At 33.8% G+C, this 72089-nt stretch overlaps 1 protein-coding gene across 3 annotated transcripts; it reads left to right on the top strand.

Moving 5' to 3' along the window:
• The first annotated feature begins 43149 nt into the window (after positions 1-43149).
• Positions 43150-69502, top strand: LOC145056721 (ABC transporter G family member 39-like). Of its 3 annotated transcripts, XM_079004440.1 has the most exons (20): positions 43150-43598; positions 52714-52837; positions 55898-55986; positions 56106-56190; positions 56281-56571; positions 57039-57129; positions 57369-58269; positions 58362-58522; positions 58821-58924; positions 64248-64413; positions 64490-64576; positions 65488-65636; positions 65757-66089; positions 66216-66506; positions 66580-66663; positions 66754-66887; positions 66976-67203; positions 67329-67500; positions 67584-67838; positions 69103-69502. In XM_079004440.1, the coding sequence occupies exons 1-20, from the start codon at positions 43375-43377 to the stop codon at positions 69370-69372; spliced, it is 4239 nt and encodes a 1412-aa protein (XP_078860566.1). In that variant the 5' UTR covers positions 43150-43374; the 3' UTR covers positions 69373-69502. The 3 variants fall into 3 exon arrangements, with proteins under 3 accessions (XP_078860566.1, XP_078860567.1, XP_078860568.1); XM_079004441.1 differs by lacking the exon at positions 52714-52837 and having other exon boundaries at positions 43469-43598; XM_079004442.1 differs by lacking the exon at positions 52714-52837 and having other exon boundaries at positions 43469-43598; positions 56062-56190.
• The last annotated feature ends 2587 nt before the right edge of the window (positions 69503-72089 follow it).

Below are 72089 nucleotides of genomic sequence, written 5' to 3'. Positions count from 1 at the left end.
TTAGTAAATTGGGAATTTATGGAAGTGGTCCTATGGTGAATATACGTGGTGGAATTCATTGCTGTGATTCAAGAGTTTGATCTTATCACTACACTTCGACAATTGTGAGGTAATATTTCCTCACCATACTCAAGGGTCTAAGGCACCAAGGCCGATCCTTTTGGATTGTTATCCTGATATGCTATATGCTCGAGTATTGTATGATGTATTAGATCAATATCATGGTAGATAGGATGGTATTATGTTGTTAAGATCTGTTAGATCAATATCCTAGTAGATAGGATGGTATTATGTTGTTATGATCTATTAGATCGGTATCCTGGTAGATAGGATGTTACTATGATGTTATGATTTATTAGATCGGTTTGTCTGTCTATCTATAGACTGTTATGTGATTATCTGACATATGTGCACATGTTTGATTGGTGGTTGAGGCTTATCTGCTTTGTACAAGAGCCAACAGACCTGGGCATTCCAATCCGATGGTTGTCGGTCGTGAGTATTCCATCCTAAGGATGATTGGACTCGTAGTATGTAGGCATTCCAACTCGATGGTTGTGGGCCGCAGGTATTCCATCCCGAGGATGACTAGACCCATAGTATGTTGGCATTCCAACCTGATGGTTGAGGGCCTGGGGTATTCCAACCCGACGGTTGATTGGACCCATAGTATATTGTTTGTGATTTTTTGTATATTGTTGTGTGTATGGGTATTTTGGGGGAAACTCACTAAGCTTCGGGCTTACAGTTTTGGATTTTGTTTCAGGTACTTCTGATGATCGCGGGAAGGCGAAGTCGTGATCGTAGACCTCCTCACATTTTTATGATATGGATTTCTGGGATACTCTAATGTTTAATCTATTTTGAAAACACCTTGTAATAACTTAATGGTTTTGAATGGTTGAAAAAGTTTTAAATTGGCTTGATTTTTAAGGGTGTTACAAGTTGGTATCAGAGCCTTAGTTTGAGCGAATTGGAGGAACACTCGTGTGAATCTAGTCTCACACTAAGGAAAATACTTTCAAAATGGTTTTCAAAAGGTTTTCAAAATAATTAAAGGAGGATGCAAATTGTACGATCAGCCGGAGCTAGTAAGTAGACCCCAAAATACCATGCAGTTATTTGATATTGAGATATGTTCGAACAGCATTCTAGTACTAGGATATGGATCTTCAGATGGAACCAAAAACATGTAAAAATTTAACATTTGGTTTCCTGTTGTTGATGATTTCATATGGAATGATGTTAAAACAACGATGAATAAAAAGTCTATTTTGAGTAAAACAAGCCGTCAAAACTGCTTCAGCCCATAGATACTATGGAAGATTCGCATATGTCAGCATTTTTCTTACTACTTCGCAAAGAGATTGATTCCTCCTTTCAAAAACTCCATTTTGTTGAGGTGTGTAAGGAGATGAAAAATTATGTGAAATTCCTTGTACAGTTAGGAATGAATCAAGAACATGGTTCTTAAATTCAGAGCCATCATCACTCTTGATCTTTCGAACCTTCTTCCTCAAATTGAGTTCTATGTGCTTGATGAAATCAATCATTACCTGAGCTGTTTCAGATTTCAATCAAAGAAAGTAAGCCCAAGTAAACCTTGAAAAATCAGCAACAATGACTAATATGTACCTCTTCTTGTTGAGAGTTTCAACAGTCGAAGGTCCACACAAATCAATGTGAAGAACTTCCAAAGGTTCAATGATCTTTGAATCAATAACTATTGGATGGGATCGTCTATGTTGCTTCCCTTGTTCACAAGCAACACATAAAGAATCATGATCAAATTTTAATACAGGTAAACCACAAACAAGATCATATGTCACCAATTTGTTAAAATTCTTGAAATTTAAGTGGGAAAGTCTTTAATGCCAAAGCCAACTCATATAAGATGACGCTTTTGAAAGTAAAAAGATTGAGGGAACACCAACAATTGGTTTGATGTCAAGGGTAAACATGTCGCCTTTCCTCTTTGATTTGAGTAGAACCTCTTTTGTTTCTTTGTTCAAAATTACACGTCCTTCCTTATCGAAGACAACTTGATTACCAGTGCCCACAACAAGTTGCGAAACACTTATCAAGTTGTGTTGAAGACCTTCGATATATGCTACTCAATTCAATGTAAACTTCCCATTTGTGACTTTCCCATAACCTCTTACTTGCCATTTTTTATTGTTTCCAAATTTCACTATACCAGCATTTTCCAAGCTTCGATAATCTTACAAGTTTTCCTTCCTTCCAGTCATGTGATAAGAGCAACCACTATCGATGTACCATTTTTCATCATATTGCTCGTCACCTAAAACGTGCAATCAGTGAAAGAATTTAGGTCCCTAAGGTTGTTTGGGTCATTGGTTATTAGAACAGAATGCATGATGAAATGAAGACCCTAAAACCCAATTACGAACTCTAGATTTCAAAGTATCGATTAAGTCAACTTCAATAGACTTAGGTATCGAAATGAAATCATCTATAGGTTTAGAATCAACAGTGAATTTCCCTTTTTCCTCTATGGTTCATTTAACCTCAACGCTGGCTTTCAAAATAGCTCTTCACTTTCAAACCGATGGATTTGATTCCATTGATGCCGAAATCCTATTTTGAGATTCGTTTAAATAGCTTTCATAAGCAAGCTTGATTTCTTCTTGTGAGAACTTTCCAGACCGAAACATTTTTCCTTTCCCTTCAACCCAATGATTAATATTCTTTATATCAGTTTTTCCTTTGACGAATGAAGCATTAACTTGTTGCTCTGAACCAGGACTGGGAAATGGAGGTTGTGTGGTTTGAAGGATTCATTTCATGACCTTTTTACTAATGTCTTTTTGAAAAGGCGAATTTGGCATGAGGTTGAAAATGATTTTGAAAACGTTGATTATAACCAACATTAATCCTATTAAAACCTTGTTTTTTATTTGAAAACCTCCTTTGATTGTTAACTTGTTCAAAATTCCCATGATGTTGAAAACTATTTCTTTGAGAATTATCTATAGAGATCCTAGCATTTTGATTAGGAACATAATTCCTTTGAGAAAGATTTTGAACAACTTTTGAAACTTTTGGTTTTTGAACATTCGAAGATTGATTTGATTTTTGAACTCTTGATTGATATTTTGAAAATTTTTTGTTTATGAGTGGAATTTGTTTGAGCAAAAGTCTTATTTTGAGAAGTGGCCTTAACTTGTTCAGTCATTTTCTTTTCAGAAGTTTTGTTAATAAAATTTTTTGTTTCTTTCGAGACTCAAATTTTTGCCAATAAACCTTTTTCCTTGCCTTAGACATGGAAATTCCATTATCTTTTGAAATATTTTGAATTTGTTCATAAAACATTTTTGCTTTTGTGATTTGTGTTGAAGAATCAAATTCATTTGAAAGTTTTTCATCAAATACTTTTTCCTTCTTAATCTCCCAAACTCTCTTTGGATTTGATCTTTGAAATGAGAATAATTTTTTGTTAAGATTGTTTTCGATGGTGCTTTGGTTAGAGAAAACCCTTCTTTCGTTGCTTCTTTGTTGTCGTCAACAACAATTTTGTTGATCTTAGGATTGAATTTTTCTCCATTTCCTGTTGTAACAAACACTTGATTCGGAAATACCATGTTATCGGTGCATTTGATGTTTGGATAAACTACCGAATTCGATTCAAGATAATGAGGACCTTTTCCTTCATTACCTTTTCAAACTTTTCCGATTCCTCATAAACTTGATCAACAACAACCTTTGGAATAGTTGTGTTAGCAGATTTAACTTTATCATCATCATCGCTATCAGTCTGACTATCTTTGACAATTACAAGGTCATAGTCATGAACTTTCGAAGTTGAGGGTTGATCAGTGTAATTCTTAACCATAGATTCATCACATGTTTCTTTTCCATTATTTATTGAAGTGGCATTAATGACATATAACTTTGAACAATCAACAACTTCATCCTCCTCAATTTCACTGATACTGTTAGAATCATCTTCGATATCTGCAAGATTGGTTTGTTAGTCAGATGTTGAATTCTCAGTTCTTTTCAAATTTTGCATTTGTTCGTTTTTGGTCAAGGTCTTATTCACAATTTCAACAAGATCATTTGCATCTAAACATTCATCAATTTTAACTATACCATATGCATATAATTCATTTGGGACCTTTTCAAACTCATATATTTTTCTCTCACAGTCATAGGAAGTCGAATCAATTTTATCCCTTAGGAAAGCTAAAAAGGGCAAAAGCTTCCTATGATGTTCTTTGCACATGTCTGATTAATCATGCAAAGCAGTCAATTTGCCATAAATACGCTTAGCAGAATTACAATATATATTTCTTTCTTTATGCAAAATAATGTTATCAATTCGAAGATTGTCTCGGTCACAATCACATTTTTCAATTCTAAATCTAAATTTTCTATCCTAGACTTCTTTGATTCTAAACTTCTCTGAGTTTCTAGCAGTAACGATTTAGACTTTTCAGCATCGCTACTAGTAGAAATAAGCAAATCATTAACATATGTAATAGCAACATCAAACTCAGATAAAATCGAATTATATGAACTAGAAGGAATATTAAAGAATTCGAAAAGAGAGCATACCTTCGAAGTCATATGAGAATTGTGAGATATAGTTGAAACAAAGCATCTTCCAGTAATATTATCCTCATTTTGTTCCTCCTCTTTGAACTTTACGTACATCACACCATGAGTTGGGTTTCGCATCTCCTCATCATCTGATCCTGAAGACCAGATTTGATATGTCCTTTCCTCTTCACCAGTTCCTCTCGCAACCAATGACATTCCCTTCGTTTTTGCTTTAACCTCCTCCAGCTTAGCAGTATAGTATACTTCATCCTTCACCTTTTCTTTCTTATCTTCTTTCTTTCTCAACATATAATCACTTGCCATGTGATTTTCTCCATTACAATAGTGTCAGTCGAAACCAGAATCTCCTTTCAGTTTCTTCTATGGCTTCGAAACCTCAAGCTTAACTTCTTTCTTTTTAAACTTCTTCTCATCTCTCACACTCTTCCCAGATGAAACAACCTTGTTATCACCTCCTTTAAACGTTGAATTAAATGCCTTCTTATAGAATTTATTCACTTTTTTGTTTGAGTAAAAAGCCACTGCTTTGTCATCTGAATTAACAATCAAACCTTCATCTTCCAAACCATAATACTCAGCTGACTCAACCTCAGTCTCTCTGCTTGTCACTTTCGACACTAAAGCCAGAGGACCACTCATGCTTATTTTTGATTCTTCAGCAATTTCAATGATCTCACTTTCATGATCTTTCAACATGTTGTAAAAATCACCAAGATATTTCGCCATTCTTTGCGAAGTCCCATCATAAGATTGATATTTCGCCATTCTTTGCGAAGTCCCATCAGGAAGGTCAGGTTGAACTCCATTGTTGAACGAATGACTCCATATCGATTGCATTTGAATATTAATTCATTAACACAATCAAAGTATAGTTCAATGTTTTCACCTTATTTTTGTCTGAACTCTCCTAGCTCAAGCAGACACTGCTTAACAAAGCTTTTCCTTGTCTTCTCACTCCCTTGACACTTGTCTTTCAAAGTATCCAAAATTTCTTTAGATGTTTTGCAACGACGTACATAGTTGTAAACCATCGGTAGAAGAGCACCACAGAGTTCACGCAAGCATCTTTTCTCATTTTTCTTCTGTTTCTCTATTTATTGAGCAACATCTAAACTAGAAGCAACAGTTCCAACATGTCATAACATACTTGCAGGATGAATTTCATCAGTAATACATTTCCATAGATCTTCGTCGATTCCATTTAGATAGTCTTCCATTTGATCAGCCCATTGATCATTGAACTCAGGAATCAACATCGGAATTTTTGTTGATGAACCGAGAAGATAAGAATAAGAGGTCATTGTGTTCATGTTGAAGTTAGCTATTATTGTACGGACGAGATTTGAGAAAAGCTTTGGAAATTTAAGATCTGATGGATACAATTTCCAAAGAACAAACACAGAACACTCGATTAATGAACTAAGAACATAATCGAATCAAAACAAATGATCTAAAAAGAATATCAGAATCAAAAGTGCGGAAATTTTGAATCTATATCGAGATTCAAAAACTTTTGAAAACTAGAGCAAATCTGATATCAACTATATGAACCCAACTTTAATACCAAATGTAGTTATTATAAATCGAGTACAAGAAACAAAATTAGAGCATTGAATGAATTATGAACACATGGAGTAAATATGATCTGGTTGGCTCAATTATGCTTTTGAAGGATACAGAGAAAATGTAGAGTACAAGTAGCAAACACTCAAAAGATACTCTAACTCTAGTACCTATCCCCTATTTATAGGGATGACAAAATCATACAAAAAAATACATAAGGGATTATGTAACGCCCGGATTTCAGGGCTAAGCATTTTTCTCAATGTAATAGTCTAGGTCAACTCTTGTAACTCTTTTTGAAGTAATAAAGATGAAATATTTGAGTATTATGTGAATTATGTGTGTTTATGTGTTTATTATTAATGTATAATTAATAAAGAATAAAATGAGCGTCAAAATTAAAGTGTGAGATAATCCCGATATCTCTACATAAAGTTGTAGAATATGTCTCAAGGTTTCCGTACATATAAAGAACGCCGAAATCCGAGTTATAACGAAGAAGTTATGACCCGTCGAAGTTTTGCGACAGAACCGACACAATACCGGAAAACGTAAATAGTGAATTTACGATAGAGCAAGATTTAGCCTTAGCGATCTAAACGAAAGTCGTAGAATATGTTAAACTAAGAACATCGATAAAAAGAACACCCAAATCTGACTTCGTATGAAGAAGTTATGATTTTTGGAAGTTTCGAGTTAGTAGTGTACAGCCCGAAATTCGAATATTAGATCGAGCGATTTTTAGCCGACACGAACTAAACGAGAATCGAAGATCTCGTTTAGAGTAGCGTAACGAGAAAAATATGGGCGAAAACGGATGTCGGATGAAGAAGTTATGAGGATTTAACGGACCAATCGTGTCCCGGCCCGTTAATAATATAAAATTTAAAATCGAGCCAAAATTAGCCGACGAAGTCTAAACGAAAGTTCTAGAGTACGTTCCCACCTTCGCGTGGATATAAAGAACGTCGAAATCAGAGGTCGTACACGAAAGTTACGAATTTTTAAAGTTGAAGTAAGAAAATACGAAACATGGTGCGAGACTGATGACGTGGCGCGTTGTGAGCCGTCCGATGATGGTCTCAGATCTCGCTTCGGATCATGCCACCAAGCCTCGCCCTACGCCCCGCGTACGAGATCCGGAATGCCCCGCGTAACCTCGGTCTTATCCCTTCCGAATGCGAGACAGCTGGAGTCGGTCTGGCAGCCTTATCCGAGCCATTACGCCCAGCGTACCGAGGCCTCGCAGGCTATAAAAGGCAGCGAAGGCAGCCCTCATTTTCACACCTTTTTCACTTCTCTCTCTAACTTCTTTCTCTCTCTACAACCCCAAACCACCCCTAAGCCCTAGATAAAACCCCTAGCACCCTAGGGAAGCCCCGAGGCTCCCGGAGTCCCGAGAAAAAGGAGTTTTTCGGTTTCGAAACGCTGCTCCAATTAAGTCCCGGTTTTCGATAAAATTCGCTGTAAGTGTGCTACGCTTACGCAATTTTTAATATAGCTTTCAAATAATTATCGGAATGTTATTAGGTCCTTAAAATAATTATTTGGGCTATTATTATGAGTTATATTGAGTGTTATTAACGCTTATATAATAATAATAATAGTTAGACAATTAATTTGTCGCGGTTATCGTTAGACTAAACCCTAGTGGTATCGATACTAGGTTTTATCGAAGGAATATCGTTTTGAGAGTATCGAAGCGTTGTCCGAGTGCTGAATCACCACCTAATCAGGTGAGTGCATAGTTACTTTCAGCTTACACATAGATATGAAGTATTTTATATAAATTACATGCTATGTGTGCATATTACCTGAATACTTGCTATCTATGCTGGATTTACATTGTTATACATGTTTTCAATGATTTCAACTATATATGTATTTTATATCTACGAAAATGTTGGGGTAAAACATGGGTAGATGTAATAGGTGATGTGTGATAAAATGATGAGAGGCCTCGATGTTGATGTTGTTGATTCTGTCATCTAGCGGAGTATGGATGACGACCACAGACTCTTCTAGACAGTCCCGTGAAACACTAGCAGGCTCGCAACCTGTAGGTGTTTGTGAACGATGTGTTCACCGGTGTACTCCATCCCCCACATGGTTGCCTTTAGGACATTTATTGATGAGGAATCCCTTTAGCAGTAGTGTCCGTCCCGATGATGATCCTTAGCCTAGGTCCCTTATGATAGGTGTTTAGGGACGTAAAGTGAGGATAACGGGAACGGGTAATCGGTTATTATTGATTGATGAAATTAATAAACTTATTTATTGTGGGTTGAAAACCCTATGTGCTCACCAGGCTCCCAAGCCTGACCCACTCAGTTTTATGTATTACAGGTAGTGGCGTTTGAGCATAGATATGATGTTGGACGAGGGATTACGGATATAGGCCTGTAGATATGAAATAATGTAGTAAGGCTTATATTGTACTGTTTATGCTTTTGATCTGTACGAACATGACATCCCGAGTCTTTTAATGAAATACATTTCTATGGAAATGCTTTTGATAAATCTTTATCATATTTTGTTTTGGGACAAATTCCGCAACACTTTTATTTAAAATGTTACTCTGATTTTTAAACAAAGCATAAACAAACCGGTCTTTTCGGGCCGTGATTTTGGGGATGTCACGGTTGGTATCAGAGCATTAGTTTAAGCGAACTAGGAATTTGTAGGATTTCTAGACTTAAACTTAGAATGCTAAGCGATGATTGTGAGGTGTGAGCACTAGCTTATTTTAGGAATGGTGCCTAAAATGCTTTTATGTGCTAAATGCTTTGTGCATGATATGTTGTTATTTGTTCGGATCTATGGTCTGTTGCCGACCGGATCTGGAAACCTTATGTGTTTAAGATTCTAAACGTACGACTACGATATTAGAACTAGCATGTAAACGTTTCGGAGTAATAAGGCGGATTTAAACGTCTATCCTAAATAAAGATCTAAATTCACCTTATTCGGTGTATAGATCAAGATGGCAAGGACCCGTAGCGGAAACGTGAATGCAAATGGAGATAGGAACCAACCCCCAGTGGTTCAGCAAATACCTGTTGTTGAAGAAGTTGCACCTGAGCCAGTTACCATGGCTGGAGTTCAAGCCATGATTCAGGCTATGCTAGTTGAACAAAGGGAACTATAGCCGCCAAGTGAGTCAAGTAGGGACTCAAGGTGAGAAAAGGGATGGACCAGAAGGGAGAAACAACAAGGATGGGCGGATGTACAAAAATTTCTTGGGTGCGAAACCACCAAGTCTCTCAGGATGCCCAAAGCCTGTTGAGATTATGGACTGGATCTCCGAGATGGAGATGGTGTTTGAGAGTTGCGACTGCAGCGAGAAGCAGAAGACTGTCTTCGCTGTAAGACAATTGAAAACTGGAGTCTTGAGCTGGTGGAAGCTATTGGCAGATACAATGCCACGAGGAGAAGCTCTGAAAATGTCATGGGATGAGTTCTTGGAACAACTGAAGGCGCAGTACGATTCAAAGATAGACCTGATTGATCTGAACAATGAGTTCCAAAATTTGAAGAAGGGGAGAATGAGCATCGATGACTATGCTGCTGCATTTACGGAAAAGATGAAGTTGTTCCCATACCTAGTGCCAACCGAACTTTCCAAAATTGAGAAATTCGCAAACAGACTGCCGGCTGACTTTGGCCCAGCAGTCAAGATGGCAACCACTTTGAAATCAGCTGTTCGAGCAGCTAAGAACGTGGAGACCCAACAAAAGGAAAGAGGTCTGGAAAGGGCTGAGGTTGGTGGGAAACGGAAGTTCGATGGATCCTCGAAGTCCAACAAGAAGAGTAGATTCTTGAAGTCTGGTTCGAGGGGAGGAGGATTAGAAGTGAAGTGGTGTGACAAGTGCAAGAAGAAGCACTCTGGGAAGTGTGACGGAGGGGTCACTTGTTACAAATGCGGAAAGCCTGGGCACTATGCTAATGAATGCACCCTCAACCAGAAAGCCTGTTATGGGTGTAATGAAGAAGGGCACATTTTAAAGGATTGCCCGAAGAAGAAGGAGGCAGGAAGACCCAACATACCACCGAAGCCGAAGGCGAGAGCCTTCCAGATGATGCTCGAGGCCGCGAAGGAGGCAGCAGACGTCGCTTCAGGTACCTTTCTTGTAAATGGTTTGCCTGCAAATATACTATTTGGTTCCGGAGCCAACTACTCCTTTGTGTCGCATAAATTTGGTAGGAAATTAGCATTGCCTGTAGAAAAACTTGATAATGCCCTGATTGTAGAAGTTGCCAGTGGCAAATTCATACCTGTTAGTAATCGTATTAGGAACATCGTCATCGACCTAAACGGAAATGAATTCCACGAAGAGCTATTACCCATAGAGTTAAACGGTTTTGACATCGTTTTGGGTATGGATTGGCTTAGCGCCAACGATGCTGAGATTCAATGTCGAAAGAAGATAGTAAGGGTGAACCCACCCGGAAAAGAATCATTTATGGTGTACGGGGGCAAACGCAGAGTGAATTCTGGAATAATATCCCTGATGAAAGACAGGAAATGTTTGTTCAAAGGATGTGCATCATACTTGGCATTCGTAATCGATGCCAAGAAGGAGAAGAAAGAGGTGCAGAATATACCGATTGTGTGTGATTATCCGGAAGTCTTTCCCAAAGATCTTCCCGGATTACCACCTGATAGACAAGTGGAGTTTCGTATAGACTTGTTACCAGGAACAACACCGATAGCAAAAGCACCTTACCGATTAGCACCGACGGAGATGAAGGATCTCATGAAGCAACTTCAGGAGCTGTTGGACAACGGTTTCATTCGACCTAGTTCGTCACCCTAGGGAGCTCTGGTGTTATTCGTGAAGAAGAAGGACGGAAGTATGAGAATGTGTATAGACTACCAAGAGCTGAATAAGGCAACGGTGAAGAACAAGTATCCATTGCCGAGGATTGATGACCTATTCGATCAGTTGCAAGGTTCGAGCTACTTCTCAAAGATCGATTTTAGGTCAGGATATCATCAGCTGAAGGTGAGAGAGCAGGATATTGAGAAGACTGCATTCAGAACAAGATATGGACACTATGAGTTCTTGGTTATGTCATTTGGACTAACCAATGCTCCTACAGCATTCATGGATTTGATGAACAGGGTTTGTAAACCATTCCTCAATAAATCCGTGATAGTATTCATCGACAACATTCTCATCTACTCGAAAAGCCAAGAGGAGCATGGCAAGCATCTGCGGGAAGTATTAGAAGTGTTGAAGAAGGAGAAGCTTTTTGCAAAGTTCTCCAAATGTGACTTTTGGATACGGGAAGTTCAATTCTTGGCTCATGTTGTTAACCAGGAGGGAATAATGGTTGACCCCGCAAAGATCGAGGCTGTAATGAAGTGGGAACGTCCGAAGAGTCCCACGGAGATTCGAAGCTTTCTAGGATTAGCCGGATATTATCGATGATTTATCCAAGGCTTTTCTTCGATAGCTGCTCCATTAACAGCTTTGACTCATAAAGGAGCTTCGTATACGTGGAGTGAGAAGAACGATGAGGCATTCGAGAAGCTAAAGAAGAAGTTAAGTGAAGCACCGATACTTTCTCTACCCGATGGAGTCGAAGATTTCGTGGTTTATAGTGATGCATCTGGGGTCGGGTTGGGTTGTGTTCTGACCCAAAGAGAAAAGGTGATAGCATACGCATCTCGACAATTGAAAGAGCACGAAAAGAACTACCCCACTCATGATCTGGAGTTGGCAGCGGTAGTATTTGCCTTAAAAATATGGAGGCATTACCTCTATGGCACGAAGTGAAAACTCTTCATTGATCATAAGAGTCTCCAGTATCTCTTTAATCAGAAGGAGTTGAACATGAGGCAACGACGCTGGCTAGAACTTCTCAAGGACTACGACTGTGAGATACTTTACCACCCAGGTAAAGCAAATATTGTTGCTGATGCTCTCAGTCGGAAAGTCAATCTTGAAAGGAAAAGGCCAAGAGCGTTAAGAATTGAAGTCGTCTCGACGATTGTGGAAAGTATCAGGAAAGATCAAGAAGAAGCTTTAGAGAAAAATGACCGAAAGGAAGAACGTTTGGGAAGAACGTTAGTGTTCGGTACAAACAGTCGAGGACTGAAGGTATTCCAAGATCGAATTTTGGTACCTAAGACAGGAGGAATAAGAGATCTTCTGATGGAAGAAGCACATAAGACCATGTACTCAATTCATCCCGGTAGTACTAAAATGTATAGGGACCTAAAACCCTACTACTGGTGGCCGACGATGAAGCTTGATGTTGCGAAGTATGTGGCCGAGTGTGTGACATGTGCAAGGGTTAAGGCACAACATCAAAAACCGTATGGGATTTTAGAACCTTTACCTATACCCATGGGTAAATGGGAAGACATCCCCATGGATTTTGTGACTAAACTGCCCAGGACGAAGAACGGACACGACATGATTTGGGCAGTCGTGGACGTTTCACCAAGAGTGCACACTTCATAGCAGCCAATGAGAAGTGGTCTATGGATAAGCTCACAAATGCTTACGTGAAGGAAATTGTAAGACTTCACGGTGTCCCTCTTACGATTGTGTCAGATCGTGATAGTCGTTTCACGTCAAGGTTTTGGAGGAGTCTGCAAGAGGAGTTGGGTAAAAAGTTATGTTTGAGTACGGCTTACCATCCGCAAACTGATGGTCAGAGCGAAAGAATGATTCAGACGTTGGAAGATATGCTGAGAGCATGTACCCTCGAATTCCAAGGAAATTAGGACGAGCACTTACCTCTGGTAGAATTTTCCTACAACAATAGTTTTCACTCGAGCATCAAGATGGCACCTTACCAAGCCTTTTATGGACAGAAGTGTCGTACGCTGTCTTGTTGGCTTGAAGCTGGAGAAAAGCAGTTTATGGGCCCCGAGATAGTCCATGAGACTGCTGAGAAGTTGAAGGTGATTAGGGAAAGAATGTTAGCAGCTCAGGATCATCAGAAGAGCTATGCTGACAAGAAAAGACGACCGATAACCTTCGAAGTTGGGGATTCCGTTTTGCTGAAAGTCTCACCGTGGAAGGGACTTATACGATTTGGAAAACGAGGAAAGTTGAGTCCAAGGTTTATTGGACCATTCAAAGTTCTTCAGAAGATTGGGAACCAAGCTTACAAGTTGGAATTGCCCGAAGAACTCGATGGTATTCATAATACCTTCCATGTGTGTTATTTCAGGAAATTCACGGGAGACGTTCCCGACATAATTCCAATTTCAGAGTTAAAGATGGATGAAAATAAAATGCTGATCGAAGAGCCTGAGGCAATTGTTGACCGTAAGACTAAGAAGTTACGACGCAAGATGGTCGACTTAGTGCTAGTCCGATGGAAACATTCGAATGGGCCGAATCTCACTTGGGAAACAGAGGATGACATGATGAGTCGCTATCCACATCTGTTTGCTGATGCATGATTCCGGGACGGAATCATCCTAAGGGGGAGAGAATTGTAACGCCCGGGTTTCAGGGTTAAGCATTTTTGTCAATGTAATAGTCTAGGTCAACTCTTGTAACTCTTTTTGAAGTAATAAAGATGAAATATTTGAGTATTATGTGAATTATGTGTGTTTATGTGTTTATTATTAATGTATAATTAATAAAGAATCAAATGAGCGTCAAAATTAAAGTGTGAGATAATCTCGATATCTCTACATAAATTTGTAGAATATGTATCAAGGTTTCCATACATATAAAGAACGCCGAAATCCGAGTTATAAGGAAGAAGTTATGACCCGTCGAAGTTTCGCGACAGAACCGGCACGATACCGGAAAGCGTAAATAGTGAATTTATGATAGAGCGAGATTTAGCCTTAGCGATCTAAACGAAAGTCGTATAATATGTTAAACTAAGAACATCGATAAAAAGAACTCCCAAATCTGACTTCGTATGAAGAAGTTATGATTTTTCGAAGTTTCGAGTTAGCAGTGTACAGCCAGAAATTCGAATATTAGATCGAGCGGTTTTTAGCCGACACGACCTAAACGAGAATCGAAGATCTCGTTTAGAGTAGCGTAACGAGAAAAAGATGGGCAAAAACGGATGTCGGATGAAAAATTTATGAGGATTTAACGGACCAATCGTGTCCCGGCCCGTTAATAATATAAAATTTAAAATCGAGCCAAAATTAGCCGACGAAGTCTAAATGAAAGTTGTAGAGTACGTTCCCACCTTCACGTGGATATAAAGAACGTCGAAATCGGAGGTCGTACGCAAAAGTTACAAATTTTTAAAGTTGAAGTATGAAAATGCGAAACCTGGTGCGAGACTGATGACGTGGTGCGTTGTGGGTCGTCCGATGATCGTCTCAGATCTCGCTTCGGATCATGCAACGAAGCCTCGCCCTACGCCCCGCGTACGAGATCCGGAACGCCCCGCGTAACCTCGGTTTTATCCCTTCCGAATGCGAGATAGTTGGAGTCGGTCTGGCAGCCTTATCCGAGCCATTACGCCCAGCGTAGGTCCGAGGTACGCCCAGCGTACCGAGGCCTCGCAGGCTATAAAAGGCAGCGAAGGCAACCCTCATTTTCACACCTTTGTCACTTCTCTCTCTAACTTCTTTCTCTCTCTACAACCCCAAACCACCCCTAAGCCCGAGATAAAACCCCTAGCACCCTAGGGAAGCCCCGAGGCTCCCGGAGTCCCGAGAAAAAGGAGTTTTTCGGTTTCGAAACGTTGCTCCAATTAAGTCCTGGTTTTCGATAAAATTCGCTGTAAGTGTGATACGCTTACGCAATTTTTAATATAGCTTTCAAATAATTATAGGAATGTTATTAGGTCCTTAAAATAATTATTTGGGCTATTATTATGAGTTATATTGAGTGTTATTAACGCTTATATAATAATAATAATAGTCAGACAATTAATTTGTCACGGTTATCGTTAGACTAAACCCTAGTGGTATCGATACTAGGTTTTATCGAAGGAATATCGTTTTGAGAGTATCGAAGATCTGTCCGAGTGCTGAGTCACCACCTAATCAGGTGAGTGCATAGTTACTTTCAGCTTACACATAGATATGAAGTATTTTATATAAATTACATGCTATGTGTGCATATTACCTGAATACTTGCTATCTATGCTGGATGTACATTGTTATACATGTTTTCAATGATTTAAACTGTATATGTATTTTATATCTACGAAAATGTTGGGGTAAAACATGGGTAGATGTAATAGGTGATATGTGATAAAATGATGAGAGGCCTCGATGTTGATGTTGTTGATTCTGTCATCTAGCGGAGTATGGATGACGACCACGGACTCTTCTAGACAGTCCAGTGGAACACTAGCAGGCTCGCAACCTGTAGGTCTTTGTGAACGATGTGTTCACCGGTGTACTCCATCCCCCACATGGTTGCCTTTAGGACATTTATTGATGAGGAATCCCTTTAGCAGTAGTGTTCGTCCCGATGATGATCCTTAGCCTAGGTCCCTTATGATAGGTGTTTAGGGACGTAAAGTGAGGATAACGGGAACGGGTAATCGGGTTATTGTTGATTGATGAAATTAATAAACTTATTTATTGTGGGTTGAAAACCCTATGTGCTCACCAGGCTCCCAAGCCTGACCCACTCAGTTTTATGTATTACAGGTAGTGGCGCTTGAGCATAGATATGATGTTGGACGAGGGATTACGGATATAGGCCTGTAGATATGAAATAATGTATTAAGGCTTATATTGTACTGTTTATGCTTTTGATCTGTACGAACATGACATCCCGAGTCTTTTAATGAAATACATTTCTATGGAAATGCTTTTGATAAATCTTTATAATATTTTGTTTTGGGACAAATTCCGCAACACTTTTATTTAAAATGTTACTCTGATTTTTAAACAAAGCATAAAGAAACCGGTCTTTTCTGGCCGTGATTTTGGGGATGTCACAGATTAAACAATAACGCTTCGACATATAGATGCCCTTATGCAAAACATACAAGACAACTTCGATACTAATACAAAAGAAAGGACGCTTCTACACCTTACAACTATTTCGACCCCAACATTCTCCCCCTTTGTAAACAGTGTTGAATCCTAAGTCATCAACATCTAGGCCGCTTAATGTATAACCCTCCTTATCTCAGCATACTAATTGATTGTTTTTTGAATTTCCGCTTTGTCCCCATCGTTATTTTCATCAGTTCATGAACTACTATGTAATGATCATACATAAGCAAACACATATTTGATTATTAAAGATAATTAGGCTATGTAAGATATATCTAAGATAACTATCTATGATCAAGATAAATTACCAAAGAAAATTACGATCAATTACGCTCTCTAACACATCTAAAGTTGTTACCTTTATTACATAATCTATGATGTGATTAATCCTAGCTCTAGCAATTTAATAATCATAAACTACAAGGTAAACAAGTTCATCCAATTTAAATGGTCATTAAACTACACTTAACTTGACTCAAAGCAACAAAGGTGAAAACTTTAACATGTTAGGTAATGATAATCAAACAGATGCATTAACCAACTTCATAAAATCCAATTATAAGATACAAACTAACACATAGTATTAGGGTTCATCAAAACTAAATGAAATCCTAATGATTAGCTACTAATAGAAGAAAATAAGCACACAAAAACATAAGAATTCAACATAGTTAATCTTATGCAAACCGAATGTGATGTGAAATCTTCAAATCTTTAATCTCTAAGCGTACTCTCTCTCAAAGGGTTGTTTTTTTCGCAGACATCTGGCCTCTAAAATCGATTATCTCTCCAAAAAATCAGATCCAACCTCTATAAAGTGGATATGTAAAGGGATATTTATAGTTTCCAAATATCACGTCTCACGTCTTGAGAATTAAGGTTCATGTCGTGAGATCAATACAATTCGTGTTTAGCAAGGAAACTGAATTCTGCATAGTTATCTTCTGGAAGAATCTTCCTCGCGATGTGAGTTTATAATGCTCACGTCGTGAGTTCAGTTATAATGTATATCGTCGAGATTTTTCCTCTCGCAATGCCATGGGACTCTGAAGCCACATCGTGGAACTTGTAATTTCCTGATTTTTCTTCCTTTTAAGCTCCGTTTAGCTCCCAACATCAGCTCCAGTCCTTCCACGTTCCACATTTTGTCGTTTTTGGTCATTTTCTTCAAGAATGTCCTTTTTGGCTGCAAAATATAATTCAACACAATAAGTACAAATTAACTTTTTAATTAACCAAAATATAGCTTAGAATGTATTAAAATAATCCCTATATATATATATATATATATATATATATATATATATATATATATATATAACAATATGAAAATACCCCACACTTTCCTTTTGCTTGCCCTCAAGGACAACTCAATTTTGTTATCATACCATCATATTAAAACCATATCTACTAACATCGCATAAGACAATCCATTTTGAGTTTCTCCATACGTCAAGACCACAATGCATGTACTTGTATTAAATTTCCTAAGAGCTTCCCTAATCCTAAATACTTACGATCCTCATAAACACTTTCCCACTTCTTTTGAACAAGATTCATTTTATGCAAACCTCTGAATCCATCCCTATAAAACTTTCTTAACCTCAAGGTATTTTTGGTTAAGCTCCAAAGCATACATATGGAAAAATAACCTAGAAAGAAAAACTACAAAAAAAAATAACTTGGCAAATTTCCTTATTCTTGAGTCTTTAACTTTGAGTCTTCGAATTTTTCTTCATAATATTGCTTTGATCTTCATAACTTTGTAGACTCTTATTATCTCAACAACTTTTGACAACCTTTTCTTTTCTTTTCTATTTTTTCTCTATTTTTAAGGCTAAATCAGTCATTCTAGGGCTAAATCAGTTTGAGTTCAGTCACACCCGACAATGTGCCCGAATCCCTCAAACCAAGGCTCTGATACCAACTTGTAACATCCCAAAAATCCAAGGTAAAAGTTTCATTTTTAAAATAATAATCCATATAACAATTTGTTCCCAAAACCATTCAAGGTGAAAAATAGTATTTAATCATCAGAGTAAAGTTATCAATGCGAAATAAGCTTTAGGGGATGTTGTGTAGTCACATCAAGCCCTTCCCTCTTATACTGGAAGTACCTGAAACCATAACATGAAACCATAAGCACAAAGCTTAGTGAGTTCCCCAAAATACCACATACCATTCATATCCTTAGGTATATCCCTCACATCGGGCCCAACCCATAATAATGGGTCTAGCCCTTCCTAATAAATGGGCCTAGCCCAACATACATATGGGCCTAACCCTTCCTAATCAATAGCCTAACCTAAAACTAAAATGGGCCTAGCTCGTCATACCATTGGCCTAGCCTAACATACAATGGGCCTAGCCCAATATACAATAGGCCTAGCCCGACATATGATGGGCCTAGCCTATCATACAAATGGAAGACTCACGAAGACAGCTAGCATCCTACCTAACATATCCTAGTGGGATGGCATTGTTGCCTTTGATGCATGAGTATAGTGAGTAAAATCACCTGAATCACAAAGCCGACTAACACTCAGCTCAAAGCCACACAACCATCGCTGCAACACTCCTATCACAATATACAAGGTCCAAACTTAGACTACACATTGAAATCAGTCATCTTGGCTAAAAGTTAACCCAGGTCAAAGTCAAAGTCAATAGCCCATAATGTCCATTATTCAGCCTCACGTCATGACCAACCCTTGGTCACGTCTTGAGAGCTCACTTGGTCCGATTCCAACTCATCTCAACTCAACTTAGCCAACTTAGACATGAAAAGTCACTATATATGCCCTCATGTCGTGAGCAGCCTCCTCTCATGTTATGAGCTCCAAGAAGCTTAATAGAAAATGGGGTCATTCGACCCTCATGTCGAGACACCCTATGTCTCACATTGTGAGCATAGTCTGAAGCCAAAAATCCAACAATTTAAGTCCTTAATCCATTAAGCCTTTTACTCTAACTTTCCAAAATGCCTTATAACTCCATAATACACTTAAAATTCGATGATTTATGGGCATGTACGTACAACACATTTCTAGATATTATTTGGGACCAATATTAAAGAAAAGATCATCTAACTTTCATTTAAGGTTCCAAAACCCAACCATTCATTAGATCAGGAATTCATGGCACTCTAAGGATCTTTATAACTCATAAAGTTTCCAACTTTATGGCTTCTATTCATTCAAAATTTGTTAACCAAGGAGAAAAGTGGGACAAAACTTAGATCTAGCTAGAAACAACAATAAATATGGAAGCTTTGTCACTTACAAGGGTCCAGAAACAATATAACGCGATGATCACAATGATTCCTTGCAATCCTCTACAAAAGATCACCTTCTTCTTCAAACCAAGAAAGGCTCCAAAATGGCCGAAAAATCAAGCAAGGGATGAAGGCTAGGGTTTTCTGAGGTGAATGAGGGTTTGGAGGCTGATAATGAACCTTAAAATGGGTTTAGAGGAGCTTAAATACAAAGGAAACCCTAAAAGATCATGGGCTTCGGCTGCATCAGTTCTCACGGTGTGAGACTCTATGTCTCACATCGTGAGACCAGTCACGAACAAAAGTTTTATATAAACTCATCTCACGTCATGACCACTCAAAGGTCATGTTGTGAGACTCCATTTTTCCAAAATCCCAACCTTTTAACTCCTTGAAACCCTAATTCAATTCATTCAAGAAAACGGGTGTTATAGTTAATCGTATGCAAACCGAATGTGGTGTGTAATCTTTAAATCTTCAATCTCCAAGTGTTCTCTCTCTCTCTCTCTCTCTCTCTATCTATCTATCTATCTATCTATCTATCTATCTATCTATCTATCTATCTATCTATCTCTCTCTCTCTCAAAGGGTTGTTTTTTGCAGATCTCAGTCCTGTAAAATCGATTATCTCAAGAAAATTAGATCCGACCTCTCTAAAGTCGATATGTAAAGGGATACTTTTAGTTTCTAAATATCGCCTCTCAGGTCGTTAGAACTAAAGCTCATGTCGTGAGCTCAGTACAATTCGTGTTCGGCATGAAAACTGCATTCACATAGTTATCTTCTGGGAGAATCTTCCTCACGACCTGAGTTTATAATCTACACATCATGAGCTCAGTTATAATTCATATCGTCGACATTTTTCCTCATGTCTTGGAACTTGTATTTTCATGGTTTTTCTTCCTATTATGCTCCTTTTAGCCCCCAACTTCAGCTCTAGTCCTTCCATGTTCCACCTTTTATCATTTTTGTTCCATTTTCTTCAAAAATGTCCTTTTTGGCTGCAAAATGTAATTCAACTCAATAAGTACCAAATATCTTTGCAATCAACCAAAATATAGCTTAAAATATATTAAAATAATGCCTAAATATATGTATATATAGCAATATCGAAATACTCCACACTTACATTTTGCTTGCCCTCAAGCAAAATTGACTTTTATTATATACCATCATATTAAAACCCTGGCTACCAACATTGCACAAGACAATCCGTTTTGAGTTTCTCCATTACATCAAGACCGTAATGCATGTACTTGTGTCTAAATTTTCCTAAGAGCTTCTCCAATCTAAAATACTTATGATCCTCATAAACACTTCCCCACTACTTTTGAACAACATTCATTTTATGCATCCATTCAATCCATCCCCATAAAACTTTTTTAATCTCAATGTATTTTTGGTTAAGCTCCCAAGCATACATGTGGAAAAATAATCTAGAAAGAAATATTATAATAATAATAACTTGGCAAATTGCCTTATTCTTGAGTCTTCGAATGTTTCTTCATAATATTTCTTTGATCTTCATAGCTTTGCAGACTCATATTCTCTCAACAACTTTTTTTTTCTTTTCTATTTTTTCTCTTTTTTTTTCTTTTTTCACAACCTTCTCACTTTTTTTCTTTTCTCACTTTTTTCACTCAAAACTAAAATCCTAAAAAAAACATTTGCTTAAGCAAGGGAACTTAACTTCAACCCATATTGGTTAAAAGTATTAGTCTAAGTGCAATGAGCTCTCCTGGATACATTTTTGGTACACGCTGCCTAACATATTATGTCCCTCAAACAAAGCAATGTCGTGTTTTTGTTCCATGATTTCACTGGGACAGGGAAGCCACAAATACACTAGAACATCTATTGTCTCAAATAAATATTGAAACCCGTATCGGATCGTCCTACATAACACTAGCAACCTAGATCTCACTACAACAATTTATTAACTAGATTAAATTTTAGATCATTGTTTCAAATCATTTAAAACTTTTAAATCCTAGTCATTTTTTGTCATTTTATCAGTAAGCTTGTATTCCTAAATTCAAACCCTACCCCACACTTAATTGATGCAATGTCCCCATTGCATACTTAAACAATTAAAGAACATAAAAGTAAAAAGGAGATATTGGAACAGACTCCCATAGGATAGTAGTGGCGAGATCGAATTCTTGAAAGTGTGTGGAAAGCTTGAGCATCTTGAATGTATACAGTAACTGGACTTAGGAAGCTACTTATAAATTCGCCACATAAAAGTGTGAAAAAAAACTCACGTCTTTCAAAAGTTTGGTGCAAGAAACTTCAAAGTAATGTAATGTAATCTGGGAAAGCATACGCCACATTTTATGGTCGAAAGAAAGAACATAAACACGATTAATGATATCTCACGTTGTAACTGCAGAGAGGCACGACATTAGACTGGAATAAATGTTTGAATCATGATTTTATCGAACTCACGGCATGAAGGATATATCTCACGTTGTGAGAACTAGGCGTGAACAGAATGTGTTTCCTCTTCAAAGTCTTCACGTTATGCAAACTCTTTTACCCTCTTAAGTTTTTAAGACACCTTTTAAGGTCATAATTTATGTAACTCTTTCCTTTCTTTGCTAAAATTGCACACGATGGCCCCCCACATTTATCAAAAGGTGTGGTCTTCGATTTTAAAACTCTAACGCTCTCGGCTTCTCTCTCTTTCATTTTTTTCTCAATAAATTATAAGTTATGCAAACAAAAGAAACTCCTAGAACACCCATTGCGACAATGTTGGAGATAATTTATGACACTTTTCATAATTCTTTAGATGATCGATATGGTTTGACTAAGATCCTCACCACTCCTATTGGATCTAAGTATCTTATCCTTTTTCCTAGTTGATTCTTTACTTCATTTTATGAGAACTCTGAATACCTATAAGGTTCCAATCTCAATGTTTATTCAGATAAACATGTTCATAAAAAGTCAATCTTACTATGTATTTTGGTTTATCTGAACGGTCCATTAGTATGCACTAATTCGAACATATATTTTCATGGGGAAATGACTTATTAGGGTAATTAACTCTTGCCCTTGTACTCAATTGGTCACTTTCCTTTTTTTGTATCTCATTTACCATTAAACTTGTTGTAGGTGTTCACAGAAACCATTGAAACCGGCTATTGAAGGTTTCCGGTAATTTCTTATCTCCGGCGACTCTCTGGTCGTCCTCTCCGGCGAGCCTCCGACAAAAATGAGATTTTCGACGAATCCTTGGGTCTCAGTTTGATGATTTATAGTAGCAGGAGGTGGTAATGGTGGTTTACCACCGACAAAAGGGAGGTGGCAGGTAGGTTCCAGTGATGGCGGGATGAGGTGACAGGTGACTTGCTGCCTGCGTCCCTTCTTCCTTTTTCTGGCAGCAAATCGACAGGAGGGAGAGAGGGAGGTGGCAGGTGGGTTCTAGTGATGGTGGGCGGTGGATGCCGCTTGGATGGCAGTCGAGAAAAGTCCGCCGGAAAAACTCGTTTTTGCCGGAGAGTTGCCGAAGATAATAAATTGCCGGAAACCTTCAATAACCGGTTTCAATGGTTTCTGTGAACACCTACAACAAGTTCAATGGTAAATGAGATACAAAAAAAAAGTGACCAATTGAGTACAGGAGCAATAGTTAATTACCCTAATAACTCATTTCCCTATTTTCATCACCTAGTGATGCAAATGTCATCTATCTTGATAAACATGGTTTGCATTTACCATAAGACACGCAACTAAATGATATCCAAGATCCAATCCAAATGGATACTTGGTAATGCACTTCATGTTTACAGGTTTCAACACAATGACTCCACAAATAGATTTTATCCAAACTTTTGGATGTATTCAAATTAGTACGTATCGTGGATAGTTTGAATGGACCATTAGTCAAAACTAATTCCAACAAATATCCACGCTATCACATAGGGATTTTATCATCTGTCTTGACAAATCGGTTTTGCATTTATCATAAGAATTGTGGTCAAATTAATTCAAAAATCTTATCCAACTGGATCTTTGGCAATACAATTCCCATTTTCAAGAATATGATTCCATAATATTACATCTTACTCAAATATTTGGATCAATCCTTAGAATTGTTGTCAACATACCGGTTTGATGGATTTAATGACTTTTCTTTTAAATACAAAACATATGAAATGCTCTACATTTAAATGAGTCAGAATAATCTCATGAATTTTGTATAAACACTTTTCGAATCATAATACCATAGACTAAATATTTGGGAGACGAGATGTCATTTGATCATATGGATAATAGCAAGAGCCTGATACTCATAATTAACTTTGCTTCTAGATATTTTAGTGCATTTACTCCTTTTTTAGTCCTTTCACATTCTTGCAAATGTCAACACTTTATCCTTAGTAAAATACTCAAGGATTGGAAGTAATGTTCTAAAGGTGGTAAAAATTTACATATCCGATTGTAGACTAAACATTAATGAGAATAAGTTTTCATTTGATCTCATGGATAGTAGCATAGGATCGTAATCTTTTAGTCTTACTCATCAAACACATTAGGCTTTAATGCTTTCTAAGTCGTTTTCTTATTTAGGAAATGATAGTTTATCAGAAGAAGCCTTAGAATAGGCCTTCATTTTGTCCTTGGCATTTGGGGACCAACTAGGTATTTCAACGTTAATCACCTTTTACGTATGGGCAACAACTTTCTTGTTCTTGAAACTTTTATTCGTGATAGGAAATATAGGAAAATTTTAATTTAGAGTTTCTATGATTGGACCATATCAGTCCTAAAGGGTCTCTACATGCCATTCAACTCCTGAACAAACATTTTTCAATTTTGTTCATATCAAAATCAAAGTGAATTGATTATATGTACATGTCAGCTAGTTGATATCTATAGTCAACTCTTAACCAAATGAAATTCCATTTCACTTCAATAAATTTATTTCATAACTTTTCTTAACAATTGTGGAATGTAGTGGATAAAGGAACCTCATGAATAGCTTTATCTAAGGCATGATGTTTCTATTCATAAATGAGAACTATTCTCAAATTACAAATTTGGATTAGATTGGTCATCCTTCCATCTAATCCTTTTGTGAGGTCATATAGTAGTATATTTTAGTGGATTATCTAGTTGACATCATTCAATGTTAATTCAATTCTTGTTATTTTATTAATCCTTTAAAAAAAATTCAACCTTAAATTATTATTTACTAAGGTAGAATCCATATTTGTCATTGTGATGTGTAGAGGGTTTCCATCAACACACCACAAAGTTATTTAGGTAGGTAATACACTTTACAAATTTAAATCACTATGAAACTCTATATCTTTTGAGATTCATTAAAACTATTTAATGGTAAGTTAATCTCAGTTTGCAGATCCTCCATCTGTGACAGGGATATCATGGTCTAACAAATAAGATGGTGAACCAACCACGCAAAAAACGTCTGATCCTTGATTATGTCATGGCTATCAAATTGACATGTCGGTTAACCACACATGCATCGCCAACAAACCACAACTACAAGTGCTACATCATCTTCTTCTTAAGTCTTAACTTTATGTTTCGGTTAACCACACATGATCCACATATAGTCAAATAAGGAATATTGTGCATTTTTCATGGGGTCAAAAACTATTCACATTTTCCTAATATAACTAGAAGGGAAATTTTGTTCTAGTACTTTACATGTTATACATTTAACGTTACATCATCCTATCAAACTCTTTCATCTAATGGAAATCCACAACACAAAGAAGAGGTGAGTGAAAAGGAAACTCATTCAACAGTCATTTTTCAATTCATTTCCTTATACCCCTCTTATAGGCCATTCTTGATTCGACTAACGATCATTAATTAAACATGTGAGGACAAATTTCATATGGTACGCATACATATAGCAATCATATTACATATGTAAATATTTTTTATTTTCATATACTATTTATAAACTATTATAATTATATGTAAGGTGAATTTTAAACAAATTAAAATTGCATGATTTAAAAATATTATCTTTAGTTAACCTTTAATTGATTAATTTTAAATCAATTATCTATATTTCAAATCACTTAGGCATATTGATCATCTTAGTTTAATTATCTAATATTAATATATTAACACAATATTTAAACCTAAATATAAACCCTAAAAAGCAAAATTATAGTGAAAATCCTGAAATCAACCTAATCTGCTCAAAGTGCAGCGCGTCCGGATCTAGGTGCTCTACGCCCTGCGACTAGCAGGTTAGTTTTAGTTTTCTTAGTTTTTTCAATTAGTGCACATAAATAAAACTTAATGGCTCTAATACCACTGATGGGTTTTCTATGTATCTAAACATGAATTTCAGATAACAGAAGTGATTACTAAAACCCTATGTGTATGTGCACCATAGATCTAGGATTTACTTTCAAAGCAACATACTTTCAAAACTATGAATTTAAACTAATAAAGATGGATAGGATTACTAATCTTTCAAGTATAATCATATATACTTTTAATTCCATGAAGATATCAAATTCCTTGTAATCACTAGGAACGACTAGCACCCACAGTAGAATGTCACTAATAGCTCACACCCAAAAGTTTAAAACCCTAGAAAGTTTAGAAGAAAGGAGGGAGGCTATCAAAACCTAATGTATCAAACTTACAAAAGGTTGGATTGAATTTCTCAAAGGCAAAAGTATTCTATTTAAAGTTGAGGTAGCTTGCAGAAAAAGCATATTTGAATCAATTAAATAATTAGATTTAATCATGATTCAAACAATTTCTTTATCTATTATCAGGATTGATTCTAGAAGCCTCCAAGACTCCACAAAACCATCCACCCCTTATGGGGATCTAGAATTTTCATCTTTCTCAACTATTAAATAATTAACATTTAGTCCTTATACTTTTAATTAAATGCAAATTAATTCTAATCAATTCCAATAATTTTATATTAATTTTAACAGTTTCTAGTTAATTTATCAAGCTATGATAAATTAATAAACTATTAATCTAATTATCTTAAATCCCTTTCTAGCAATTTTAGCTCTTGAGGGAAACCCTAAAAGGACTTTGTTATTAATGCCAAATTCATATCAACTAGTTATGAAATCGGACACCTATTTCAACCAGTTAGTTGTTTGACATCTTAATTTTGTAGATATGGATCATGGAGAAATCTCCCAACAGTATTATAGCTAGTTATCCTATATCGGGTGTTATCCCTCGGGCGGTTGCATACATTAGGATGAGGCATTTACATGTTGATTGTTAATGCATTCTTGATGTTAGAAATGTATCTATCTTAGTTTACCTTAATCTATAGCTTTCTATGATAAAATAACATAACATTAACCTTTATATATTGTTTTATGCGGCGTCCCCTAACAAGTTGTTGCAGCCTACTTCGCAGGAGCATGTTGCTTTCTAGTAGGCTGAGAGTTCACCAAGGATAGATGTTGTAGATTACCCTGATATATGAGATATGTTTTTTTTGTTTATGTTTTAAGCGATCTCCTTATCAAGATGTAGCAAAAACAGGTTTACCTAACAGCAGAAGAATTTCTAGAATATTATAATTTCATAAAAACTTGACTACGGGTTATTTAGACCAACAATATCATACTCTTGACTAGGTTGTGACATTAGATATACTCTTAGACTTACCCTTAATCTTGACACTTGACTTAGTTCTACTTGAAGATTTAGTTTTTGTTGAATCTGCTGGAAACTGAGCGTCATAGTTTCTACTTGTGTGATCGATCATTTGGCAACGATTGCATTTTTTTTGAATCAGGCCTTCACCATGGGATGGGATATGTTTATCGCTTCATGGTCCTTTGGTTTTCGTTTTTCAATCAATGATGGTAATACAACCATGACTTCATTCGATTGTCCGTATTCCGCTTGAACTAGCATATGAAACATAATCTCTATATATGGTGATCGATATTTTTCCATTGTGATGTACGATGACACCCATATATTGTAGTGTTGATATCTTAATTCCTTGAATACCTCCATATCATGAGAACAAGGTATTTCAGACAATTGTCATTTCTAATATGTGCAACAATGAGATTCCAAGTTGACTATAACATTTTTCATTCGTTAGTCACTTCACGTCTGCTTTGATCAATCTGGTATACTCGAAAACTAGAGGATTTGTTGATCTTCCTTTCGATAACCTTATCAGCATACTTAGTAACATTTTTTTGCTTTGAGCTATAAAAAAATACGTATATCTTGTCATTCATAGTATGTTGGGTTTTTATTCAAAAACTAGTTTCAAAAACATGATTTCTTAACAACGGAAGACTTAATAAATTTTGAATGACATAAACAAGTTTATAACCCACCAAGGATCTTCTTGATAGTTGTAGAAAGATTAAACACAAACTAAAGAAGAAGATGCAGAAATTACAACCTTTCTAGTTCTTTGGATCCTCTTGGGAGGCTTGGAAGTTGATGTAGAATGTAGAACTTTAGAGGCACCAACAATAAATCAACTTGATGTAGAATGCTCGTTCTTTTGTATAAAACTCTTAAGGTTCTTAAGCTTTATGTTCTTATCAAAATAAGAACCTAAAGAGAGCATCAAGAAGCAAGTAATATTCAAGTGTTCTTAACAAAACTAGAGAAAGTGAGGTGAAGAGAACAAATTTCGAATTTTTTGCATGGGTTAAGCCAAGAGACTGAAAGCCTCACTTTATATAAAAAATTTTTGGTCAATAAGTTCTTAACACTTTAAGAACCCATGCCTCTAAAGCCTATGTGTTCCCCATTCTTTAAGCCATGCCTTTCTTTTGAATAAAATAATCAAAAGACCATCACTCTTTATTTTAATCATATTGTCCATGTTTGCCCTTTTAGAGAAGTGTTCTTTTCATTAAACAAATGAAGAGCCCATACTCTCTTTTATCCAACTTATTTTCAAAGTTATAAATGCAAATTTTATATTTATAAACCAAGTTTATAAATATAAACACTAACTTTTTGGTAAAAGACAAAACAATTTATCTAATCCAAAATGTTGTGCATGACTTAGTAATTCATACCATATGAATTATGTAATGTTACTTGCTAATGAAAATTATTAGTTCCTAGAAATAAATAATTTCCAATTTAATTATAAGAGTTTATTGAATATTTATTAAAATTTGTTTCTTATAAATAATCAATTATAACAAGTTGTTGTTAGTGCGGCACTATAGTATCATATGTTAATTAACAATATCACTTTAATATGATTCTTGAGCATACTAGATCTTTCATAGTAAATTATAGTAGAATTACCATGGAAGTATTATGATTTAAACAATTATCTCCAACATTACATCATTAACACCACCATTGTCGCATAGTTTCTCGAAAAAAGTCAATCAACATTGTTATTGGTAATTTTCGTATGTATTTAGATAACTTATTGATGGACTTAGTGATGTTTTATGTCATTATATTATACCGAACCGCAGGGAAACACAACCTTGCATATTTCTGGTAACCAATTCTTTCTAACCATGTACGATAGTCTTCATTTAGGGCACAACGTAGCCTAGCCAAGATTTATTTGCAATCAGACTCTCGGTAAGCTTATGCAGCCTCCTAAAACAAAATTTCGATTATCTCTTTTTTGCCAATATTTGTTCTCATATTCATCAACAAATGGCGATAGCAGACTCCATGATATGCATTCAGAAACCCAACTTAAATGGCTATTTCAATTGAATTGGCTCTTTCGGATATGATAGCCAAAGAGGACATGTCCCCGATACGTTCTTTGAGTCTTGATAAAAACCATATCCATGAAACCCTAATTTCTGTTTTTCCAATACCAATGCAATAGGGGGGATTTGGTTATTACCGTTCATGCCGACAACTAGGAAACCCAAGTATTTCCCTTTAAGATGTGCTCTGTTAATGACAATAATAAGATACAACATGTTTGAAACGCTCGAACCTACACAATAATTATTAATAGGTTAGTCATTCAATCAAACACATGTATAACAACAATTAAAATAACTCACTATATAATAAATATTATTACACAACCAATACCCATGAAAATGTACTAACATTTGTTTTCCTAACTTGTATTTATATGTGTAACAGCCCCTGGATTCTTCCTCTCCGAAATAAAACAACATAAAGGAATTCTTTCAAACTTAACCCAATACCTCTAAATCTGTTGAAGGGGACCCCTAAAGAAAGCTTTCGCCCACAACGTATTACCTGTAATATCGGCTAATATGACCTTCAAAAATTAACCCAATACCTTTCTTTTTTTGTTTGTCGATGATGAGGAAGGAGTTGTATGTTTGAGCAAGTATGGCTCTCCGATAGTTTAACAACTTGAAATGTATCAGTATCTTTATATTTTGTAGCATGTATCCGCCATTTACAATTTTCCTTAAAGAAAACAGTTCCATACTTGTCTTTTGTAGATTTTGTTAGTTTATATTAGAAGCCTTCAATAACACATTTGAATCTTCATTTAAGCTTATGTTCTTCTTTTCTTTTAAAGAGTTGATACTTCTTTACATAGGAAATATAATTGTTGGATGTGGCACCTTTATGTTTTTTTAGCTAATTCAGACAATGGTAAAGGTTGAGGAACACCCCCAATGAGTGGTTTGTGTTTCTTCAAAATCAGAAAAATAATAAGAAAACTTTTCCTTATGTGATTTTCTAGTTTTTAAGGGCTTAGTTTCCTCATCTTTATGTTCAGTATCATCCCCATCAAATTCAGTGAAACTCTGAAAATGTTTAACAAGCTCTCCATGTTGAATTATATTACCATCATCAACCAACAACATTAGTTTTGTCTCATCATTTGAAGATTCATCAACATCAAATGTTGGAGAAGCATCATCAACAGCCTTACCTTTATACCTAAAATCAACCCCATATATAAGGCTATTGTAAGAAAGAACATGGTTGATTTTCGTAGGTTATAAATTACAAATTTGGTTACTTCCACCACCGGAAGACCCATTGCCACCAAAATGATTTTCCGTGTGAAATCGTTGAATACCACTTTCCATAACATTATTATCAAATGTCACACCCTAATTGTCAGCGAAAACATCAGGTGGTGAGACGACATCATGGATCATAGTAATAAGCATACATTAAACATACCGCAATAATGTAGTAAATAGGTACTTTTAGTCATTGAAAGAAGTAGGTTGCAATATCCCCTTGTCTAGGGTACCAAAAAAATGAAAGGTACAAAACGATCATTAACATATAGGAAACAAGGGAAATACTGAAATATAAAAGATGACTGCAACCCATGATCATCCTTGTAATATTTCTTCCAAAAGTCTAACCTCCTGAGAATACATGCATTTTGAAAGAGTGTCAACTAAAAAGTTGGTGAGTTCACAATTTTGTAATATTTAAACCAAAACATACTTTCTCCCTAAAGTATAGCTATACTAGAATTGGTAAGTACTTTTCGAGACCAAAAAGCGTTATTTGGATATATAGATAGCTCTCTATCTATATACAATGTATCTTTATTAACCTAACTTTGCATAACTAAGTTCCTCATAAAAATATATCCCTTATAGGTATTTTAATTTTCCTATATTCTTTTATATGTTATAGGTATTTCAAGTTTCCTATACATATTATATTCACTATGAGTGCCATAACCGAGCTAGTTTTGACTGATATGCCTCTCCTGACACTTCATTAGGGCATCAAATAACAGAAAAGATACTTACCACCCAGTATAACTCGACTATCAAGGTTGTAGCTAGCGATTGTAGGTGGGGGTGTTAAGCCCTCAACATCTAGACATAATTCTCCTGCTCCTGCAATTAACGGTTATAAGCCAGAGGTCTTTCTAAGTATAGTGATACTTAGGTTGATGAATAGAAGGCTCACATGAATTTAAAGTTTATTAATAACCCTAACTTTAATTACAAGTTTTTGGTTACTAATCCTGCAATAATATACAATACTGCAAACATTCCTTAATTTTTAGGTTCCACAGTAAGACTACTGTATTAGGTATTTGAAATAACATTGTTACAATACAAACCTACTATATCTTTTGATTAAACAGATTCTTGATATAGTTTAAATACCATTTCTATAAGCCTAATAGAAATAAAATAGTTATTGCATGCATCCCCCACCCCCTGAAATGATAAAAGACTTTGAATGAGGTTGTGACACTCACTTGGTTGAAGTGTATGCGACAAAGCGAAGAGAATACAATTTTCTGGAAATTGGCAGTTTTATAACCTGACGAATAGTAACTTTGACCGGTGAGTAGTTGTAACATACCAAAATTTATGACCAAAAATTTCATTTTTAAATAAGTTATTATAAAACAAAAAGTATAAAAACATCCATAGTGTCATCCCATTTCATAATCAAAAACCAGTATTTCAAATCACTGAAAAATGTCATAGAAAAGTATTATCAGAGTACAACTCACAAAGATAACATAATGCAAAAATCATAGTGTGATGATCTGCAATCATGTCGGCTCTGTTTCTTTTGAAAAAGAAGTACTTGAAACTAAAATTGTAAACCATAAGCACGAAGCTTAGTGAGTTCCCCCATTATACCACATACCATACAAATATCATACTATCAGGCATATCTAGTGCCCGACCTACCCCTTCGGTCTCTTTCAACCGGTAACCGCGTAGCATATCTGGGTGTTGGCCTACCCCTTCGGTCTCTTTCAATCGGTAACCGCCTAGCATATTTGGGTGTTGTCCTACCCCTTCAGTCTCTTTTAACCGATAACTGCCTAGCATATCTGGGTGTTGGCCTTCCCCTTCGGTCTCTTTAAACCGGTAACCGAGGACTATTTCACCCCTACCACTACCACGTTATACCTTATCATATACACATAAATTACATACTGCCTAGCATATCAGGGTGTTGGCCTACCCCTTCGGTCCTTTCGACCGGTAACTGGGGACTGTTTCACCCCAACCTCTACCACATAATAACATAGCATAACATACTGTCAGGCATAACTGGGTGCCCGACCTACCCTCCGGCTTATCTCAACCGGCTACGGGATCTAACCTACCCCTCTTACCACTATCACATAATAACATAACATACTAGCACATAAAGCATAACAGATAGTGGCATACCAGATAATTATCACAAAGACAATCATCTCAACTATAATCAATACTAATGGGCCGACATTGGTGCCTTCAACCCACTCCTATTGGAAGGTAACTCACCTCACACTGTTGAAGCTTATCGCAAGAAATCCTTAGCTGTTGCCCTAGCAACTCCTCAAGCTATCAATACCAAAATATCACCTAATTAGCAATTGGGTCTCAACCCATGATCCATAATCCATACTTTGGGTGAAATGACCGTTTCACCCCCGACCCATCAAAGTTCATATTGTAAAATCTATGAAAGCCTATCAATGGCCCAATTTTCCAAATGGGGCCCAAACCCTTACATGGGACTACCATTTAGAACCCATTTTGTACTTCATAACCCCCAAGGGTCAACCTTGGTCAAAGTCAAGTCAAGGTCAAAGTCAACATCCAAGTCAAAGTCAAAGTCAACTTTCTGAGTTGACTCAACTCGTTGAGTTGTCATTCAACTCAGCGAGTTCCCATAAACCACAAAATTGTGATATTATGAATCAACTCGTCGAGTTCTCTCATTTTCAACAGGATCGGGACACTTCGAATCAACTCATCAAGTTCCCCTATGGACTCGTCGAGTTCCTTTAATAGAATCGGGACATAGTCGTTCCAACTCGCTGAGTTCCTTGTGAACTCGTCGAGTTCTTCAGTATGTTAACCATGCTTAATGCATTAAGCCATTTCTCTCAAATCCAATAGCTCCAAACCTCAGGTCCTTTCCATTATGGTGCCTAGAAGGGTAAAGTTTCCAACTTTACCCTCAAGAACCATCTACTAAGCTTAAAACTCTAGCCTTAGTTTCTTTAAAGGTGGTTTTGATCCATTAAGCCCTTAAACTCCTACTACAACCCACCAACATACAGACTTGATGTCCCAAGGTGGACAAATCACATAAAGTTTCCAAATTTACGTTCATGCATGCTAGAAACACCCTCAAATGTCCATCTTTGGCTTCACAATGGACATATTGCATGAATGGGACATGGAGGCCATTAAAGTTTGCAACTTTAAGCCTCAATAGGTCATATAAGGTTTATATCTATGCCATTAACCCCTTGAAACCTCTTCTCTTCGGACCTTTTGATCAAAGTTCAAAAACTCAAGCTAAAACTTCAAGAAAAGAGATCTAGTAAGCTATAGGTCAAGGTGACGACTTTATACCTCAAAGAAGCAGCTCTTGATGAAGGGTTTCTGGATGTGTCACTCTTCCAAGCTAGGTGTTTCCCTCTTCAAGTCTCCTTCAAGAATCACCAACAAATTCTCCTTATGAACTCACAACACTCAAAAATGGCCTTAGGGTTTCGAGGTTAGGGTTTTGGGCGATGGAGGCTGGAAGTGAGGCCAAACCCTGGAGCTTAAGTTGTTTAAATTGGGTGCAAAACCCCAAATTTAGGGTTTCTCAAACAGCGACCAACTCGTCGAGTTGGTCCCTCCAACGCGTCGAGTTGATCTTCGAAAATGAGTGTGACTCCTAACTCCTACACGTTGAGTTTATACCTTAAACTCAACGAGTAGACCTTTCAAAATGAGGTTTTATTTTCCATAATTAGCCTTCTAGATTCCGGGTGTTACAATAGTCATCTTGACTAGCATGAATAGTACCCCACTGGAATCTGAGCGAAAATATGGTCGAAAAAGTCACAGGCGACAGTAGACGACGGTGGTGGGCGGCGATGGACGACGGCGGTGGGCGGCGGTAGACGGCGACGGGGGTGACTTTCGGCGTCATGAGCTACGTCGGAGGTAGCTCATCAAAAGGTGAGGTTTGGTCGGAGCTTTGCTGATTGCTAGATCAGAGAACGAAGGATAGCAGTCGACCTTTTCGGCGGTTCTCAAATCTCAGGCTCGGTGGAGGTGGGCGGCTCATGGTGGTCGTCGGCGATCGGAATCAGAGAGAGAGAGAGAGAGAGAGAGAGAGAGAGAGAGAGAGAAACAGAGAAATCCTGATAGGGAGAGAAAGGTGTGAGATCGTAAGGGAGCCCCTCCCTTCCTTTTATAGGAACTCTAATCCCAATACGACTGTCTATGACAAATCCGATACAATGGTCCACAATCAAATCCAAGTTTTCAACCTTATTTACACCAGGCAGCAGGCTTTCGGGAAATTTTGAGTGACAACGTTTTCGTTAATAAAATCAAACATTAGACATTTTCCTAAGAAAAACTGTTCGATTTCTAGTCACAAATAAATAGTGTAGCCATCCTAACGAAGCGTTTGAAAGTGTTTTTCGGACATTATTCGTTTACAATCGCGAACTTTCACTTCGTAAAAGAGTCGATATGATGTGTGACATAAAAGCTAGCTCTTAAATCAAATACTATATCAAAACCTGATTCATAATATATAACTAACTTTTCGATACGAAACCCGAAAATGATTCTACAGGTCGTACGAAGATTACTTAGGGAAGAAGGTGAACCTTAGCCGTTCAACCCTGTCCTCAACAGCTTGGGATATTTTCGAGCATAAACAGTTAGGAACATGATAATATCCTAAATTGAATGAGACTCATGGGAAAATTGATCGGAAATAAAAATTCATTTCCTAAGAAGTCTCGGTTTTCATTTGAAGTCAGGTTTTAACACCTATTAGGCGGTGAGCTATTGCTCGATTGTTCATATTCTTAAAACAGTCGTATCTTTTGCATACGAACTTTGTTTTCAATGTTCTTTGTTTCTAAATTTTCATATTTTCATAGACTAGGTGATGAGCCTATTGTTACCACATAATAGTGTCTAATACATATATCTCTTTCAACCATATGCATTAACTCATTCCTTATGTATATTGAAATTGTTCGTTTATTAGGGTTTCACATCAATCCAAGACTTGATTGATATTTTGGATATGGTTTAAAGTATAAAACCCTATAAACAACAAAACCACATCTTTTTTACACATTTAGGTCTATTACAACAATGATTAGGTTAACACTGTTCATTTAACGATGACCTAATTTCTATAGTTTTCACAACAACAAGCAATTGTACTGTGTTGGGAGGCATACTACTAACAAAACTAAGAAAATATCTAACATAACTAGTGTCAAGAATTTGCATAATTATATTTGATCCAGTACATTGAAAAGATAGACATATTTGATTAGTGTAACTTGGACATAGAAACAACCAACACAATTAACCCAACGAAGTTGATATCATTTCTTACATTTATACCAAAGCATATGTAGTCTGGACCAATATATTGCATAGATCCCTCAATATGCAGCAATTGCCTTCTACTAGAAATTGGCACTCGAAAAAAAAATCGTATACATACTCATTCTTTTATAACATGAAAATTATCAAAGAACACTGTTTGTGGATGAATTAGAGAACAAAGACACAAATATACTACATGTATCTTGTGGATGAACAAAAAACGCACTAATACCCTAATAATACCTCTCTGGAACACCATTCCATAATGATCGTATATTTCGGAGTAAAGTTGGGAATACAATTTTTTCAGTCTGGAATGTGCATGTGTCATATTCTGGTTTCGAATCCTACCAACAACCACCAACTCTGGAATGAACATAAATACTCTGGAATATCACATTCTGGAAAATATAGTCTTAAATACACTATGTCAATCTAGAACGTATGATTATCAGATTTCGGACCCGGTATAACTACCAACCACCCCAACTCCGGAATACGCTATTATGGAGTAAGTGGTCATTTTTTAAGATTTATAAAAAGTTGGTTATTGTTATCAATGAACAGTTTGTACCAATCTTGTTCTCGTACCGGAATTGGTACTGAACCGTATAATATGTAAAAATATGGGACGGTATTTTATATTCAAAATCATGAAATTCGGGATTTGGTACCGTCGGTACCGGTACTAATACCGAAAACCGGTACCATTCTCGGTACCGATACCGGTAACATTAATTCGGTAGGGTACTTGAGATTGAATTTCGATCAATTCAGTATTTGGAAAATCAAGAACCGTACTAGTCGCTACTGATTCCATCACTCGCTCATCCCTATATCAACACTACAAGGAAAAAGGTCATTACCGGCGACAAAAGTCGCCGGTAAAAGTCCCAAAAGTCGCCGGTAATACTAATAGCGGCGACCCGTCGTCGGTAATGAGTCGCTGCTACTGCTTCGTCACTATTGGTCACTATGTCGCCGCTAATGAGAAAAGTTGTCGCTATTGACTATGTCGTAGCTAATGAGTTCTGTCGCCGCTAATAAGTATGTCACCGGTAATAACACTTGTCGCCGGTAAAAGTGTCGCCGGTAATAACAGTTTTCATTTTTTTTAAATAAATGATTTTGGTTGGCGGTGATAATGTCGCCAGTAAAAGTGTCGCCGATAATAACAATATTCGATTAAATATCAAAAATAATAGTGTCGATCCTAATTACAAATTAAATGTTAACAAACATCCGATTAAATATAAACATAATAGTGTCAATGCAAATTACAAACAAACATCCGATTACAATTAAATATCAAAAGTCATAATATCCGAGTAGCAAAACAACCAAATTTTTACAATCTACCAAGTTGCAAAGCATGACAACATACGCAAATAAAACGCATCCTTACATACCACCATCTTCGTTCCCATCGTTTCCTTGATTTTTGTGGGATTGAAAAAACGAATAGAGTTCATCCCTACATGTCGGGTCGCTGAGCATTGCACGAAAATTTTCCAACTACATAATTAATAACAATATATATATATATATATATATATATATATATATATATATATATATATATATATAAACTTATAAGTTAGATTGTCAAACATAAATAAAAACTATTAAAATACAGTGTTATTTTTAAACTAAGATAGAAAACCAAAGTACAATGCTATTTCTTGCACTTGGGACAAAAACTCAATTACGAAACTTTTTAGCAAATAATCACCATAAAACCAAAATTACCGATTCGACATGCATTTTACCATGCTAAATTATATTGCTATTTTTAAACTAAGATAGAAAACCAAAGTACATTGCTATTTCTTGCACTTGGGACAAAAACCAAATTACCAAACTTTTTAGCAAATAATCACCACAAAACCAAAATTACCAATTCAACATGCATTTTACAATGCTAAAGTAGATTGCTATTTTTAAACTAAGATAGAAAACCAAAGTACATTGCTATTTCTTGCACTTAGGACAAAAACCAAATTACCAAACTTTTTAGCAAATAATCACCACAAAACCAAAATTACCAATTCAACATGCATTTTACGATGCTAAAGTAGATTGCTATTTTTAAACTAAGATAGAAAACTAAACCAAAGTACATTGTTATTTTTTGCACTTGGGACAAAAACCAAATTACCAAACTTTTTAGCAAATAATCACCACAAAACCAAAATTACCAATTCAACCTGCATTGTACGATGCTAAAGTAGATTGCTATTTTTAAACTAAGATAGAAAACCAAAGTACATTGTTATTTCTTGCACTTGGGACAAAAACCAAAGTAGATTGTTTTACCTGTGATGGTTATGATGGTTGCGAAGGCTGTGGAATCGGCGGGAGAGCAGAAGGTTTACGGCCAATGCCTCTAATATGGCCACGTCGCTCTCCTAATACTTTCTCGAATGCAGCTCTTTCTTGAGCGGGGGTTAACTCACTTTCACCTTGAGTTTGTTCTAACAGCTCTTCAACTAACCGATTCTATAACTCCCAAAAGTGAGTAATAATTAAGTATAAATAAACATTTAATTATATGATAAAATTATAATTAAATACTTACGTATTGTTGTTCCACCTCAGCAGTAACAAATACACCATTCTTATCGGTATGAGCTTTGCAAAACGTTTCCACTCTGTTAAGGTTCTGTTTAACTTTAAATATTAGATTATATTTTAAAAAAGTAATTACATTATCGTACGGTACCTTCTTATAGCAAGTACTGTTATACAAGCTCGAACCCCCCACGATTCACACTTGCTTTCATTTCACGGACTTTTTGTTCCTTTTTGATGCGATTCTGTGTCAGTCTGTTTGAAAATACTCAACTTCCTTCGCCCAGTTATCAACTAGCATACCCTCCGGAGGATTGGCTAATGCTCCCGGGATATTATCATATCCTCCAACTAACATAAAATATTCTTTTGCGTCAGCTTTACGTTCTCGATAACCTTTTAACAAAGCTGCTTGAAAACTCTCTGTCAACAGATTAACTTGTACATCCTGGTACATCTGATCCAAATCAAACTTTATCTACAAAAAAAAATAAGTTAAACAAGTAAAAAACAATTACAGTTAACCATATAAAATATATTTAAATAAATAATTACCGCTAAATGTTGTAATACGGTATCCTGTATTGAAGGGGAAACTTTTTTCCAAGTCCATTTGTCAAACGGGACCATCTGCCACATTGTTTTTCCAACTTCTCGGGAAAACATGTCTTTCGGCTCTCCGACGGGATCAAATGTGATATCCCTATCATATTGCAAGCTAATTGGTTTCCCCTGGTTCGTAAGATTGCTTTTTCAAGTTTTATGTTTTTTGCTTTGTCTCGGACTTTCCTTCAGGCACGTTCCTCAACTACAAATATAATTAAAAATTATTAGAAACGATAATTAATTTATAATAATTGAACAAAAATATTAAATAAAAATTCATAATAATATTTACCGTCTTGCTCATGCTGACCGACACCTCTACCACCTGGGATAGGTGGGTCCTCAGCTCCGTCTCCCCCATGTCCACGACCCATGACAGCAGCCATGGTATACATAAACAAAATCCATATACTCATCATTTCCTGAAAAACTATAAGATATACAAATACAATTTTTCCGATCCACATTTTTTTTACAATTAAAAGAAAAAAAAAATAAAAATTAAAAAAATTAAATTAAAATTTTTTATTTATGCTTTTTTTTTAATTAATTTTAATTACAATTACTTGTAATTTATATAGGCAAAAGTTGTAAGTATTAAATATAAATATGAAACTATAGAAATATAACATTATAAGTTAATTTGAAGATTATAAGTTAACTATATAACTTATTATAAATATGTTATATATTATAAATATGTTATAAATAAGTTAACTACATAACTATATAACTTAATATAAATATATTATAAATATGTTATAAATACGAAACTATAGAAATATATATATTTTTTATTTATAACATTATATAAATATGTTATAAATATGTTGTTCTTTCTAGTATTTGTAATTTACCGTCGAGATTAAAAAATATATATATTTTTAATTTACCGTCGAGATTAAAAAATATATATATTTGTAACATATTATGTTGTTGTGTTGTTGTTTCTAGTATTTGTAATTTACCGTCGAGATTATAAAATATATATATTTTTGGTTTTAGAGTGTTGATTTATATTTGTCAATTATATTAATCTTATTTTATAAAGCTTATACTAATATTATTTTGCAATTTTTTATTCTCATCTTTTTTCTAGTAATAAAATTATTAATAATAATAAATATGACTTAAAAGTATTTAAAACAGGTTTGATAAGTAATTTTTATCGTTTTCATAAAAAGCATATTTGTTTTTGTGCGTATTGACAATTTGGTTTTTAAATAATCATTTTAATTTTATTATATTCACATCTATTCAAACATTAAAATGTGATTATTAACACTTTGTCACAATAATCAAAATGACATGATTTTAAAAAATGGATAATCATTCAAAGTTCAACCCTCGCCCCCCCCCCCCCCCCCCCCCCAAATATATATATATATATATATATATATATATATATATATATATATATATATATATATATATATATATATATATATATATATATATATATCCAATACACACGTGAATATGTGTATAGTACCCTAACAATTTTATAACATTCTTTTGTGTTTTTTTTTTTTTTTTTTTTTTTTTTTTTTTTTTTTTGCAATTATAACAATAATTTTTTTTTTGCAATTATAACAATATTTGTTTTAAATTCTAGCATCATACTTACATACATATACCACATACTTTTACATAATACATAAGAACATGAAATTCACATACTTTTACGTATACCACATATACACAATATATAAATACATTCACATACACACAAAATAGCATCCTACTTAAACCAAACACACATAATTTTACATATATAGATAATAATATCCTAATTATACCAAATACAAAAATTTCACAATCATATACCACATTTACAACAAACATACATACATTCACATATACACAATAACATCCTACTTATAACAAATACATATAAATTCACATATATTTAAATAATAACATCATATATATATATATATATATATATATATATATATATATATATATATTTCTACCAAATACTCATATACCACATACATCAAATATCAAATATACACACAATTTTCACATACAAATATCAAATATACATAGAATTTTCAAATATAACAATTTTCACATATTTTTCACATACAAATATCAAATTCATAAAAAAAATGAAATAATAGAACCTATAGTGGCGGAAATCAACCGGTAATAACTGGAAAAACGTTTATTCACCCGATGAAACTACAAATCCAAAACCTGGGAGCCACTCAAAATGTCACAAATCATTTCAACAATATTTGCAAGGGTAACATATAAATTAAATTACCAAAACTTGGAAATTTAATCAACACTTTTTCAATGTTAACAAATAAATTAACAAGGAAATTATCAAAGAAATATTCAAATCAGTTACCTTAATTTCTTCAAGAACTCCACTTAGAAATTGGTCCCAAATCACACCTTAGTCCCTAATACACTTAATATGACACAATATATGGAGAAATCAAGATGGAAGAAGCAAATGGAGGAAGAACTCGGTAGAAGGTTTAAGGGGCGAAGGAGAAAAGGCAGCAAACAGAAAACAAGTGAGAAGAATGAAGTTCTGCGTGCGTTTTTTTTTTATCTGCGTCATCCTTTAGCGGCGACAATTAGGTTATTACCGGCGACTCTTATCAATAGTGGCGACAATCTGGAGGGAAGGGTACCCGGTCATTTTTTAGTGCATTATTAGCGGCGACATTTTCAAGCTTTAGCGGCGACACATATGTCGCCGGTATTAGGTTAGTTCGGATAAGGGTACCCTAACCGTTGGATTGGATATTTGATCGAACGGTGTAGATGTAACGGAAGGGGAAGACGCAGATTCGGATGATCACCCTTTAGCGGCGACATTATTACCGGCGACAGGGGCTTTTAGCGGCGACACTCTCTAGAGTCGCCGCTAAAGGCCCATGTCGCCGGTAATAGCGTCGCCGCTAAAAAATGATTTTCTTGTAGTGCAAATTGTTTATTTATATGGGTTAGATTACTCAATTTTCCATAATTCACTGCATATGATATATGAACTACGAGGAAAAGGCGTGATGCAAACAATGTTCTCTTACAGCAATCTGTTTTTTACTTTTTTATAGTATTATTTTTTTGGATATTCCAAGGTTTGTACTTTGGCTTATGGAATTGTTAATTTCATTTGGATTAAGTTCAAATGAAACTGATACTACAGTCAAGGGCAAAACCATAAATCAAAACAATCTATTGGATGTCATTAAGCGTGTTATTGCACTATGGTCAAAGCGAGAGCTTGTACAGTCATCAGAACTAGAGCAACACACCTGTATCATTTTGTAATTTTTTTTATTTTGTCTATTCCTTCTATTATAAATAAAATTAAATTTGATTTATTTTGTTTTATCACTTTGTTAGGTTTTGATTTGTATCCAACCGTGATTTCCATAGTTTTAAACCTAATATTAAAATATAAACCTCTTTTATTATAAATATCTTCCTAACATTTGTTTCTACTTTTCCTCCTATCATATTAAATGTTGACAAATGGATTAAATGATTACTAATTTTATTAAATGTCTAATTAAATGTGACACATGTCAACATTTGATATGATACAAGGAAAAGTAAGAACAAATGGTAGAAGAATATTTAATTTCTCTATTATAAATTCTTGGTTCAACCCATGCATGGCCTTAAGTCGCTCCATCGGACTAAAATGTTTGAGAGGTTTTTGTCACGGCACCTAGATTCATCATCCTCCCTAGTTCCATTTCTGGCGACTCGTCCCTACTCTCGACAATTATTTACTAAGTGAGTAAATTTTATTTGTCATATGATAAAAGTACACATGCACCCATTTCTCGCTACTCGTCCCTACTCTTCATAATTATTTAATAAGGTTATAATTAAGGGAGTAAATTTTATTTTGTCATATGATAAAAGTACACGTGTACCCATTTCTGTCGACTTGTCCTCTCCTGTGCTTATACACAGGCGATATAAATGAGACAACCTATTACATTTACATCTATGTATATTAGTACGTGTTGTTGCATCAAGATGGAGATTGGAACCAAACGCCCATGTCAACATGCCTATTTTTATAACATGCCCATGTAAATATTGTAATAATTCATGAAAAAAGTAATCAAGATAAAAAAATAATGACGGTGGTTCTTTCTTTTTGCATACATATTAAATGCACCGCTGCCATAAGTGGCACTTAACCTTTCCTTCAGTATAATCAATGGTCTTACTTCTTTCAATCATATATAAAATCAATATTAGACTATTCAAGTCCAATATTTCTATATCACAACTCACAAGTCATAGTGACATGTTACCTTTGCCTATATAAAATAGTTTTTTCCCCTTCACTCAGAATCACTATTTTCACTCTTCATGCACCAACACCTCTTATATATATGCATATACATATATGACGGTTTGGTGCATCTTAGTTTTTATACCTTATTAACTTCTTTACACATATAAATATCGATACATACATATAGATATATATATTCTCCTCAACTAGCGTATAAGTTTTCAGGCCACGCTGCGCAGTTGCTATGGTGGCAGTGGTTGCTGTGAATGGCGGAGGAGGTGGTTCTTCTGGCTCGGCTGAGCAGTTGAGCAGTTGCAGTAGGAGGCAAGATATAGCTGATGAAAAAGAACTCCACCATGACGGGAGTAAACTTAAAGTGGAGGATGTGAAGTTAATGAACAGTCTAGTTGAGGCTGAAGAGGAAGATCATGTCAGATTCTTGAGGAGATTGAGAGAGAGAATTGATAGGTAAGTGTTTGCTTTTAATCCCACTTCGTCTTTTAATTTGTTCTAATGAAAATTGCAATTTATATTATTAAACGTTCTTTATCCATAAAAACTAAAATAGATCTTCCGATGGCAGAGTGATAAAATCTTTGAACAAAGAATTCATTATACATATGATTATACGTACACACACAAACGTGTGCGTGTATATATATATATATATATATATATATATATATATATATATATATATATATATATATATATATATATAAAAGTTATTAGTTTAGTCAAATAAATACATACGCGAGAACTAGATAATTTTTTTCCATCCATAATTTTCTAAATCCAAAACCACCATACGACCCTAAAGACTTCGTCTAAGCCATTTGGTCAAAGACTTGAAAAAACGGGAAAAAAAACAATAAATGTCCATATATACACATTTAAATGTTGTTATATGCATATTCAAATATGCATACATACAAATTTTGAAAAAAATACAAATGTGCACAACTGCACATAAAGAAAACTTAAAAAAAATCCCATTTTTGTTGATTTTAGATTGTGGATGCCTGAGACACAAGTATTAGATTTCTGGGTGGTGTTGGTTTTGTAAAAAAAATCTAGAGTTCTTAAATAATAATAACTATATATATATATATATATATATATATATATATATATATATATATATATATATATATATATATATAAAATACTTAATCGGGTTTTTGTTGATTTTAGTTTGTGGATAATGTCGTTAGTGTTACATTGACTAATTTTATTCGCTGTTTCTAAAAAACAGTTAAATTTTGGATCGAGAAAAATCAAAATTTATTCTAAGTTATGTTTATTAATATTAAAATAAATAGTCAATGTATTTGCTCAATTCATTAAATGAGAGACATGAAATGTTCACCTCCTCAACTGTCTTCGCACAGGCACATCTACCCATTTATTATGGATATGGTTGGGCGATCCTTATGCCAGAAAAGAAAAACTTATTCACATTCACGGTTTTGTTTTACAACAGTTTTGTTTTACAATCCTATATAACAGTTTTGGTTTGGAACAGATCTGAAAGAGATTTATATCGGTGTACACAAATATAGGACTAATTAAGTATTTTTGTATACAACAATATTATAGTAACATGTTTAATTAACCACATTTCTAAATGTCTTAACTGATTTTAGTCTCCAAGATTTCGGTTTACTTCTAAAAGCTAAAACTAATAGGGGACTTTTTTGAAACTTAGAGATGAAAAACTTACTTGTAATAGAAAATTACCATCAATAGTATTTTTGGAAAGCAATGTTATAACCAATTGTCGGAACAATGAAAACAGGCCATTAAAAATTGCATGAGAAAAGTAAGAACTGTTTGATAGACATATGGGGTAATGTAGGACGACAAATAATAAACAAAATTATGAATGTTTACAAAAAAGGGTTTCTTACTTGTTAGCAGGAAGTAGAAGTTATAGCCTTGAGTTTCATTTAGAAAGAAAGGAAAAGACAAAGGTTGTCACTAACTTGCTTGTGTGCCTCTTTGTCTCCTTTTGAGATGTGTCAATTTAATTATTTGAAATATTTTTTAAGATTGTTAATACTGATAAAAGGGTGAGAATCATTTTTAGACGTGTCAATTTAATATTCTGATATTTTTACAAATATTCATTATGTACAAAAGAAGTTTTCTTTTATGTTTATATCACAAACATAAAATCATATATGGCATACAAAATAGCATAATAGACAACCCGAAATATGAGTTTGAAATAACTGGCAAAATTTTGTATAGGAAAAACGTATTTTCAGAACAATCATAATACATAAATTCATTGTAATGGGGGTAACGGAATATGAGGTGTAGCCAATATTTCTCCACCCCTAGATAAAGAGGATGCGTCAAATATAAGACATATAAATATTTACATATCTGGAAAATTGTTACTATCTATGAGCTTATTAAGAAAGAGAATATTGCTGTTTAGCGTCTCTTGATTTCTATTAGGAACTTGTGGAGGAGAAGCAAGAAGCTCATGTTTTTTAAGTAACAATCACTTTCTTCATAACTCTAAAAGCATTAATCACATGGGGTTTGCAAATTCAGACCTTTCAAATGGCATGTCCTTGCAAAATTGCGTACTTTTTGCTAATTAATACAGCAAAGGCTCATTGCAATGTCAAGGTAGGACCGATCGTTAGTTAACTTATACTACAATTTATATTTTCTAGTATTTTTATATTTAAATTATGTATTTGGAAGACTTGGATAGTTACTAGGAGATATATAGTTACTGACTTTTCTTGGGACAAATCTACACATCTCATGGGAATATAGCTACCATCCATACATAAATCGTCAATATGTTTCCCAACCGAAGCCACCTTGAAACCTTCAACTCCCCATATATATAGGCCAAAGACACTCCCTCCAACATATAGGCCAAATCCAACCATTTAATCTTCGACATCTATAACATGAACAACCATGATTTCAACCAAGAAAAGTCTAGGAAGCAATTCATAAGCAAATCTTCTGGAATCCAATAGTCCTTCAGAACCTATTCATTGCTCGATCTCTAATACATTTTTTAACTGAGCCAAAAGCGGTACCTACCGTTTATGATGCATGTGATTAATTAATAGATCCTACTATCTAAAACGAATTGCCTTTAACCTTTAAGTGCTTAGCTACATGACTGAATCCCTCTTCTACATCGTGAATAGCTTTAATGCAAGAGACCTAGAATGTTGAGTCATTAGAATAAAATGCCGAATCATGAGAATAGAAACTCCAACACTATTTTTGGATGAGTGCGTCGTCAAACACATTTATACTACCAATCTCGGGACCATCTTTATCTTTACTTGCCAACACATTATTCCATTTGATTCAACTAATCTTTCTCGTGCTACCTTCACCATCCAAAAGAGTTGTGCAAACAAGGATTAATTTAGTTTTCTATTAACAATTTCAAGTATTTAAAAGTGGGACATGAACCAATGGGATGTTTGGAGTGCTTTTCAATCAACTTATTGACTTTTGGAAAAAAGCCAAGAATTAGCCTTTTGAAAAAGTTATTTTTATACTAAAACTTTAGCATTTACCAAACATTTTTTTAACTTACTAAATTTTTGAAAAGTCAATAAGTTAATAAATCATTTTGAAAAACTCTCAAATACCCTGTGATTCAAGAACGGTCTTTTAAAAACCTTCAATATGATGACTTTTCCATGAATCTCAACCAACTTCCCATTCCATGTTAGACAAAACGTAATACAAATATATTCTCAAAAGCACACCTAACGGAATCCATAAATCAAAACTACTTCATCTGAACCCCAACACCAAAAATTGTTGATTTGTGTAGGTTAATTCTCAACCCCAACAACAAAATAAAAGAAAAAATGTTTACTAGATTTTCAATTTTTGAACGTATCCACCTATCCATAACCAAAATATCATCAATATATAAAAGAAAAGATTGAGATATATGGATCCAATTGTAACTCCATGAATAATCTCATGTATAATTAATAGCATCATTCATGACTACACAAAGACCTTTCATCAAAAAAAGAAAAAAAAAAAAAAAAAAAAAGTGGATCACCCTACCGCTAACCTCTTTCCAATCTAAACTAACGAATAAGATTACCATTTGTAACATCCCAAAAATAGTGATAATTTTTTTCATTTTATAAGTCATTAATACCATACATCAAATGTCTCAAAATCAACCACGGAACAGTATATCAAAAATCATCAGAGTAAAAATAGTCATAAATACGGAATCAGGACGGGGATGTTGTGCGATCATGTCAGGCATTTCCCTTTTGTATCGGAAGTACCTGAAGTCATAAACATAAAACTGTAAGCATAAAACTTAGTAAGTTTCCCAAAATACCATATACCATACACACAGTTGGCCTCAGCCCTGTGGTATATTCCAACCCAACACACAATCATGGGCCCAACCAAAGAGTATGTTTCAACCCGAACATGCAATAATGGGCTCATCCCTAGGGTGTCTTTCACTCAATCATATAATTATGGGCCCGACACTGAGATTTTTTTCAACTAAACATACAAACATGCAAAGAGTCACAAAGACAGCTAGCATCCTACATAACACCACCCAGTGTGCCAGCATTGGTGCCTTCGACCCACAAGCATAGTGAGAAGACTCACCTCTCAGTTGATACTCAACTGCTACTGCTCTCACTGCCAGAAATATCGATGTTACGTACCACCTATACAGTTATACCAAATAAGCCCTTAGCTCTTCTTTTACAACTAGGAGTTTGACCAAAAGTCAAGTCAAGTCACAAGTAAATGGTCAAAGTCAACGCTCAAACCTGACTTTAGTCAACCATCACGTCGTGGCTATTCATGGCCACGCTGTGGCTCTCATACATCGAGACAAATGGGTTGTTCCCAGTTACCACACCGTGGCGACCTAAAGCACGTTGTAGGCGCTGGGGTTTCCAACAGCTTAATGGGTTATGTTGTTTTCTTCGATTCCAAGAGCTCCAAAGCTCAAATCTAGTCTAAAACATGGTCTACAACGATAAAGTTTCCAACTTTATCCATTAAGACCGCCCAAAAGGTCAAAATCTCAAACCCTAGGTTCCAAAAATGCTAAACAAGACATGGATTCATCTACTAAGCACTTATTCCAAAAAAAATCCTTAGCCCATTAACTTCTGAATGGTTTCAAACGCCAAACTAACATAAAAGTTGGTGTTTTATAGAAATACATGTCCAATGCATGTCTTGAAGCCATAATAAATCAAACCAACAATCATACCAATGTTCCAAAGATTCATAAAGTTGCAAACTTTATGAGATCTCACCATTCCAACCAACAAGAACATGAAGATTAACGGACAAAACTCAAGATCTAGCAACCTAACATGATAAAAATCGAGTCTTAGACACTTACAAAGGTGCCGAAGAGTGTTAGGGCGAAGAATGGAGACTTGCTTGCTAAATCTTAGATCACTTCTTCTTCCTTCTTCATTCAAGAACTTCCAAGAACACTAAGAAGGGCTTCAACAATGGAGGAAGGAGATTAGGGTTTCTTCAGATCTTTAGGAGGGTGAGGGTGAGCAAACCCTTGCCTCCTCGTTCCTTTAAATATGGAGAAAACTCGAAAAAATAAGGTCTTCCAGCAGCCAGCTGCCATGTCATGGCAGCTTAAATGAAACACGCATTCCAACTTGCCTCACCACGTTGTGGTGGTGCCTCCACCACGTCGTGGCAACCCTCAAATGCCAAAAACAAAAATTAAAAACATAAAGTACCTCAAGGTCCGGGCATTACACCATTAACTAAAACGAAAGCTTGGGTTGAATAAAGACAAGTTGAGACTCATCTTATCAATTACGATCCAAAACCTAAAAAAATAAAAGAATTTTGAGCAAAGAATCTCATGAAATAGTATTGTACTCTTTTCTAAAATCGATTTTAAAAATAAGAAGTTGTTCTTCGAGTTTGTTTACCCGACTAACCACCTCAAATATATCCAAAGGGTTATCAAGAATTTGACGACTTATACAATCAACCACTTTGGTTATTCTAATCACCAACAACTTGCTATGTTCTTATAAAGATTTATTTATAGTTTGTAATATGTCACAACATAAAGTAGAGAACTTGATGATCTAAAATTGTAATGAGGAATGATAAGAAATGGATGAATAAGACCTAAGAAGACTAAGAACAATATTTGAAAAGCATAGATATATTTTTCTCAAATATTTCTATACAAATAAAAGTTATAGTTTTCCACTTCCAACATCGAGATTTCGGCTACCGGATATAAGCTACTATTGGCAAACATATCTATTGTAATAAATGAAAGTCTTTGCGACATTTAACACTCTCATTAACTTTGTCACATTTTATTTTTTTGGTTATTTTCAAATAAATATTTTTCACATGGCATTTTGTGGTTTTTATTTCTATTTTGTTAATTTCACATGGTATTTATAAGTCAAATGGGCTTTTCTTTCTTGATTTAATAAATGTATTTCGATTTTAAAATACAAGAATTGATTCCCTTTCATTCAAATTTAAAATCTAATATTCAATTTTAAATTAATATAATTAATCTAATTTTAAATATATTAATAAATACAAAATATTATTTTATTATTGGTAGATTTTTAAAATTATTATAACAATACACATATTTGTTATTTTAGATATTACGTTAAATCCAAAACATAAATCATATTATTAAATTAACTTATAAAAAATATATTCAAAATACTATTTTTCAAAATAAGTAAAAATGTTTAAATGTTGTAAATATAAAACGGCAATTCAAATTAAATAAAAGTTATCAAAAATCATTTTTATTATAATTCAAATTTTCCAAAGAATTGAGTTTTAATTAAATAACATAACAATTACATTACGTTAACTTGCAAACAATGATTTATATATCCATTAACTATCATGATCGAAATTAAATAAAAAATCAATAGATAAGTAATTTCTAAATAAACAATTACAATGTTAAATTGTAATATTAAATCTTAAACCATGTTTAGTTTTATTTAAACATAAATCGCGAGTAGATGTCATTGAATTATACGAATATAATGTCTACATTATGTATGTTATATGACAACAATTTTCTTTTAATATTTCATTGAAATACTTATTTATTTATCATTTCCGTTGTATTTATTTCGAATTTTTATTTAAAAAATGATTGTGGTTTAGACGTTTATAATTTTTTGGTTTAATCAATCTACATAGTAACGGGTCTTACAACTTGGCATTAATTGTTCCAATCTTTATTGAATCAGAATTCTTACTATATTTAGATACGTAACAAAATCCTTTTATCACATAATTAGTTTTTTTAACAACGTCACATAATTAGTTAACAATGTAATTCGTAGACATAGTATATACCATCAATCAAAATCAAGTTTTATTCTTCCATTAACGAATCCTCAACCATCCCATCTTTAGTTTTAAAAATCTTCCACCCCAAGTAACAACTCCTTGAGCGTAAGAGTACTTGGAGGTTAAAATGTGTTCCAACCATTTTATATATATATATATATATATATATATATATATATATATATATATATATATATATATATATATATATATATATATATAGTATTAACTAACCATAACTAACTAGGAACTAAAGAACCACAGTAACATACTAGTTGTTAGAAATCCAAACGATCGACATCTAAAAGAAATGTTTTATATTTCTTAGTTAGATTCACATTTAGTATATAAAAAATAGTTTATTTTCCATTTAACTTCATAGATTCATATTTAACTTAGTTAGATTCACATGTAAATATGAATTTTTATTCAAACCCCCTGTAAATTTGATAACTTTTGATTAACAATCTTTCATTTAGATATTTATCATTAATATTAATTGTCATCCAAATGTGATTTGGGACTAAAAATTCGATAAATTTAAATGATTTTTATACCCAACAACTATTTAAATGTGAATTATCTTCCATAAATATTTAATATAGTTGAGATTAATAAGTAAATGTGAACGATAGTTGATGTACAAAGGAATAAAAAACGCATGGAAAAATGTTCTTTTAAATAGCTATTTGGCTCTTTATGGAAAGATGACAAAAAATAAAAACCTTGAATTTTTGGTATATTTGGTTTTTTTCAATAAAATTAAAAAAACAAAAAAAAAAAAAAAAAAAAACAAAACAAAACAAACTAATTTTGATTTTATCTGTTGAATGCGACTCCAACTTATAAATTTACAACTCAACTTTTGGCTCTTGATTGGTTTTTCATTTAAGGATATACATTTGTGTATATATATATATATATATATATATATATATATATATATATATATATATATATATATATATATATATATATATATATATATACTTAAACAATTTTAGTCTAATAGTATTAAATCTTGTCTTCTTTTCTTAAAGTCACGGGTTTAAATCATGTTTGAAACACAAATGTATTAGATTATTAATACCCTTTTTTTTTCTTTAGTTTTATTTTGTATCGTAATTCATATTTTTTTATATGTTATAAATAAACATTTATGTTGATATATAAAAAGGATTCTTTTTTACTTCATATACAAATTATGAATATAAACTATGATGGATTTTTATAAAAGATAATTGAAATTGTAAATGGCCAAGATGCTTATTTTTTCAAAAATTATTAATCATTCGTTAATTACTCGTTAACATATAATAAGTTAAAATTGTTTTTGTTTTTGTTACATATCATAATATACCTGTAAAGTTGAAGAATTATTCACATTTATATATATATATATATATATATATATATATATATATATATATATATATATATATATATATATATATATATATATATATGAATTTAAATAAATTTGTTTGATTTTGTTTTTGTTACAATTTCACCATTTTGATCAAATACAAATAAATTTACTATATTTATAAGTAAATTTCTTCAAATTCAACGTGAATGATTAAAAAGTATTTAAAAACTTATATATAATGGTTGTTTTTATATTGATTAATATGTGTAAATATCAGATATAGTTTTTGATGTTTGAATCTAAATGAGAAGTAATGAAAAAAGAATATTCTTTTAATATATATATATATATATATATATATATATATATATATATATGTGTGTGTGTGTGTATGTTTGTTTATTTATTTAAGGTATACATAATTTTGAATATTGATATATTTAGTTTTTCTGTCTAACAAAATATAAGACATTATAATTTTTTTTTCAAAACAAGTCTGAATATCTCCATATTGTCGTGGTACTTGGTGATTAGATAGAGTTCTACATTTTGAATCTCAGAATGGCATAATAATTTAGGGATCAAGTACGACTATGGGTCGATCTATGTCGATGGTGTCAAATAAACCATGTTAACTTATTGTCGTCTTTATTATTCTTGGCATCTTCATTATCGTGTTTGTGTTTCTCGAAAACTTTAATCCTTACATATCTTCCATATATTTCGATGCTCATAATCCTTCTTGAATCTTTAAAAGCACGTATACGTAATTTTGTAGCTTTGGATAGTTTCCAAGATAATAAAAAGATACTTTCTTAAAATTAATATGTGTAGGGTAGGGAATGAGTTCATACCAAAGATTGAAGTACGATATGAGAATTTGTTGGTTGAAGGATATGGATATGTCGGTGATAGAGCTCTTCCTTCTCTTTATAATGTCACCTTCAATTCAATCGAGGTACAATTTTCCTTCATTTATCCTAGTTTTTATATATTAATATTAATTTTTGTTACTGATACTCAAGAAAACTATAGAACGACAAAAGGATTTAATGTGGTTTGGTCGATGTTACCTTCGTCTACTGGCATAAATTGGAGAATTCTTTTATTATCAAAAATGTATTAAAGTTATTACATTGGAATCCCTAGCTATAAATATTATAATTTTCAAACCATATCAATTACAGGGTCTAGCCCATATACACAGAAATACAAAAAAACGAATAAGTTCCCTTCGGGTTTTCTTTACATCTTTTTGGGCCGACTTATCCATACATTTTACCAAATCCTAAATCACACGTTAATAATCTCCACCTTGACTTGAATTGTCTTCAACCATCAAGGATCCCCAAGAGCAATTCTTAAACTTCTTTGAGGGAAATGACTTTGTCAACATATCGGCCAGATTCTCCTTAGTATCTATCTTTTGAATAGAGAACCTTTTTCTTCTAAAACATATTTGGTGAGCTTTCTTCAGATCACCCATAAACCTGCTTACCACAATAACCGCAAGAGCCAAATGAGGTCTAGCACATACCATAGAATCCATGAGACTTTCAATAACACTTGAATATGGAACCATGCTCATATAACCTTTTTCCTTATCTGCACCTGGTATTGTACATTGATCAAGTGTGAAGTGTGCTACTAAAGGAGTCCCAACAAATTTGGGCCGATAAAAATGGAATGATTGTTAGACATTCTCAATGTTTCTTTGTTGATATATGAATAAAATTCATGCCTTTATGTCCCTCTGAATATCCATCCTTAATATCCTTTTTGCATCTCATAAATCCTTCATCTCAAACTTACTTTCCAACACTTTCTTAAAATCATTTATTTTAGTCATATCCATTATTGTAATTAGCACATCATCCACATATAATAACAAATATATGTATGTGCAATCAGAATATTCCTTTGAGTAAGCACAATTATCAAACTGGGTTTGAATGTACCATGTAAAGAAATAAAAAATCAAATCTCTTGTAACATTATCTTGGATATTGCTTTAAACCAAAAAGAGATTTCTTTAGCAAACATATAAGAGTGTTTTTTTTAATCAAGAACACCTTCTGGATGAGACATGTAAATCTTCTCATTTAGATTGCCATGAAAAAATGTGGGTTTTACATCGAACTAGATCAAATGCACTCATCATGGCTAATAGAAACTGAATTGTGAAGCAAATGCACTTACCATGGCTAAAAAGAAACTGAACTGTTTTGTGTTTCACGACAGCTGAGAAAACCTAATGATAGTCGATTACTTCTTTCTGTGAGAATCCCATTGCGACCAACCGTTCCTTGAATCTTATAGGTTTAACTCAGAGATTTATTCTTTTCTTTTAATTACCCACTTGCATCCCATTGGTTTTGCTCCTTTTAGTAATAGAACATGATTCTATTATTCATTCCTCTCCATTGATTGCATCTCTTCATTCTTTTTCATTAACAAATTTGTTGCTTCTTTACTTACTACAACCTCTTATTATCATCAAGGCTCATTTTTATCAATATTTTCTCTACTTGCCAATGCAAATGCTACATAATCCGTGTCATTGGTATTAGCACATCCAACATATCAAATTGAGTTTTAAAAGTTTTTTTTCCGCCTTCCCTTTACTACATATAGTTTCTTCCTTATTTTCTTCTCTCTCGGCACCAACATCTCTAGACTATTGCTCCCTTTGTTGATCTTGAAATTCGTATTTTTTAGGCTATTCCTTGCTAGTTTGATGAACCTGCTATGAATAACCAGGGAGGACACAACCAAACTTTCCTAGAGAAGTGATCAATAAATTTCATAAAATACGAGCGTCCTCCATGCGATTTTACTTGAACCATATCTACACCTTCATCAAAACTATCTTGAACCACATCAACACTAACATTGTTGCTTGATTCAGCCTTACTATTTCCCTTCCTTCACCGTGGATAAACTTTTTTAATATGTCCTCATTCCTTGCACCTACAACATTTAACCTTACTAGTAGTGTTAGATATGGAACTTGACTTCCCCTGATTTCCACCCTCTCTTTCTTATGTTTTACTCTACAAACAAACATACTTGAATTGGAATCTTCTTCATTAACCCTATGCGTTAGTTCCTTAGACATCAAAGAATCCATCACATCAATGAAAGTGATTGTAGCTCTACCATACAACATGGTATCATCGACATACTCAAATAAATTTGATAGAGAACACAACAAAATAAGATCTTGATCCTCTTCATCAAACTTAACTTCGAAAATTTGTAAATTCATTATAATATATTAAAGATATCAAGATGAATCTTTACCTAAGTACTTTCAAACATCCGAAGGATGTACAAATGTTATTTCTAATATAGCCGATTCATGAGAGAATTATTTCGATACTTGTCGATTAGTTTCTCCCAACGCCCAACAACAGTCGTTTGATCAATAACCTCCCATAACACTTCATCAGTTGGATATAACACATTCAAACTATGTGCTTTCCCCAGAATATTCACCTTTGCATATGTCAGCATCTCCTTCGGAAAATTTTCCTTTCCTTATGATGCAGCAGCACAAACATGTTGAACCCAAATGGATTTCATTTTCACCTTCTACAACGTCAAATCATTTAATCCACTGAATTTCTCCAAATCAAACATGTAAAACTACATCCTTCAATCAACATATCTTGCCGCTTGAACAACCACAACTTTAATATCCCGTATTATGCAAGAAAACAATAATACACAAGGATATAACATGGCTCATTTGATGTGATCTATGTCCATGGACAGAACCAAAGAACTCTTCAATTATCAGACTGTTTCATAGTATTTACAATGGAATCCCTGGCTATGAATATTTATACCTGTAAAACCCTAGAAACTATAGGGTCACGCCCATATACATGGAAATACATAATAATTAAACAAGTCCATTCGATTTTGTTTGAATTCCTTTTAGGTCGGGTTATCTATTTTAGGTCACCAAATTTCCAATGACACATTAATAGTTATATCTCAAACAAATTTGTAGAACACACTGCAATTTATTGGGCTCGCTCCTTCCAAGAAGAAAAAAGTGAAGATCCTTCAATCCATTAGTGGGATCATCAAACCATCAAGGTATTTGAATTTCTTAATATTTTATCTTTTATGGATCAATGATCATCTCATATTGCTTTTCTTCTACTTTTATAGATATCATTTTCATTTTCCTATTAAGGAGTTAAGATTAAATACAGGATGACACTACTTCTAGGTCCACCAGGTGCAGGTAAAACCTCATTGCTGCTAGCACTTGCCGGGAAAATGGATCATGATCTCAAAGTAATATATTTCTTTGCAAATCGTTTGTAGCTTCTTCTTAATCACCTTTTGTTGGTTCATTGTTAAATGATGGATTGTGAAAGCATGCAGGTGTCTGGAAATGTCAGCTATTGTGGTCATCAACTATCAGAATTTACTCCTCAAAGAACTTGTGCTTATATAAGTCCACATAATCTTCATACTGGGGAGATGACAGTGAGAGAAACGTTGGATTTTTCAGGAAGGTGCTTGGGTGTTGGGCTAAGATACAAACTACTTACAGAAATCTTGAAGATGGAAAGAAATGCAGGAACCAAACCTGATCCAGATATCGAGACATTCATGAATGCCACAACAAACCCAACAAGAGAAACCAATTATGTCACTGAATATGTTCTCAAGGTTTGTTATTGAAGCAAGATTTTTTTTGTAAACTAACAAAAGGGCAATAAGTACACATTCTAGGTAGAAGATTTATATGTTTCAGAATCCTTTAACAGCAACAACAACAATAACTTTAATCGGATAACAAAAAAGAAAGGGGAAGTTAGATTGAGACAATCATATACCTCCACCTAATGATAAAGAAAATATTAAAATGCAAGAAAATATAGTAGAAAGTAACAGATACATAGGAGAAAATAGAAAATTAGATACACTCGATCATAAAGTAAAATGGGCAAATGATGTACTTAGCAGCTCATATATACGGTAAAAAGGAAAATGAGACCTATGCTACTCCATTTGTTATGCATCAGTTATTTAAACATATTATTATTCTTTAGAATAAAAGTTTTTAGAGTTAGCTCTCTGTAAGGTTTTTGTTGAATACTTAAGGTAATTAGAAACTAGTGTTTTCGTTTTTATAGATACTTGGATTGGAAACCTGTGCTGATACTATGGTTGGTGATCAAATGAGAAGAGGTATCTCTGGGGGAGAAAAGAAACGTGTAACCACTGGTATGTTCTCCATTTTTTATGAAAACCTAGCTATGAGTAGTAAGTGTATTCATTTAAAACCTTTTTATGTTACTCTTTGACTTCTTTTCAGAGAACTGTAGGGTAAATTAAGAACCCTTTACACTTACAATTTCTCATATTCCACCTAATTTACATAAGATGTAAAAATCTACAAATCAAATGATAAAAGTACTTATACTATTTGGTTGCTACATTTGATTAATTATAAATTGATACAGGAGAGATGTTAGTTGGGCCAGCAAATGTCTTTTTCATGGACGAAATATCAACAGGACTAGACAGCTCCACTACTTATAGCATCACCAAGTTCTTAAGACAAATGGTACATGTAATGGATTTAACTATGGTGATATCTCTTTTGCAACCTGACCCCGAGACATATAAACTTTTTGATGATGTCATACTAATGTCAGAAGGCCAGATTGTCTATCAAGGTCCTCGTGAAAATGTCCTTGAGTTTTTTGAGTGGATGGGATTTAAATGTCCTGAAAGGAAAGGGGTAGCTGACTTTCTTCAAGAGGTTACATCAAAGAAAGACCAAGAGCAATACTGGTTTAAAGTAGATCAACCATACAGATTCATTACAATCCCTGAGTTTTCACAAGCATTCAAGTCTTTCCATATTGGACAAAAACTTGAAACCGATATTCATATTCCTTATGACAAATCTAAAACACATTTAGATGCATTGTTCAAAGAAAAGTATGGCATATCTAATCTTGAATTACTTAAGGCATGCTTCGACAGGGAATGGTTGTTATCAAAGCGTAACTCAGTGCTTTATATATTTAAGACATTCCAGTTGACATTTATGTCATTGGTAGGCATGGCAATGTTTTTTAGAACTGAAATGCATGTGGGAAATATGGAGGATGGAGGGAAGTTTTTTGGCTCACTGTTTTTTGGTCTTCTTATTGTGATGTTTAATGGGATGGCTGAGCTTGCATTGACAGTGATGAGGCTTCCAGTTTTCTATAAACAAAGAGATGCATTGTTGTATCCTGCTTGGGCTTTTGCTCTTCCCATTTGGGTACTTAGAATCCCTTTGTCTTTAATGGAATCAGGAATTTGGGTGGTTCTTACGTATTACACAATAGGGTATGCTCCAGATGCCATCAGGTAAACTATTATTTTTTTATCAATAAACTTTAAGAATTTCTGGATTTTCATGATTTAATATTATCATAGATCTAACAGTTTTTGTGATTTAGATTTTGTCAACAGCTCTTGACTTTCTTTGCCATACATCAAATGGCTCTATCTCTGTTTCGATTACTTGCTGCTATAGCAAGAACAGAGGTACTTGCAAATACCTTGGGGGCCTTCATCATGTTGTTGATAGTCACCCTTGGAGGATTCATAGTGGCTAAGGGTATCTTCTTTGCTCAAGATTATGATTTTATAACATACATATGTGCGTACGTACGTATGTACATACGTCTATACATACATACATACATACATACATACAAACATATAACCTACATACATATATATAACATACATACAAACATCCATACAACATACATACATACATATATATATATATATATATATATATATATATATATATATATATATATATATATATATAACATAGTTTATGACCCCTAGAAGTAATATTGACACCATAATTAAGCAAACTGACAAATCTAATAAATTAATTTCAGATGATAGCGAGGCATGGATTTCATGGGGATTCTACGTTTCTCCTATGATGTATGCTCAGAATGCTTTGGTTTTAAATGAGTTTCTTGATAAAAGATGGAGTATGGTAAGTTCTCTTGATACTTTGTTCAGTTATTAGACAGTATATTCTACCCTCTTTGTGTTAAGGTTTGGGAGGAAGTATCATTTTTTAAATCGAGAGGTTTACTGGATTTAATGAAGGCTCATGCAATCACTTTTTGAATATGATATTTAAACCCTATGGCTAGACATCACAAAATCCAGATTACTGGGATAATCTTTAAAAGGAACAACTTTTGATCAAGGCACTGAAAAGAAATACAACTAGGGATTTATATTGAATTTTAATTATTCTCGTTACCAAAGATAAGTGCAAATAAATATTAAATGTTGATTTTCCCCCCTTAATTAGGGATGGAGCTGACCCTAGGACCCTATAAGGGGGGTTGTGGCACAACCCCCTTGACCCCGTCATTTGGCCGAACCATTATCAAACTCGTTTTATATAAGCATGCATTCTACACCACCTAAATTGTAGATAAAATCAAGAACTGAACTCTAATGGTAGGCTATAAATTCCATTATATTAAAATGACCTTATGACACTGAAATCGACAAAATTTTGTATAAATGTTTAGTTAGAAACCTTAAGGTGTATAAGTATCTAGATCTTTTCTTAAGTCTTGTCATATGTTCTATATATTTTTTGCTTAATGAGAAACTCCCAGATTATGGGAAATCATAACTTTAATATCGCAACAACACCATATTTCTCTCATACACTCTCCTTTTAAAACATGGTAGTATGCTATCTCTCATCAATTATGGTCGAACCCTAGCCATGTTGGAAATTTAAGAGGCTAATTTACAAGTTGGTAAATTACCTTTCGCCAGAAGAAAGTTTTGTGAGTTCATAATTCAATAGCCTTGAGTTTTAAAGGCTTTAGTGAAGGTTAAAGGTTGGCCCAAGGCGACAGACACAACTAGCTATATGTTCGGAAAATGGTGCGATTTAGGCATACTTTTCACTTTGCAGTTTAGGTTAGATTAACCTGGGTATAGGGCTGTTAATCGGGTCAACCCGATCAGGTTTCGGATTAAACAGGTCGGGTTAATCAGATTTTTTTTTAAAAAAAATTGACCCTAAACCCAACCCTACTAAGGTTCAGGTTAGTCGGGTTAGGGTTAGTCAGGTTTCGGGTTAACCAGGTTGGGTTAGTTGGGTTAATCGGGTTTAAATAGAAATAAAATAATATTTGTTTATTTTAGCAAATAACTTATAAATATAAGGACCTAAAATGTAACGTTTTAAAAAGTAAACTTTTTGTACATGGAATGAATTTAAAAACTAAAAAACTTGGGTTCATAAACTTACTTTAACTTATATATACATAACTTTTGTTACCTTTTGAACTCTGTGTAACTTATATATAAAGATTTTTTTTAAGCTTTTGAACTCTCTATGAACATAGCATTTATCAAATATGTCATTTTTTTGTATTTTAGTAATTTGTAATTGGTTAGTTACTTACTTTATAAATTGACATGGTAAAAACTTAAATATGAAATACTTGTTCGGGTTAATAAAGTATGCCCCTTATTCTATGTGAACATGGCATTTATCAAGTATGCCCCTTGTTCGGGTTAATCGGGTTAACCCGCAACCCGATTCTTTAAAAAAAAATCAACCCTAAACCCGACCCTAAATGCAATTCGGGTATGTCAGGTTAACCCGAATGACCCGATTTAGAATTTTGACCCTGTTAAACCCGACCCTAAGTACCTTATTCGGATTCGGTTCGAGTCGGGTTAATCGGGTTCGGGTTTTTTTGACACCCCTACCTGGGTAACATACGTTGATTTTGTGAGTAGGCACATGGAAGTCTCTAGAATCCTCTAGAAATCTGATAAACTCTAGTTTTGAAATTGAAAAAGCATTTGGATAACAATGCCAACTCGTAGGATATTTATCAAGTCAATGAATCCCCACTAGGGGTGTAAACGAAACGAGTCGATTCGGGTACAACCAAGATCGAAGCTCGGCTCAACTGAAATACTCGTGCTCGGAACTCAGCTCAAACTTGACTCGGGTCTTGATTTTAAGCTCGGGCTCGTGAAATACTCGAAAGTCTCGAGCTCAACTCTGCTCAACTAATATTTTTTTTAAAAAAATCAGTAAATTGAGTAAGAAGTATTAAAACATTCCACATGAAAATGTCCTAACTACCAAAAAAAATATCAAAATTAACTTCCTAATATCAATACATCGCCAACCATATATGTCATAACTTTTACATACTTCCAAAATACCAAAAATAAACATTATTTAAAGAAATGAGATATATGTAAATTACACTAAGCTCAATTAAACTCGCGAGCTTTATGAGTCGAGTATTTTAGTACTCAACCGCGACTCGATAAGATACTCGAGTAGCTTGATCTCGAGCTCGGCTGGATTAAGTTTGAGTCGATTTCAAGTATTTTCTAAGTCTTTTTCGAGTTTCTCACAAGTTGGCTTGCCTCGCTTACACCCCTAATTCCCACATGGAAGCCTATGATACGTCAAGCGTCATCATCAAATAATATTCACTTTGTGTTCATATATTGAACAAACATCTTGTTGCATTGATTATAATTATTGGATATATAGTCATGAATATCAATTATTCAATCGTTTTCTTGATGTTTTGGTAGTTTGATAATTATTTCTCAGTATTAGTTATCAGATTGTTCTATTTTCTTTTCTGAAATATACCCAAACAGCAATGTAGTTCTGGCCAACACTGTCGGACCTCCAACTTCAATGTCTTCCTCAGCCAAAATTCTCATCATCACCGCATATTTCAACCCATCACTATAGGAATTTTAGCCATCACATTGGACTTCCAACCATTAAGTCTTCTCTTTAATTCTCTTGTCTCGCCAATGGGTGGTGATTCCTACTCACACTCATCAACTATGTCACACACCATAAACTACAACCATATAACAAGAATCGAGGCTCCATTCTTTGTAACAACCACCGTCACGTCACTTATCTCCTTCACATATTCTATACTTTAAATCTAAATGACCATATCAACACCAATTGGTACATAGATACAAGAGTGTACCTTTGAATACCTATGATCGACAATTGTAGCATCTATAAATAACTAATAAACTGAACACATAAATTCAATCCCAAACATAACTTCCAATTCAGGTTAGCTTATTTTCACCATTACATAGCATATAAGAAGCACCAAAGAAACTATAAGAGCATTGCCCATTTAGACAAAGTTGAATATCTATATTACATATATAACCAAAATTGCAAACAATTGCCCCATATTGCATACATAAATATGCATATTTAACAAATAATTATTCCATATTGCAGACATTTATACCCTGCACAATTACGAGAGGATTTGTCTTAATGTTTTCATGATATGTAAAAACCTCTTCCCACACCACGTAAACTACTTCCAATGATTTTATATGTGTACTGGAATCTTAATACTTATCTTTTATATTTCATAAACATAAGTACACCAAAATTTAAGTCCAAGAATGCGACTATCTAATGCTCAGTAACATCAAAAACTTGATTATGTTCAATAGAAACCATATGATCTTCAAATGACAACAAAACTTTTAATAACTCTAGATCATCACCAAATGTGATTCAAATTGCTCTAATAACTTCAGATCATGACATTACAAGGAATTCTGATGGTTCAAAATCAAGATAAATTCATGAATGACGCTTGAAAACTCCATTAAATCCACAAGTCAATTTGAAATACTCAGTTAGATCAATTAGGGAAAATTCCTAACAATGATGGATGTACTTGATCAAATGGAATTTATAAAACTTGGAACAAGTTTGAAAGTCACATTAAACTCATAAGATGATGTTCAAAATCGAGTTCCACTATAGCTAGGGTTTGGAACTTTCAAAATTGATTCTTAAACAACAAATCAAACAATATATGAGTTGAATGAACATATATTAATGTTCTAGAGATAGAAAATAACTAAAAACTCAACTAAAATATCCTAGATACAATTGATTTTCGGATTTAGAAAAATTTGAAAGCCTAATTCAAAAATTGAAGAATATAAGCTAGATTCTTTACCTTTAATGACTTTTAAAGGTATTTCCTAGCTTAGCTTCTTCAACACCGCATTAATCACTATCCAACAAAAACCTTAATATGTAGAAATCGCCATCTTCATCCTCCCAAGATCTCAAAGTATTGAGCTATTAGCTTTTCAAAAACCAATAAGTTAAAAAGGTGTTTGGTAAACACTAACTTTTCAGTGAAAAAATGATTTTTTCAAAAAGTCAGGCATTCCTGGCTTTTCGGAAAAATCCATAATGAGTTTGAGAAGCAATAAATTGCTTTTTATCTCCTCGTATGAAAGGGGAGAATGAGCTTATTTTTATATTTTACGTAACTAATACTTTTAACCAACACCCCCACCCCCAGTCTTCCATTTTTCTATTTGATCACACCTTGACCTTTATTCACTAACTCCTTAACTTACCAAACTAACCTTTACATAATTTATAAAACATTTTTGTTCTTAAAGCAAGTCTACACAAGGGAACTCATGTTTTACAAACTTGTCAAAGTTAGTCCCTCCAACTTACTTATATAACATAACTTTGATAATTAATTGAGCTTAAAATTATAAGTCTCATTATCTTATTTTATATATTAAATATTAAATAATTTATTTAATTTAATTACTTCCTCTGTCCCATATTACTAGTCCATGTTTCCTTTTTGGTTAGTCCTAAAATAATAGCTTACTTCTAAAAATAAATATTCATTTTACCAAAATACCCCTTATTATTAGTTACACTACCATGAAATTAAATACAACTACTATGGAATTAAATGCAACAAAAGGGTAAAACTGTCATTTCATTTAATTAAATTAGTGGTAATTAATGTTTCCTTAATTTGTGTATTTTTTGATTGTAGACAATAATTTTGGGACAAAATACCCCTCATTATTAGTTAAACTACCATGAAATTAAATGTAACTACCATGGAATTAAATGCAACAAAAAGGTAAAACTGTCATTTCATTAATAAAGTTAGTGGTAATTAATGTTTCCTTAATTTGTGTGTTTTTTTCTGTGGACAATAATTTTGGGACGGAATGAGTATTATTTAATTAAAATTTTAATTCATCTAAAAATTAGGATGTTACACTCTACCATGCCAAAGTGGTCATTTTTATCTCTATAGGGTGGCTTGTATTGGCCGAAATAAACCTAATATTTAAACCAAATAAATGCTCAATATATAGTGCCTTTTTTGTATATTTCCCTACAACTTAAGGTAGAACTATATAGAAGTTGTTAATATGTTTTACATTGCACCTTAATTTATGTCTGATTTATACAGCCCAACATAGATCCGCGAATTAATGCATCAACCATTGGAGAAGCCCTTCTGAAATCACGAAGCTTTTTTACAGAGGACTATTGGTTCTGGATATGTCTTGGAGCCCTTCTTGGGTTTTCGATTGTCTTCAACATATTATTTATTCTAGCTCTAACTTTCTTGAATCGTATGTTACCAGGCATTACATCTTTTTCTCTAGTTTCATACTTAATATTTTGATTCTATGGTTCCTTTTCTTTCAGCTCTTGTTGATGCTAAACCTGTTATTAGAAAGGAAAAGGAAATAAAGAATGCAGACAATCGCCTTAACACAAAGGAGGTTTATGAAGGTAAGCATTTTCTTTTGCTATCATAATGATTAACCTTAATAAAAAAAGAGGTTGAAGTCGAGGGAACTAAGTTACCTAGAAAAGAAAAAATGTCATAAAATAAGCAATGTAAAAGAAACACAATTGAACAATCATGCAAACATCGCGATAGAAAGTGGAAACACCGAAGGGAAAAAGAAACACTATGAACGACCAATACATATTGGAAGGTTACATTGATGATAAATCTCAGAGGAGAAAGGAGAGAAAAAAGATGGAGTAATGAATGATAATAAACAATCTAAAGGGATTTATATAATAGCCATATAAGAATCCTAATCATACAAAAAAAAAAAAAAAAAAAAAAAAAAAAAAAAAAAAAAAAAAAAAAAACTCTACAAGATGATTAGGATTCTTATATGGCTATTATAGTCATATAAGAATCCTTGTATGTAACATTTTAGATTGTATATTAGCCATATAAGAATCCTAATCATACAGAAAGCTCTACAAGATGATTAGGATTCTTATATGGCTATTATAGCCATATAAAAATACTTGTATGCAACATTTTAGATTGTATATATAATCTAAAATGTTGCATACAAGGAAATTACTTCAAGAAGAATCCTTATATGGCTATTATATGGCTATAATAGCCATATAAGAATCCTAATCATATGGCTATTATAGCCATATAATAGCCCTATAAGAATCCTTGTATGCATCATAGTCAAACTAATAAACACACAACAGCAATACATAAAATGTTGCATACAAGGAAAGTATTGCTCTTATGCATCACAATCAAACACAACACATCCAAAAAAGCTTGCACTAAAAGCAAAACATTGTTTATGCAAGAAAGGAGGTTCGGAACAATTTCAATAGAAAATATGACAAATTATTTTGACATGTAAATTATCTTGAAGGTATTAATATGGTAGACGTGAGAAAAACTTCAAGAAGAAATGATTCGAATATTGTTGCTCACCGTATGGAAAGGAGAGGAATGGTTTTACCATTTAAGCCTCTTTCACTTGCTTTCAACCATGTCAACTACTACATCGATACACCTTTTGTTAGTCACTTTCTTACAACTTTTCATTCACTATTTTCATTAATTCTATGTACTTCCTTATACAAAAATGAATAAATTGTATTCAACATTAATCACATATTATCACATTCATTTGACTAGGAAATGAAGGCTAGAGAGGTTAAAGATAATCGACTGCAATTGCTCAAGGATGTTAGTGGTGCATTTAGACCGGGGATATTGACTGCACTTATAGGTGTTAGTGGTGCTGGAAAGACAACCTTGATGGATGTGTTAGCAGGACGTAAGACTGGTGGATACACTGAAGGAAACATCTTCATTTCAGGATACCCAAAGAACCAATCAACATTTGCTCGTGTTAGTGGTTATTGTGAGCAAAATGATATCCATTCACCAAATGTCACTGTTTATGAATCTCTTCTATACTCTGCATGGCTACGTCTCTCTTCAGATGTTAATACAAGAACACGAAAGGTATTTACTTATTATCTACTGTCTTTTTTGTCATCTAAATCTTATTAAATACATCCGTTGATCATAAATCAAAGTCTTTTATAGTTTTGTTCAACACTTTATTGACGATATAATTGTGAACTATAGATATTCGTTGATGAATTGATGGAACTAGTTGAGCTTAATCCCTTAAGGGACTCTTTAGTTGGCCTTCCTGGAGTAGATGGTCTTACAATAGAACAAAGAAAGAGGTTAACAATAGCTGTGGAGTTAGTGGCAAACCCATCCATCATCTTCTTGGATGAACCAACATCTGGTCTTGATGCTAGAGCTGCAGCCATTGTTATGCGTACCGTAAGAAACACAGTTGACACTGGGAGGACTGTCGTCTGCACAATCCACCAACCAAGCATAGATATATTTGAATCTTTTGACGAGGTTTGTAGCAAATAAAATATTGACATTGTTAATGGTGTCGATGTTGATCTGACTGTGATCCTTCACTTTATAGTTACTTTTGATGAAGATTGGAGGACAAATTATCTATGCAGGACCTTTAGGTCATCAATCTCACAAGCTTGTGGAATATTTTCAAGTAAGTTTTTTATATAAATTTCTATTAAGCAATATTAGCCATAGTCTACAGATTTTAAGTTGAAGTTTTCCTAAAAGTCACGTCCTATAGGCTATTCCAGGAGTTCCAAGGATCAGGAATGGTTATAATCCTGCTACATGGGTGTTGGAGGTGACTTCTTCTTCAGTTGAACATCAACTTAATGTTGACTATGCTCAGATTTATGCCAAATCCACCCTTTATCAGTAAGTTCTAAGTCTATATTTCTCATATGATTGTTTTCCTTGTGTATTTCTAGTATGTTTTAATGGATGCATGTGATGTTTTTTTTAGGGACAACCAAGAACTAATAAGGGAGCTTAGTGTACCCCCAAGTGGCTCCCAAGATCTCTTTTTCCAAACCAAGTACACACAACCGTTTATCATACAGTGTAAAGCTTGTTTGTGGAAACAACACTGGTCTTACTGGAGGAACCCACAATATAATCTTATTCGGTTTATCACCACCATTGTGATTGCTGGTCTATTTGGTGCAATTTTCTTCAAAAAGGGTGGAAAGATGTAAGGCCCTCAATTTACTTATTAATCATAAAATTTTGGTGTCACATACTTTAGTTCATTTCATTTCTCTTCTCTCAACCTAATATATGGTACTAAACAACTTAACTATGAGTCTATGTAAATAGACAAAAACTACAAGAGCTGCAAGATTTCTTAGGGGCATTGTATGCTGTTGTTCTCTTCCTTGGAGCAATCAACCAAAATGCTGTGCAACCAGTTGTTGCTGTCGAGAGAACAGTTTTCTATCGGGAAAGGGCTGCAGGGATGTATTCATCCTCACCATATGCACTTGCTCAGGTAATGAATGAATAAGAAAAGCCGAAGTACTTTACATTACAAATGAGAAATAATAACTTGATGTAATGCTTGGCATTTTGTAGGTGATAATAGAGTCTACATATATTGCAATTCAAACTAGTATTTATATCTTCTTTTTGTACCCGATGATGGGACTCGGGTGGACCGTTGCCAAGTTCCTGTGGTTCTACTACTATTTGTTGATGAGTTTCATTGCCTTCACCTTATCTGGAATGGCGACTATGGCATTGACACCTGCTCCTCAGATTTCTGCTGTTTTGATTTACTTTTTCATCTGCCTTTGGAACCTTTTCTCTGGTTTCATCATCCCACGACCGGTATATCATTCTTTATTGCCTTCTTTCTTCAAAAGTATAATTATAGGTAGTAAATTATGGAATAGGTTTAAAACTATTAAGTTGTGTTTCAAGGGCATAACTTATTTTTTGAACTTATTTCAACGAACTATTTGGTGAAACCATTAAAATAATTTATCACTAATTTTAGAAAAAAAGAATTAAGATAGCTTATTAATAAGCTAACAAGACTTTTTACCTTATTTAATTATATATACCTAAATGTCTTTTTATGTAATTTATATTTGCATTTTCTTATAGGTTACTTTTCAAATGAACACTAGCTAAATGTATTTTTATAAAACTTTATATTTGCATTTATCTTATTGGTTAGTTAACAAGTAACTAGATTATGATGTAAAATTAGTTTTTTAGTATCATTGTTGACTAATTAACCTAATTGTTGTTTCATTTTTTTTTATTAGAAAATAGAAACCCAAGAAAAACTCAATCTTTTATTAAGAATTATTTTCATTTATAACCAAACTTTTATTATTTTGAAGTATATAAAAAATATAAACATTTTTTATTTATAAAAAAGAAATATTCTATTATAGAAAATGAGATTTCATTATTTTTGTTTTTGTTTTTTCTTTTTAAGATGGTTAATATATATATATATATATATATATATATATATATATATATATATATATATATATATATATATATATATATATATATATATATATATCCTTATTTATGAAACTTTAGTGTATTTTATCTTTTTATTTAAAACATGTATTCTAACCTACAAATTATAAATTTTTTGTTGAAAAAAAGGCCACTAGAATTATGATATGTGGCGTGAGTGTGACCTTGTGTTTGAGTGTGAGTGTGACCTTGTATTTGGGTGAGATAGGTAACGATTCAGTTGTATGTATATATATATATATATATATATATATATATATATATATATATATATATATATATATATATATATATATATATATATATATTTCATTTTTCTTTTTTCTTATTGAATTATCAATTATTATAGTCTTAGGGTTACACTAGGTGTTGTAAAATATTTTTTCTCTATTATTTTCATAAATAAATAACAAAAACATTAAATAAGATTTACAAAATTATTACTATAATTAATCAAATTTCATAATAAAACAATGTAAGGGTTGTAAACACATGAATATATTTTGGATTATTTTAGACCGTTTTACATGTGATTAATGAATTTGATGACATGTACACTTTGAACCTAACAAACTATGTATGCATATTGCAGCAAATACCAATATGGTGTAGGTGGTATTACTGGGCGAACCCACTAAGTTGGACAGTCTATGGTCTCATTACCAGCCAAATTGGTGAGAAAGATGACATGCTCGAGGTGCCTGGAGCTGGCAACATGACGTTGAAAAGCTTCATTAACGAGAGATTTGGGTATGAGTATGACTTCCTTCCAATTGTGGCAACAGCTCACATTGGTTGGATACTTCTATTTTTCTTCGTTTTCGTCTATGCCATCAAGTACCTCAATTTCCAAAATAGATGACATTTTGATCGCTCCTTTATAAATATGTAATCAATTTGTTCACTTTTTCCCCTAAAACGAACTCTCCAAAGAATGGTGTATATCTTGTAAACAATTATAAAGTCCTAGAGAAAATTGTGAAAATAAAGAACGTGTGGTAGATCTATGTTTTCTCAAAAGAAAAAAAAGCATGGACCTCCCACCATATGGTGCCAAATATCTTTTATATAATTTCTATATTTGTGATCGAAGTGAAATTAATGGATACCAACATTTGTGTGTTAAGTTGTGGATACTAATTTACAAAATAATAAAATGCAGAACGAAAAGTAAGTACACAGTACATGGTTCACATGATCAATATGATCGACTATATCCACGATGAACACGAGCAATTTTATTCCTTCAGTGAAATGGATTTTTGATAGATTATGTTACAAAAAATAGAGAATATAAATACTAGTTGTGTGAACTAAAACTACCAATAAATACAAGGATCAAAACTTTGACAAAAGTTATCTAGTGACTGCCAATTTATGGATCATCTTGAGTTCGGTTGACTTATAAGTTTATGAACAAATTACCGAAATTGTCCCTATTTTTGGGCAAAGTTGTGTGTTTCGTCCTTATCTTTTGTTTTGTACTAAGACCATCCTCACCTTTTATTTTTACTATGTGTCTCATCCATGCGTTCGTTTGTCGTCTATCCCAAATGTTAAGACCCCCACGTGTTTGGCACACAAGGGGTATTTTCGTCCTTTTATACATGGAGTCTAAATAGATATGCAAATCATTTCTTCCTCCAGATCATTCCCTATATACGATCAAAAACACAAACTTTCACCGCTCTCTCTCTCTCTCTTAATTAAATCAAGTAGAAACCCTAATTTCTCAAAATTCTGCAAGACTCTTTGAAGCAATAATGGTGGGATGGAGGATTAGAGCAAACATGCCAGAAAAAGACGTTAAGAAACATTATGGTAACCCTTTTTCTTGTTAAAAAATTGCTACTAAACAATAAATTTCAAGTAAATAAGTTCAAGCTTTCTCTTTTATAGATGGTCATCCAACTATCTTCTCCATCAAATTATTCTATGGTGGAGAGTTTATGATGTTTCTTAAAGGAGATACATCAAGGGCAAAGAAAAAAATGTTGATGTAATGGACATTGATGAGTTTTGTGTTTACGATATTGACAAGATGATGAACTCCCTAGACTATGTTGAGGAGGGTAAGTTGCTTTATTACTACTTCAAAAGAACCTTTTCAAATTTAGACTTTGGATTGTTTACATTGGCTAGTGACGGTAACATTAACCATTTGAGGACGTACATGGACAAACATAAGTTAATTAAAGTTTATAATGAGCATGGTAAAACAGCGTTGCATACATATTTATGTTGGAAATAGGTGTCCAATGTTATAACTAATCGATGTAACTTTGAGAATGATAGCAAAATCCTTTTTAGGTTGCCCTCAAGGGCAAGAATAGCAAGAAATAGTTTTAGGAGATTGAGAAAATAGTTTATTAATTTATTATATGATTAATAAATTAATTATAAACTAGTTGAAATTAATTAGAATTAATTTGGAATTAATCTGGAGGTATATTAATTGAATGCTAATTGTTCAATAATTGAACAGATGGAATATTATGGAACCTTAAGGTGGTGGACGGTTTTAGGAGGCTCCTTGGAGGCTTTCATAATCAATCCAAGTAATAGATAAAGAAATGATTTGAATCTAGATTAAATCTTAATATTTAATCGATTCAAATTAGGGTTATCCTGTTACTGCTGTAATTATAGATAGGACCCTTGGGGTGCTCATATTTTCATCTCATACTCTTGTCCTGAAAGGCTAGGAAAAATATTTCTCACCTCTCTAATATTTCTCTCCTTTAGTTTCTAGGGTTCTTGACTTTTGGGTGTGAACCATTAGAGGTGCTCTACTTTGGGTACTAATCTTTCCAAGAGCAACAAGAGATCAACATAAGTCAGCTTGAAGGACAAATCGATTTTATCAAAAGGTTATAGTTTTAGTCCTTCATTCTTTTAGCTTGTTAGGTTAGTTTTAAAACAACGTTGTTATAATAGTAAAACTTATATCCTAGGGTGCATCTACACTTAGGATGAATTTGCCCCTATAAAGCCTAGCTTGAGTTGGGATAATTTGGTTTGAAAACAGAGGCTTAACAGATTAAATATGTGTTCTCTACGTGTTGCCACATCGTGGTCTTTGGGAATCAGCAAAGTACATTGTTGATTCCATTCCAGCTCGAGACAATTTTTCTTCCAACATCAAACATGCATAACTTCTTTGTTTCTTACCCATTTTCAGTGATCTTTATACCCACGCGAAAGTGGGAACATATTCTACAACTCTATTAAGTCACTTCTCACTAAATTAATACAAGTCTTAATCTATTAAGTCCAAAGTAGGCCCAAAAAGCATAAAATTCCCATTTTACCCTTTTGACCAAAAATGCATCTCCTCATGTATTCTTTTTCTTGAACTTACTCATCTAACCTCTTCTTAATGACTTCAACTTTTCTTAGACATTTTCATGAAGTCACAACTTCAAAATCTCATATTTTTCTTAGAAATGACCAAATTGCCCTTTTGTTTAATACTTGACTAAAAGTCAAATCTTTCCAAATTTTGGGTTGTTACACTTATATACTCACACTTGAAATCTAAGACCCATGCTTTAATTAATAAGAAAGGATGGCAACTTT

This window comes from Lactuca serriola, chromosome 6, assembly GCF_051521515.1.
Source record: "Lactuca serriola cultivar US96UC23 chromosome 6, Lser_US96UC23_V15, whole genome shotgun sequence".
In the NCBI taxonomy this organism is placed as follows: Eukaryota; Viridiplantae; Streptophyta; class Magnoliopsida; order Asterales; family Asteraceae; genus Lactuca; species Lactuca serriola.
The sequence above is the reverse complement of the archived record's forward strand: the minus strand, read 5'-3'. Positions and strand labels throughout refer to the sequence as shown.

Excerpts from the sequence above, each read along its gene's own strand:
- LOC145056721 (XM_079004440.1), top strand. The coding sequence starts at position 43,375 with ATGGTGGCAGTGGTTGCTGTGAATGGCGGAGGAGGTGGTTCTTCTGGC. Across the intron at positions 64,577-65,487 it reads CACAAAGGAGGTTTATGAAG|GTATTAATATGGTAGACGTG; the intron begins GTAAGCATTTTC and ends ATTATCTTGAAG. Across the intron at positions 67,204-67,328 it reads TTCAAAAAGGGTGGAAAGAT|ACAAAAACTACAAGAGCTGC; the intron begins GTAAGGCCCTCA and ends CTATGTAAATAG.